Raw genomic sequence first — 69,695 nt, forward strand, 5'->3', positions numbered from 1 at the left:
CAGGTTGAAATTCGATTCCTGGGAAGTTATCCTTGCTCCAGCCTGTTTGTCTTGATACAGCCAGCTCTGCTCCTTCACAAAGAGGAAACCATGCTGAGGGATGCATATTCAAGGTTTTATGAAAACACACCTCAGAATGGTCCAGTTTTGTCCCACATACACAAAAACACTGGAATAAAGGTTAGGGAATCTCCAGATATTCTTGGGCTATGTGTGGTTATTTTAGGTAATTCAATTGATTGTGTGTTTCAGTTTTGCAATTATTATTATTATTTTAAACGACCATGGACTTACCTCAGTGGGGGCTAAGGAATCAAGCTGGACAATCTCTGTGACAGTGTTTTGGTTTTTCATCTATCAGCCAGACATGAGACAGCCCTGGCCCATGTGATACACATTAGGCTCTTGGGCACTGTGAATGCATGCATTTCCATTAAAAATGCAGTCTCTGGGTTGGTAGGTGAAAGGGGGTCATAAAAAACAGCTTTGAAGGGGCTCCCCCTGCTGTCACCAGAGAAGATTGATCATCTACCAGGCCAGAGTCCTGTACCTGGGACGCCCACTGCGGGTAAAGCTTAGTGTCTGGTGATCTGTGAAGTTATTCATCATCTTGGGGGATATACCGTTCTATTGAAAATAAAATAATAGACCACAAATAATGGAAATGAGTATTTCCCTTAAACGGTTCTACACTCAGATTCATTTACTGAAAGGTCCACCTACCTAAACACCACCAGAATGGTTTACCTCAGTCCCTTCTTGGCTTTAAAAGCGGGGATGGTATTTGTGCGGCTGGTGGCAGGTGAGTGGGCGTTGGGATGGGTAGGGAGGTGAGGAGAGGGATGAGGGAGTGAGGATATGATTTTGCCTATTGGGGTCTTTTAAAAGAGTCAATCAATAAAAATGAGTGTATGATGAAAAATAAAAGAACACGTCTTCATTGAATTTTGAGCTCAGTAAAAATGTCGGATTTGTTAAAAAAAAAAAAATGTCATTTCAGGTCCTTGTAACTCACACTCTTCTGCACATGAGCCTTTAGATCCATAAGTAAGCCTTCAGCGGTCATGAACTTTGTAGCTCTGGCAGGAACTAGTTCAAGGTCTCGGTGACCAACATTGCCTGAGCTGAGTGACCAGGCTGAGCTGAGCATCCATGGTCTGTGTGTTTGCTGAGGGTGTTAAGGACTTCAGTGGAATTGGGTCGAAACTCTTCACAGACAACACAAATTTCAAGCAGTTAAGAAGGAAAAGAGATGCCGTGTGCAAGAGCTGAGCACTTGGAGGAAAAGAATTATCTAAGAACCAACATGGGTCAGAGTCATTCATGCATTCACTCTTGGTTCACTTTTTCTTTCTCTCCAGAAATCAGGGTGAAGAACATGGGCTCTGGAATCAGACTGCTTCAGCTGAAATTCCAGCTCCAACTCTTTTTAACAATACTGTTTAACCCTCTAGTCTCAATTTAATTATCTGTGACATGAGTTAAGGGTATTCCTTCCTCATAGAGTTGTTGAGGGGATAAACTGATAGGGGTAAATAACATGAATATCATGATGTCTGGCATGTGATAAGTACCTGCTAAATTTGAGTACATAGCCTGCAGAACTGGGCTGAGGGCTAGAATGAGATATTTATAAAAAAGTATGTAGCACCTGCAGTTACCTTCCAGAAACCCCTTTCTTCATGCTCCCTCCCTGGCACCCCTTTCTCAGTCTCCTCTGCTGCTTTTTCATCTCACCTGCTGGAGCACCCCGTGTTCAGTCCTCAGTTTTTCTCTGTCTACTTCCTCTCTAGTAATCTCATACCAAACTGTGGTTTTAAAATAATATTTGTGTTGGAGTTCCCGTTGTGGTGCAGCAGAAACAAATCCGACTAGGAACCATGAAGTGGCGAGTTCAATCCCTGGCCTCACGCAGTGGGTTAAGGACCTGGCGTTGCCGTGAGCTGTGGTGTGTAGGTCGCAGACGCGGCTCAAATCTGGCATTGCTGTGGCTGAGCCGTAGGCTGGCAGCAACAGCTCCAATTAGACCCCTAGCCTGGGAACCTCCATATGCTCCCGGTACAGCCCTAAAAAGGCAAAAGACAAAAAAAAAATAATAATAATATTTGTGTGGATGGATGGGGAGTTTGGGGTTGGTAGACATACACTATTACATTTCGAATGGATAAGCAATGAGGTCCTACTGTACAGCACAGGGAACTATATCCAATCTCTTGGGGAAGAATATGATGGAAGATTATATGAGAAAAAGAATGTATGTAGATGTATGACTGGGTTACTAGGCTGTACAGCAGAAATTGATACAACACTGTAAATCAACTATACTCCAATAATAAATAAATAATATTTGTATGCTGACTCCAAGTACCTCTAGCCTGGATCTCCTCCCCTGAGTGTCAGCCAGCCTTGTAACCAGCCCTCCCAAACCTTTATCTTTCTTGTCTTACAAATGGCAACCCCGTCTTCTAATTTGGCCATAGACCTCGGAGTACTCTTTGGCTTTGGCTTTTCTCACATACCTTCCACCCAACCTGTCAGCAAATCCTCTCGTCTCTACCTTCAAAACATATTCAAAATCTGCTCACCTCTTACTGTCTGGTCGAAGCCACCATCATCTCTTATCTAAAGTATCACAGATGCTTCCCCACTGTTCAAGCTTCTGCCCGATCTCGATTCAACAGCCAGAATAAATCTTTAAACGTATTAGTCTCATCTTGCTTCCCATTTATGTAGACCCCTCTGATTTTTTTTTTAGCTCGATTAAAATCAAATGCAAAGTCCTGAAAATGGCCTGCCAGGCTGTGCTGCCTCTCAAATTCAGTTTCCCTGCTAGTCCTTGGCCTTGCTAAGCATGCTTCTGCCACAAGGCCTTTGTATTTGCTCTTCTCTGCTTAGAATACTCTTCCGAGGTGTATGCCCAGCTCCCTCCCTCATTTCCCTCTGGTCTCTGCTCCAGTGTCTGCAGTGAGGTCTTCCCTGACAACACTGTATCATTTCCTATTGCTGCTGTAACAAATCACCACTCAGAAAAACCCAAAACAAAACAAAACATCATTAGCTTACAAGTTCTGGATGTCAGAAATCCCAAATCAAGATATCGATATGGCTGGTTCTTTCTGGAGGAGTCAGGGAGAATCTCTTGCTTGGCCTTTTCTGGAAGCTGCCCACATTCCTTGGCTTATGGCCCCTTCCTTGCATCCCTCCAACCTCTCGCTTCCATCACCACATCTGATCCTGCCTCCCTCTTATACGGACTTTTGTGGTTATATTGGGCCCAGCCGAGCAGTTCAGAATCATCTCATCATCTATAAGATGCTTAACGTAATCAGTCCCTTTATCAGGTAATAATATCACATATACAGGTCTGGGGTATTAAATCATGGATGTCTTTGGGGGGCCATTATTTAGTTTATCACATGCCATCTATAAAATAACCACCACAACCTACCCCCCATTCTACAGTCCCCATCCCTGTTTTATTTTTCCTCCCAGCATTTTTCCCTATCAGACATCATATTATTTACTGGTTTATAACTTTTTTCTACCTCCCACCCCAATGCCTGCATGTAGAGAGTAAACGCTATGAAGCAAGACAAAGCATCCCCTGTGTCATAGTGTGCCATATTGAAAGATCTCAGTAAATAGTTGTTAAAGGAATAAGTTTAGTCTCTAATCTTAATGTGGTGAAAAATAATAAATAATAAGAGCCAAAAATATATATTTATAAGATGACAGTGGAAACAGTCAGTCTACCTGGAGAGAACCCACCCAGGAGGGCTGCACGGAGGAGGAAACTTGAAGGAGGCCAGTCACAGGGCAGCGCTTGCCAGCAGGGATTGGGGCAAGGAGCAAGCACAGGGATCCTACAGACACTGTGGAGACAGGCAGGCAGGGCCTCACAGACAGACTTAGATCAGAAAAGCCAGGGAGAAGGGGTCAAGGGCATGTACCAACTAACCACACTAGAGTGGGAATCAGAAAGGTGGTGTGTGCTGAGGTGGTTTTGCAGGGTCCGGAGTGTGGTTTCAGTAAAGCAGGAAGAAGGAGGCTCTCCTGAGGGGTGGGGTTGTTGGCTCACAGCAGTGGTTGGAAGGGGTTCTGATCACTGAACCAGAAGTGGGGGCTCCCTCTGTCCTTCCCTAGGGGTGGGGGAAGGGCAGTGGCTTGATCACCTAACCCCTCCCAGGTGGTCTTAGAAGCTGGCTTTTTTTTTTTTTGTCTTTTTAGGGCCACACCCATAACATATGGAGGTTCCCAGGCTAGGGGTTAAAGGGGAGCTGTAGCTGGCGGCCTACACCACAGCCACAGCAGCACAGGATCCGAGTCATATCTGCGACCTACACCACAGCTCACGGCAACGCCAGATCCTTAACCCAGAGTGAGGCCAGGGATCGAACCTGTGTCCTCATGCATACTAGTCATATTCATTTCCAATGAGCCACGACAGGAACTCCAACGGTAGTTCTTTTACGGAAAGATTCTGCCAAGAATGTGTTGAAGGGTTTAAGGGTACAACTGTCTTCAATCTGAGCCTGGCTCTACCCCAGCCTCGCTGTGATCCCTGAAAAACTCCTAGATGTCTTTACACCTAAGTCTCCTCATCTGAAGAATGGCAAGAATGATGGCACCTATTTCTTAATTTCCCTGTGAGGGCTAGATGAAGGGATATGTGAGGTCTCCTTCAGATGGTCACATAATAAACACAGAGTCTACCTGTCCCCAAACAGGAAGCCTCGGAGGGTGACCACCTCATCCCCTCTTCCCTCACACACCTGAGACCTCACCACTCAGGTCTTCCCTGTGGGTCCTCTGTGGATGGAATCCCCCTATACATGCCTATTGAAACCACCCCCCCAAACTCCTCTATCCAAGCCCCCACTCAATGGAAACCGCTCCCATCCCCCCTCCCACAGGAATAGATTTCCTACCTTTTATCCTTCTTGTGCCCAGAGTCTGCCAGCCCCACCCACCCTTGACCCTAAGAGAGGTCAAGTTCCCTTTGGTTGTCCTGCCCCCTCCACCCAGTGCAGTGGTAAGGACTCCGCTGCTCGCCGGGTTTCCTTCCCAGCATCTCCTGGGGGAGACAAAAAAACAATCTTCACAGCGACGTCTAGACTGAGATTGCCCTGTGTGAGCTGCCCTTCACTGGACCAAATTACCAAGCTCAATGGCCTAGCCAAGTTGACACATAAAGTAATCATCACGGCCACTTTCTCGGTTTTCTTCTTCTCCTCTGGCTGCCCCAGGCCATGATGTTTCCATCAGTTACAATATTTTCAAATGCAAACAAACAAACTATTCACATAGGCTTCAACTATAAAGAACTATAAGGAACTTATTGGGTCTTGGAACTGAAAAATCCACAGGCAGGCCGGCTTGTGACTCGCTTCAGGTTGCCTCTCAACTCTCCCTGGTTCTCTTGGCTCCATCTTCTCTGGTGATTTAGCTTCAGGCAGACTTCCCTCGAAATTAGAAGAAGGCTTTCTTATTCACATCCGAGAGGAAAGACAGAGGGGCATCTCTCCCGGAACTGGGGGAGGAGAGCACCAAGCTTCTTTCTGATTGGCTCGGTGTGATATCATCACGGAATCAAGGGAGGAGCCTGCTCTGATTGGCTTAGGTCTACCCACACCGTAACCAATACCAAAGCCAGGGAATGGGATTGCCCTGACTGGCGCCTAGTTAGGGGTCTTCCCTGGAGCCAGGAACAGGATCAATCCCGGCAAAACGAGTGGTGTCACAGTGACCAAGGGGTGAACTGGATGTTGGAAGATAATCTTAGTTCTCCAAATCAGCCCAAATCCAAAGCACGTGCAACACTGCAGCTTATGGGAGTGATGCCCACTGGGGCTGAGCAGTTTCAAGCTGTGGGGTCACAGGCAGCAGCCCTGATCCCAAGAGAGAACAGCTGTGCAGAAGGAGGGGTGCTCCCCTCTTGGATGTCAGGGCAGAGTTAGTCCAGCATGGAGCATGGTGGCCGAGAGTCTGGCAGATGTGCACTCCCTTCAGACATCCTTGTCCCTAAACTGCCTCCCCGTCGTTGAGGGAGTGATCACAGGACTGAGCACCCTGAGCAGCCAGCTTCACAGCAGGCAGGGCCTGGGCAGAGCTGTGGGATGTCACTGAGGGAAGTGATCCCGGTCTAGCTGGGATGGCTTGGCAGGGACAAAGAGAGCAGGCGGAAGGTGGCCGGAAGACATGTTGGGGCAGCGCAGGTGAGAGGGTTGTTTCTGAGATTCAAATCTGAAATTTGTTTTTTATTTTAAAAAGTGAAGGTGGCAGGACTTACATCTTAACCAGCGGTAAATGCCTCTTTCACCCCTAGCCCCATCTGTGGCCCTGTGCTTGCCACCATGCTGCCACTGCAGTTACTGGCATCTGCCTGTCACCTGTCATCCCACTGGGGGATGCTGCACTTTATGGAAAAGCACATGGTTCTTTGTGCGCAAAGTTGTCTTAACCTGAGCCTTAACCTTCCCACCAGCCACCTACCAAAAGGCGAGGATCTTCCACTGGTCACCGGGACAGGTGTCAACATTGTGCTGAAGGGACCGAACACCGGACCTGGCATTACAGAAGGAAAATCAGCAGAGTTTTCCTACTGTCAGAATATAATTCCAGGCTGGGGAGAGAGGCATCTGGGGCAAAACACCACTGGAATGAAACAAAGATGCTGTCACATAAAGAGACACATCATTCTGAGTTGTGCAGGAGGAAAAAAAAAAAGCATTCTACTAAATACAAACACAATGCTTTCTGATTGACAAAGCCTTTTGCTGGTTTCAGGTCTTTGAATCCTCCTAACAGCCTAGAAAACAAAAGCACCCTCTTACAGAACAGAAAGCAGGCAGAGAAGTCCAGAGACTTGCTTCAAGTTATATAGTTACTAAGTGAAGTCTCTACTTAGATCCAGAGCTCCTGATTCTAAATCCTCACCATGTTTTTTTCAGTATTTAAGAGTAACACTTTTGGGGAGGGGGTGGATAAATTAGGAGTTTGGGATTAACAGATACACACTACTACATAAAGAATAGATAACCAGCAAGAACCCACTGTATAGCACAGGGAAATCTACTTGATATTCTGTAATAACCTATATGGGAAAAGAGAATCTGAAAAAGAATGAACATATGTATATGTATAACTGAATCACTTTGCTGTACACCTGAAACTCATATGACATTGTAAATCAACTGCACTCCAATATAAAATAAAAATTAAAAAAAAAGAGTAGCACTTTTGGGGGCCTTATCAGTATAGGGAATTTTAGTCAAGATGCACCACAGAATGGATTATACAAGCTCCCCCAACCCCTTTTTACCCATTGGTTTATTCTCATGCTTCATGCTTAGTTTGCTAATGCAAGAGTCACATGCTCCTGTTGTCTTTATTCTCCTGGTTTAATCAGGAAAACGAGCCAGAAGAGCTGCAATGATTAGCTTGAGATCATTAGAAGAGGAAAGAATTTATATTCACAGTGACTGTATTTCTAGTCCATTGATTAGCCAATTTTGCTTTTATGAATCAATTGTGGTGATTGCCATGCTGAATAAAATGTAGAATTGCTATCACAAAGAAAACACATATTATTAGCTTTAAAATACATTCTGTCTATGCCCACAGCTACATATCCTATGGAATATTTCTTACTTCCTCTTCCTGATTTCTGTCTAGGTTTTTCTCCAGGGCTGCGCTTACAGATTCCTTACCTCTGGTGTGGATATAACAGTGTGTCCGGCAACATGGGGTGCCCTGGCCTGTGACATTATTTAACATCCCTTGAAAGCCTCATTTGTAGATGCAGGGTAGGGTCCAAAGTCAACACAGAGCATTTTAGGGGTAATTCCTCTGCCACGCACACTTTCCTTCTGCAGCTCCAACCCTGAAGACAAGACAATATTTAGAAATATATACAATCACCTTTGGAGATTCCACTAACAAATGGACCAACAATCTCATCTCTCATTAATGTGTTACATCCTTTTCGCTGGGTATACAAAGGTCATTTCATAAATTGCACATTTCACACTGATTAATCTCCGTGGATTGCCTCTTGCTATAGCAAATATGATAATGTCTAACAATTGTAATTAACAATCATGGAACTTTATTCCATAAGAGGATGTTTTAAAAGCTAAGTAATCACATTTAAGAGGACACTGGAAGATTGAAGAGGGCAGAATAAGGATAAAAGGAAGAGGAGAAAACATAGAAAAACACAGCGATGAGTGAAGGGCTCAGGGGACAGAAATGTTGAAAGGCTGGAGTTCAGGCTTTCAGAACAAAGAATGAGGCATTTGGCTTAAATTCTATGGGATTCTATGGATACTAGAGACTGGAAGTTTCATAAATTCATTCCACAAACATTTATTATATGCATACTATATGTTAGGAGACTGAGGATTTTCGATTGCTATAACATTTTTTTGTCTTTTTAGGGCCACACCTGTGGCATATGGAGGTTCCCAGGCCAGGGGTAGAATCGGAGCTGTAGCTACCAGCCTACGCCACAGCCACAGCAATGCGGGATCAGAGCTACATCTGTGACCTACACGGAAGCTCATGACAATGCTGGATCCTTAACCCACTGAGCAAGGCCACAAAGGGAACTCCTGAAATTTGACTAAGGAGTATAATATTGAACCCAAGTCCTCATGGATACTAGTCTGGTTGTTAACTGCTGAGCCACGATGGGAACTCCCAAGATTGCTATAATTTTTTATGAAGATCTAGTAGTCTTGTAGCCTACAGAAAAAGGACTGAACCATGAGAAAGAGAGAGGTGACAAACCTAAAAGGAAAAGAGAGAGAGGGAGAAAGAAAACGCAGAGATGGAAGAAGACAACAACAGTAGCCAATGCAAACAAAACCCTCATGGCAAGCCCTGATTTTTCTCATAAAATGTGTGTGACATTTCTTAAACCCTTCCCTAATTTTCCCCTCAGCAAAGTCTGGCTGTCCTGGGCACAAGCATATTACAAAACTTCTGCAAGTCCTTCCCTCCAGCAGGTGCTGAGAGGAACAGGAGATGGACAAGATTCAGACCTTGTTCTCAAAGAACTTGGACTCTATTGGAAATTTCAAGGTATTGCATGCTAAATCATGGATCCGATCTCATATGGCATTCAAGCAGGAGCCAGCTGGCCGGATGCACACTCCAGGTTCGAAGAAGGGAGAGGGCTGAGCAGGAGCAGTGGGGGAAATGTAGGCTTCATGGAAAGGATGGATTCCAGTGAGGCCTGAGAGGAGGCTCACCAGAGGGGAGACCAGGGGACAACATCAGGCAGAGCAGAAATGGGGGTCATATTCTTGGAGACCAAGAAGAATCTATGACTCCTGCTACTGAAGGGTAATTACTGGGAGGTAATGGAACATGAAGTTTGTTTGTTCATTTATTTATTTATTTATTTATTTTTAGAGCCACACCCTCAGCACTCAGAAGTTCCCAAGCTAAGGATCGAATCAGAGCTGCAGCAGCCGGCCTATGTCACAGCCACAGCAATGCCAATCCTAGATGAGTCTGAAACCTCCTCTACAGCTCATGGCACCGCTGGATCCTTAACCCACTGAGCAAGGCCAGGGATCCAACCCGCAACCTCATGGATTCTTAACCTGCTGAGCCACAAAGGGAACTCCTGAAATTTGACTAAGGAGTATAATATGGGAATTCCAAGGGCTCGGAAACTCACATGCAGAGTGGCATTGGGGGTTCCAGGATGGCTGATGATGACAGTGGTGGGTGGGGAGCCGGCCCTGGCAGAGGTGTTTGTCAAGGATGGGGCTGGGCATGGGGTGCCTGGAGATCAGGCTGCTGACAGGCCATTAGATTCTGAGAAACTGGCCTAGGATGGCAGCACAGACAGGCTAGTAGGTGAACTATCTCAATGAAGATAAGGTTTGGAGACTAGTCTGATTTAGGACATGGACGAGGAGAGGGCACGGAAGAGGATGCCCAACCTGCGAATATAGCCCATGGACGTGAACGGGAGCAGGACTCCTCCTGGGAGAAAATGACAAATGCCCAGAGAAATGAATAAAAATGACTTGCTGTTAAGGGGCAACCTCGGGGCAAAGAGAAGACCCCCTCCTCCCAGGCCCCAGAGTTAGGCAAGGATGGTAACAGGTGACACTAAGCACATCCGACAGGAAATGGCCAGGCCACCCTGGGGGCCAGGCAGGGAGGAGCAGAACTGAAGCTGGGAGCGCTGGGGGCTCAGGATGCTACCCCTTACTCCAAGGATCTCTGAGTATATTTGTGCTTCACAAGCACCACTTGTTCATTCCTTCCTCCACTGAAGTCCTCATTCAACGTGTGCTATTTGAACACTCACGTGCACCAGGTATGGTGCTGGGTGCCTCAGCAGAAAGAGGTGAGATGGAGTCCGGGCCCTGGGGAAGCTCTTCGTTTACAGGGAAGGCATGAGAAACAGAGAATGGGAGCCAGACATCTGATGAAAGCATTTAAAATAGCCCTATGGGGTATTTACTCACAGATGCTGTGTTAAATTGGGATTAAAGAGAGTAAAATTCCAGAGATCCTTAGAAGACTCCAGGAATTCTTGGCAGGAGCAGAGAGTGGCATGACTCAGGGTGAGAAGTTTGTCTCAAAGTTCAACATATAAGAGGCGAGGGCTGTTGTCACAGAGGCCTGGGGATGCTAAGCAGTGCAGGCTCCGGGAGGCTAAGATGCAGGGAACTTGCCTTTTAAATTGCAGGACCAAACTGAACAGAAGAAAATAGGCTAGTTTTTCTCTTAACTGATTAGGAGACATTGAATGCTATTCCATGTATCCAAATGTCATGAAATGCAGTTTTTCTGTTCATGAGCAAATGGCATATAGGGAGAGTAAACTCAAATCTCACGTGCAAGGTCACAGCTCTGGGCCCAGGCAGCATTTTTCCATCCACCAGGCATGGAGGAGAGACAGGCTCGGGGCAGAGATGGGGGCTTCCATCTGCCATTCAGATGTTCCCGATTTAGGTCCAATGGGGCTGCAGGGCAATCACCGTAGGGAGTGGAGTTGAGAGACAGGAGCTCTGTCCTCCAGGATCAGTTCTTAGATCTGCACACATTGTGATCTCTCATCCCTGAGCTTCTCTGACTCCCCCCAACTTCCCCCACGCACGCCACTCCCGCCATCCCTGAGTCCCAGATGCATTGCAGAAGCCTGGAGGCTCGGCTGAGGGTGAGAGGCATGCAAAATAGGAAAGAAGTATAGCAAAGTTATTAACCACCCAGGTTTGGGTATCAAAAAGTCTGCGTTCAAATTCAGTCTCCACAATGCAATTAGTTACGAATCTTGAATAAGTCATTTTCTTCTTTTTAAGCAGACTTTTTATGCTTGCAAAAGACTAGCATTAGTTGGAGTTCCTGTTGTGGCTCAGGGGGTTAAGAACCCGACTAGTATTCATGAGGACGTAGGTTCCATCCCTGGTCTCGCTCAGTGGGTTAAGGACCCTGCACAGCATAGCCCACAGATGCGGCTAGGATCTGTGTTGCTGTGCCTGTGGTGTAGGTCAGTGGCTGCATCTCCAATTAGATATTAGACCTCCTAGCCTGGGAACTTCCATATGCCTCGGGTGCAGCCCTAGGAAAAAAAAAAAAGAAAGAAAGAAAAAGAAAAAAGAAGAAAAAAAAAAGACTAGCACTGGTCTTGAAGGGCTTTTGGAGTTTTGCATATTGAATGAAATACTCTACTTAAAATGTTTCGTGCGCCTGCTCTCCTTAGTACGTGCTCAGCATGTGGTCCTGGGTATCAGAATGTGCCTGTACCCATGTCCTGAGCCAACACTAGGACTAAACAGTGCTGTCTGTGCCCTTCTTTGCTTCTCTCTCCTAGCAACCCCAACTCAAACACTAGCTACTGAAATACTAAACCCCGTTAATAGGCAGCTTCATCTCTGAAACACCTCCACAGTGCAGCATGGACCCCACTTTGACCTCCACTGCCGTGTTTTCCTGCTAATTTTCTGGTTAATCCAACAATTTGAACAAGAGTGTTATCCCCGCCCCCACCCCCACCCCCCCATCTCCCACTGGAAGACAGACATGCCAGCAGCTGGTGGGGAGCTAGGGTCATGGCAGCACAGAGGTAAATCTTGCCCAAGAAACCCTGTAGGAGAGCCCACAAAAGAAAGAGGCTCTTAGCCAAAGGAGATTTTATTTTGCAGTTTCCAAAAGGTAAGGGAACACTTCCAACTTTTTTTTTTTGTTTGCTTATAGGCTCAGAATTTAAACATAGGACACTGAATGGCCAGAACCTTGGCCCACCCCTGAGTACCCGGGGCAGGTTGCCAGCACCAGGAGTTCGAGTTTCTGCCCAGTAGGCTTGTAACCTGAACTTTCTATTTCTAAAATCCCAGTTCTCAGTAGCCAGCACACATTTTGAGCCACAAAATTCTGAGAATTATTGCCCTTGTCAGCTGCTAAGTCACATGCCCTTCAGTCTGCTCCCTACTCCTGGTATAATAGTACTTCTGTTAGAGCCTATGAATTTCACTGTCACATAAAAATTGGCAACTCTTTTAATACCACCCAAGGCTTGCCATAATCACCCAGAAATATACCGTCGGGGCTGTCATAATTCATCCATTTTTAGGATCCCTCAGGATCTCCAAATACAATGACTGATAGCAAATTAATAGATACTTTGGATCTTCCCATTTAACTTCATCAAAGAACTGACCCCCAGGATGAAAATTTCGTTTAATTAGGATAATATTTCATATTTAAAGAGTGCCTCCAAGCCAAGAAGCCCAGAGATCTTATCTCTTCATTTTCTTTCTTTCTTTTTTTTTTCTTTTTTTGCTTTTTTAGGGCTGCACCCTCAGCATATGGAGGTTCCCAGGCTAGGGGTCTGTCTAGTCGGATCTGCAGCTGCTGGCCACAGCCACAGCAAAGGGGGACCCGAGCCGCATCTTCAACCTACACCACAGCTCACCGCAATGCTGGATCCTTAACCCACTGAGTGAAGCCAGGGATCGAACCTGCAACCTCACTGTTCCTAGTCAGATTTGTTTCCACTGTGCCATGACAGGAACTGATATCCCTTTATTTTCAAAGCCGCACTGCCCGTCACTCAGAGCCAACTCTTAGAGAACAGGCATGTTTGTCCCCATTTTGTGGATGAAAAGAACTTGCACACTGCTGCACAGTAACATGTAAAATGACCATTACAGAGTTAGGGGCTAGGGATGTGAACCTAGTCTCCCCATTCACACTTCACTGCTGACTTTATTGCCTTAATTTATGTCTATGAACTATCAGCAGCACAAAAATACATACAGAATCTTTTTTCTTTTTTCTTTTTTTTTTTTTTTAGCACATGTTTAATGAATAGGGGATCCTGTGTACATGGCAAAGCTGTAAATAGATGTCAGTGGTGGAATGCTGGGCTGGACAAATATAGAACGCAGCTTGTGCTCAGCAATTTGTTGCCCCCCCACAGAGCCCCAGGCTGGTATGTTAACTGGTCTGTTTGGAAGCTTTTTTTCTTTTCTTTTTTCCTCTTTTTTTTTTTTTTAAAGGTTCGGTTCCATGATAGCACAAAGAGCCTTGTGTTACGTTCTCAACACTACTATTTATACCCTGTGACCCATTAAGCACTGATTCCTTAGTTGGGGTTCTCCCAACATCTTGAGAAAAAAAAAAAAAAAAAAAAAAAAGGAAAAAATAGCCTGACTGGGAAAAAAAAAAAAAAAAAGAGCTTTCATTTACAATACTTGAGTCAAGAATTTGGAAACATGACCCCAGTCAAAGCCTTCAGAGGCCTTGGTATCAAATGTTGTTATTTTTGGGTGGCTTGAAAATAAGGCTGCTTGAGGAATGGACAAGGTGCCCCAGTGGCTGTGACAGGAAGCAGAGCGGAGCCGGGGTGGGGGGGCCTCAGCCAGGGGCAGCCTGGTGCTGGGCTGGCCCCACAAGAGGAATGGGCAACTTGGCCAGAGCAGAATATCACGGGCTCTCCTGTTACCCTCCCTCCAGGCAGAGGGAGGCGTGATGGCCACATCTCCCTCCTGGTTTCCCAAAGGCAGCCTGGCGCGCTCTTCCGCCCAAATACCCTGGGAAAGGAAGCTTGGTGATGTCTAACCCCCACCCCCTCCTCCAGGGGATTTCTTTTTATTTAAATACATTGTTTCCCCTGAAAGGGAACTGCCTCCCCCTTTGGGGAGAGATGCCCACAGGAGATATTTTTATGCTCTGTCTGCAGTGGGTGAAAGGGAATCCTGGCTTAAGATAGCACCAGTCATGCCCTCCAGCCCCGCGGGGCAGAGTCAACGTCAGAGCTGAGGCATTGCCTATGTTTGGGAACACCACTCACTTGCCCTGTCTGCCAGGTCTCCCTTCCAACTCACGCGTGCCCATGCAAGCACACGTACACGCCTGCGCACATGCACACCTGTGCAAGAACGTACACGCATAATGAACAATATATCCATCCATGCAAGCACGCATACACGCATGCGTGCACGCGCACGCATGCACGCACACGTGCATCCAACTTAGGCGCCAGATGGCCATCTGCCCGTGTTGTGGACACTTAGTACATAGTCAAAAATTGTTCTGAGGGAGCGGGAGGGACCTGTGTGTGATACTCCTCTGTGAAAATAGCTAAAAAAGGCATCACATGAACTGCTTCCTGAGCTTCTGCTGGAGTGAGAGGCAGGAGGTCTCAACCCCATTCCTGCCCTCGGAGTTACCTTCTCAGAAAAGGTCTTTAAAATATTTTAACTTGATTCCTCTTTGTAAGAAAACCAATGTTTAACTGCCTATGAACCCTGTAAAATATAAGATTGTCTCTTTGGGCCATAAGGGTCATCTTTTCATGTCTCTAAGGCTGCTTCTGTGCACCCACCGACTGGCCCATCCAGTAAAGTTCTGCTTGTCCCTTCATCTAACTCAAATACCAATTTCTTCACACGCAGTAATGACACTCACTGTCCCAACTCTGAACGTTCAATGCTTGAGTTGGGATTGGATGGGTGAGGAGGGCTTAGCGGATAACAAGGTAGTTGGGGTGTGAGTGCAGGTAGAGGAAACAATTGCTACAAGCCAGATAGAGCACCTTCTAAAAAGGGAAAAAAGTATGAGACCGCATGGGAGAAAAGATGGGAAAGTGGTGAGAGATGGGTTGGAAAAGTCATAAACCTACATTTCCCGTGTTCTTGGAAGCCAAGTTAGCGGGTTCTATTTTAATTTAAATACAATGGGAGGCCATGATTTTAAGTAGAAAGGTGAGTCTCGGTTGCTCGTGTCCAAAGTAACAGAACTGACGTTCTGGCGCACGAGTGTGGTAAATGAATATTTATCATGACCATGGCCGAGGGTGCTGATAATGCCTGTCCCAGTGTTGGTTCATGTTACATACTATTCTGTTTGGAAGTTGTGCACTGAATGTGTACCCCCTCCTCATTCACCTGTTCAAGCCCTAACCCTCAAAGTGATGCAGTTGCGGGGTGATTAGTTTAGATGGGATCATGAGGGTCAGGACCCAAGGATAGGATTAGTGTCATAAGACGGAGGAAGAGGAACCCAAAAGTGCCTCTCCGTCCCTCCCTCTCTCCTTTTCTCTCTCTTTCTCTCTCCCTCTCTTCTCTCTCTCCCCTCTCTCCCCCTCTCTCTCTGTGCCATGTGAAGACACAATGAGAAGGTGACCATCTGCAAGCCAGGAACCAAATCTGCTGGCACCTTGATCTGTTACTTCCAGCCTCCAGAACGCTAAGAAAGAAATCTCTGCCCCATTCTGTGGTATTTTGTTATAGCTGCCTGGACAGACTGATACAGAAGCCATCCAAAATGTGTTAGTTTAAGTAAAAGTGATTTTTCTATCGAGAACTTAATTCTTCATCAAAATAGGCACAGTATGCTTAGGTACAGACCTGAAGACCTGTGTGCTGCTCATTCTCCCGAAAAGGATTATTCTCATCTCTGTTTAATAGATTGGGCTTTTTTGGTCAGCCTCCCAGAACTTTCAATGAATCTACAGTCATTGGTGCAGAACAATCAGAGTTTTAAGTACATCCTAGAAAGGATGTGGTGCGGCTCAAGATGAATTAACGTGAATTTAATCCATAATTTTCAGCAAGTAATATGCTTTGCTTCTTTCTTAAAACAGAGTATGGGTTTTGCAGGGCTTCAACTTACTGTCACTTTGGTTCACATGTGTAATGTAGGTTGACTAAGCCATAGTCCTTCAGAGAGCAGTGTGGTTTTGTGCTTCGTTAGTGGGGCTAGGTATACCACAATTCTTTGTCAACATTTTCAGGAGATTTTATCTCTCTGCCCCAGATATTCCCCCCGCCCCCCCCATGCTTGGTTGTTCAGTTTCCTTAGGAATTTTGTTTTGGACTTGGCTCTTTTGACTGATTCTTAAGGGTCTGTGTATAGCGTGGAGAGCAGGTATCTTCGGTCTGAGATATAAGAGCTTGATACCTTATAAATTGTTTCTTCCTAGACAATAGGAAAGAGAAACTCATTGTTTTTACTCCCATCCAGGATAAATGTACTTGAACTCTTATCTGCACCTGCCAAAAAAAATATAAAGCATGTTAGACACAGGGTTCCTCATCTGTGGATTCAACCAACTGTGGATCATGAACCTTAACTGGTTGAATATGTGGATGTGGAACCTGCGAATTCGGAGGGCCAACTATGAGACTTGAGTACCTTGCGGACTTTGGAATCGGCCACGGATCCAGGAACCAGTCTCCCACAGATACCAAGGTATGGTTGTGACCTATAAAATATCTGTGATTATGTGTCATTTCCTACAAAAGGAAGACATAGATCTTCAGCTCTGCCTCTCCAATCTCATGACTTCGAATGCCAAGAGTTGGTCGAAGCTTAATATCCTGAAGTATGTGCATCGTCGCAGATTTACTCTACTTAGGGAACGCTGGCTGACCTGAGCAAAAAGAAAACCTCCCTCTCAAAAAACAACAAAACCCACCATCTCTCTGCAATCCCTAAGAATCCTTCTTTCAGTTTCATTAGAAGAGGGAGGTGGAGGTCCCTGGACTTCTGGCCCCTGGGAGGCCTTCCTCTGTTCAGCGGCTGAGGGAGCCAACTGCAGATTCAGGAGGGAAAGCACAGGAAGAGTTTGGTTTTCTGAGCCTGAGGGGAATCTCCCCCACTGGGAAGGCAGCCTTTCGAAACTCAAACTCGCTGGGTTGGGCCCAGGATGTCCACGTGATGGGAACGTTCCCATGCTCCTAATCTCCTGACTGCTCCTCCGCAAAAGCTCACCTCCACTTCCTCTTCTGTCCCCTCTCCTTCCCTTTCCGTCCTCTCTACAAAGCCTCTCAGGAGGGATTTTCCACTCCCACAGGCATCACTGTCTCATGACCCAGGCTCCTGCCAGTCACATAGACTTCCAGGGGATATTAAGCTGCAGTAGTTCCTGAAAGCTAAATAATGACCGCCTAACTCTCAATTCTTTTATTTTTTAATTGAACTATAGTTGATTTCCAGTGCTGTCTTAGCTTCAGGCACACAGCACAGTGATTCGGTTATACATACATATATCTGTACTTTTTCAGATTCTTTTCCCTTATAGGTTATTACAAAATATTGAGTAGAGTTCCCGGTGCTATACAGTAGGTCCTTGTTCTATTTTATATATAGTAGTGTGTATATGTTAATCCCAAACTCCTAATTTATCAGTCCCTCCCCCCATTCCCCTTTGGTGACTCTAAGTTTGTTTCTTGTGTCTCTGAGTCTCTTTATGTTTTATAAGTTCATTTGTATATGTATTTTTTTAAACTTAGATTCCACATATAAGTGATGTCATATGGTATTTGTCATTGTCTCACTTCACTTAGTATGATAATCTCTAGGTCTATCCATGTTACTGCAAATGGCATTATTTCATTCTTTTTTATGGCTGAGTAATATTCCATTGTGCACCACATCTTCTTTGTCCATTCATCTGTCAGTGGACATTTAGGTTGCTTCCTTGTCTAAGCTATTGTAAATAGTGCTGCAATGAACATTGGGGTGCATGTATCTTTTTGAATTATGATTTTTCTCTGGATATATGCTCAGGAGTGGGATTGCTGGATCATTTGGTAGTTCCTTTTTTTTTTTTTTTTTTTTTTTGCTTTTTAGGGCCACACCCATGGCATATGGAGAGTCCCAGGCTAGGGACTGAATAAGAGCTATAGCTGCTGACCCACAGCCACAACAACGCCAGATCCAAGCCATGTCTGTAACCTACACCACAGCTCACGGCAATGCTGATCCTTAACTCACTGAGCGAGGCCAGGGATCAAACCTGCAACCTCATGGTTCCTAGTCGGATTCATTTCCACTGCGACAGGATGGGAACTCCGGTAGTTCTAGTTTTAGTTTTGTAAAGAGCCTCCATACTGTTCTCCACAGTGGCTATACCCCTTAATCTTATGGTAACGACACTTATAAAAAAAATTGGGCTTACCCTCCTAGAGTCCTGGAGGCCAGTGCTTCTCAATCTTCAGTGCCTATGACTTGCCTGGGGAACCTGCTGAAATCCACATTCTGAGTCTGTAAGTCACCTCCATGGCCTGAGAACCCGCATTTCCCACAAGCTTCTGAGCAATCCAGGGGACAACCCTTTCACTGGGAAGGTAGAGGGCTCAAGCCATGTCTGATGTGATTCAGCATGTGGCAAGGTTGCTGGCACTCGGTGGGTTTTTGCCGGAAGGGAGGAAGGGAGGGGAGAGACAGAGGGGAGATTAGGAGTTTTCCTTTGGGTAGGTTTTTCCTGTTCTTTGCAACATCGGGTAAGACCTTGGTGGTAAACACCATGACAGCTCAGGTGAGGCAGATGTGAACAAAGGCTAATGAGTCTTTTTAAATCCCAGCCTCTCCTGCGAGTTCCCTCCTAGCTATTCCCAGATGGTCTTGTGGTCCTCAAGGCTTGCCTCCCGTTCAGCACATCCCCATGAGATGGGAACCAGGACATCACCGTGCTGGCGAGGCGTGGTCACTGAAGAAAGGAGGCGTTCTGGTCATGTGCTCTTATCTCAAGCTCGAGGACCAAGTGGTGTGGCTCCATGTCCCTGGAGAGCCTTTGATGGACAGCATTTCCTTTGGAAAGGGATAGAACTTTCAGTTTGCAGAGTTTGTATTAAAGCCCTGAAACCCTTGGTTTACGTCATCACTTGCTCCTCCTAATTTATAAGGCAAAATCTAAAATGCTTAACCTCTAAACTGCATCTTGCCTACAGCAAGCAGACTCGTTGGGGGCCTCCTTAGCCATGGTGCAGGTGTGGCCAAAAAATTTTGTGGAGGGAACCAGGGAGATAGGCATGGCCTGCTGATAAGGAGGTGGTAGGTCTGTCACAAATCATGGGAAATTCTGCCAAAATTCATCGTTATTGTTTTTAGACAAAATGCACTCTAAATCAATATTTTAAAATATGAAATTAACCAAGTCCCCAACCACTTTAAAAATAGAAAAAAATGAAAAGAAAAAAAAAATCAGGAGTTCCCTTTGTGGCTCTTCAGTAATGAACCCAACCAATATCTGTGAGGATGAGGATTTGATCCCTGGCCTCACTCAGTGGGTTAAGGATCTGGCCTTGCCATGAGCTGTGGTATAGGTCACAGATGCAGCTCGGATCTGGTGTTGCTGTGGCTGTGGTGTAGGCCAACAGCTGTAGCTCTGATTTGACCCCTAGCCTGGGAACTTCCATATGCCGCATGTGCAGCCCTAAAATGCAAAAAATAAAAATAAAACCACTACAGTGTCAGCAGTCGTAGAGGTTGCAGAACTGTGCTGTTCTACCGTCTGCTGGGCCTGGGGCTTATACGCCATGTGTTTAAGTATTTAAAGGCTATAAATCAAGCTAACAGGCTGTTAAAAAATTTTTTTTATTCTTCAACTTTAATATGCCTTCACACACAAAAAATGGAAAACTATATGTAAAGCTGTGGGTTTTTCTATGACTTAAAATTACTAAAATATTATCTGGTCAAGCGGAAGCCTGTCCAGGACGTTGTTTGGCTAGCAATGTTTGGATGAGTAATAAGGATAAACACGTACAGGAGTTCCCGTCGTGGCGCGGTGGTTAACGAATCCGACTAGGAACCATGAGGTTGTGGGTTCGATCCCTAGCCTTGCTCAGTGGGTTAAGGATCCGGCATTGCTGTGAGCTGTGGTGTAGGTTGCAGACGTGGCTCGGATCCTGAGTTGCTGTGGCTCTGGTGTATGTAGGCCGGCAGCTACAGCTTCGATTAGACCCCTAGCCTGGGAATCTCCATGTGCCGCAGGAAGCGGCCCTAGAGAAGGAAAAAAGACCAAAAAAAAAAAAAAAAAAGAATAAACACGTACAAATTCATAAGCCATTATATGTTTATTTAATAACATTCATTTTCTTGACTTCGTTTCAGCAAAATCATGCATTATATTCTCATAATCAGGATTTTCACATAATCTGTGTTCCACTGATAGCAATAATCTAACAGATTAAAAATAAATGTAATTATATTAAACAAAATTTGAATAAATTTCAATCAATATGTAAATGAATGTTAATAGAAGCTATCAATTTATCGTGGCTGTTTTCAAAAAAGTTACCTTTCTTCCAAAACATTCAAAATTATCCATTTTAACCAAAATGCAAGAATACATATTGATGAGTAAAGAGCAACAGTTAAAATAAAATTATTTAAATAGATCTGAAGGTTTTTAAATATTTTAAAGATTTAACTACATCTAATGCATATCTACACAAAAATGAAACTACTCGCAACTCTAGCAAAGTCCATTTGGTTGCTAACATGAAGTACTCTCATATATCACCTACGTTACAGCTAGAACAGTATTTATGTACAGAGAAAGAGAAATAGGAGGTACTTAATGTTGCAAAATGTTCGCCAAACTATATGCCCAACTTTAACACACATGCTGTGTCATTTTTTAGTACCATCTGGATCCCTGACTTGCAATGTGAAAGGAAACAAGAAAATGGACTCTTGGCACTAATGGGATATAATTCTTCATTACGCAAGAATTTATTACATCCTTGCTATATGCGAGGAAGAACTTAACAAGGTAATGAATTTGTCTTTACTGTTATCTCAGCGCTTCTGCTCAGATCCTCTCTACACTCCAGGTGGTGGTCATATCTGAGGTCAGCAGTGGTGCACACACAGCTCCCCAGTACTCAGATGCAGGGCCTTTCATTTCAAGGACGAGAATTATGAAAGAGATAGATGTCCCTGCGGCCTGAGCAGGGTTGGTCACGAGAGTGGATGTTTAGGATTATAGGTTGCTGTGCCTGCCCTGAGCACTAGAGCTCAGGAGATGGAGTAACGTGTGTATTTTAATGTGTGTGTGTGTGTGTGTGTGTGTGTGTGTGTGTGTGTGTCCCAGGGGCCCTTTAAAGACTGGGTTCTCTCTTGACCATTAATAAAGGCAAGTTGGCAACAAAGAAACAATGTTATTGGAGTTCCCTGGTGGCTCAGTGGGTTAAGGATCCAGTGTTGTCACTGCTGTGCCGTGGGTTTGATTGCTGGCCTGGAAACTCCTGCATGCCATGGGCATGGCCAAAAGGGAAAAGAGAGAGAGAGAGAGAGAGAAACGAGCAATATTACAGACAAACATCTACTGGGATAAATTTTTCACAGTGTGCAAATCCTTCTTGCAAATAACATTATCCACATTCCTTCCCACATTGACTTTTTTTTTTTTCTTTTTAAGGCTGCTCCCGCTGCATATGGAAGTTCCCAGCCTAGGGGTCAAACTGAATCTGCAGCTGCGAGCCTACACCACAGCCAGGAGGGATCCAAGCCACATCTGCGACCTATGCCACAGTTTGTGGCAACGCCAGATCCTTAACCAACTGAAAGAGGCCTGGGATCGAACCTGCATCCTCATGGATGCTAGTTGGGTTCTTAACCCGCTGAGCCACAATGGGAACCCATTCCTTCCCACACTGACTTTGAATCTATTCCAGAGCATTTCTCAATACCTCACCCATCCTGGATGGCTTGAGTTTTAAAGACTGGACCTGTGTCTTTTGGGACATCAATTCGTTGGAGAAAGTAGAGGAGAGAAACCCTTCCTTTCTTCCCACCAGGGCCAGTTCCAGAGCTGCACTGTCAGCCCTGAAACCTAGAGGCCCTAGGACATGGAGCAGAGGAACCAAAGCCCAGAGGAGGGGGACAGGTCAGCTGGTCCAGATGCAACCCAGAGCCACCACTGTGTTCCTTAAAAACTCTTTGAATCTCACCCCTATTTTCATGTTCTCTAAAGCTCAGGAGAGCTTTACTTCCTACTATTTGTCAAGGGAACAAGATTCTGAGGAAATAAGGGAGAAGTTTTGTTTTGTTTATTTTCTCTTTAGGGCCACACCCACATATGGAAGTTCCCAGGCTAGGGGTCGAATCAAAGCTATAACTGCCGGCCTACACCACAGACACAGCAACAGGGGATCTGAGCTGCGTCTGCGACCTACACCACAGCTCACAGCAATGCCGGAACCTTAACCCACTGAGCAAGGCCATGGATCAAACCCAAATACTCGTGGATATTTGTCGGGTTCATTACCGCTGAGCCACAAGGGTAACTCCCTAGAATTTTTTTCTTGTTCGGCGACAGCAGTGACCTCCTTTTCTCTCCTAACTCTACCTTAGGTTTTAAACCATCCTTCTTCCAAGCTATTTTTTGGGGTAGTATTTATAGATATATCTTTATTTTGGGAATTTGAAGGCTGGTCGGGGGGCAGGGAGAAGGGGAGAAGAATAAATCTGTGTTCCCCCTGGGAGACAGTAAATCACGTCAGCAAATCTATCCTTCGAGCCCACCCCAGGTCTGACACTGTCATGCTGCTGAGGTTGGAAGCCTTCTCCTGGGCTGCTTGTGATCCGGGAAAGAAGAGAAATCACGGGAGATTAAGGGACAGACATGAGAGAAGAACAGTGCAGACTGTCTGCCGCCCCTCGTTCGCATCAGGAAAAGTTTCTTGTTAATGGTTTAAAGCAAAGACAACAAGCAGCTTCACAAAGGCCTGAAAACATTGGCTGCCCCCTGCCCCCCACCAGAGAATGAATGGGCCATGCTATTGCTCTCTGCCTTGCTGGGTGGCACGTGGGCAGCAGGAAGAGAGGGGTTTGGGGGCAGAGAGGGCATCAGATGCCAGCTTCATTTGGGAAGATAAATCTGGCAGCAGCGTGCATGACAGATTCAAGTCGAAAGGAAGGAGATCAAGAAGTGGAATGATGGCAGCATCTTGGCCTGGAAGGAGTGACAATCTGAGCTCAGAGGGAAAATGGGGACCTGGCCAGGGACTCCTGGACCACTTGTAGGGATCCACACCACCCTCAAAACCCCGTGAGTGTCTTCTCCCTGGGTGTTTATTTTATGTTTGAGGTACATAATTTCTAAGCACATCCACTGCCCAAAGGTGTAGGCTCTGTGGGCATAGTCAGCAGGACTTGGTCCCAGGTCAGGACATCGCAGGGGTGTTGGAAGAGTTGCAGGAAGAACACAGCTCTGATGAAGGCATAGATGAATGTCATCAACCCCCAGACGAACACTGGAAAATTCTAGTGGACCAAAGAATAAAAGGAAAAAAGCCAATATGAATGTGGCAGTGCCCAATGGACAATGGAAACAGTGGGACAGGTCTGAGAGCCTGGCTGGCGGGAGACCTCGCTCTGCCACTCGGGGGTGAGGCCCTGAGCAGAGATGATTGGTCAGCGTGTGTGTCTCCTGGGCTTCTGGGTCCGAAGCTGCTGTGCGCATGCGGGACGATTATTGGGCCGTGCTCCTTGGACCACGTTCTGTGGGAATCAAGGCGGCAGAACTGGGGAAACAGGAGTTGAACTGGGAATGCAGGTACAGCGCTGAGGGCGCTCAGGGTCTGGGATGGCCCTTCGCGGAGGTTTGAAGGCTGGGCCTTTTTGTGTGCCACATGACCCATCATTGGCCCCGGGCACTGCAGCCCAGGGAAGTGGGCGGGGCGGGGGCGGGGCTTGTGGCTCACAGCAGGCAGCGCAGTTCCCAGAGCCTCAACTGGGAGCCTTCCAAAACCACCTTTCTGGAAGCTGGGGGAGTGAGGGCTTCTGAGAGGTGTGCCACAGATCTGCTGCCGGGATTCGCCCTGTCGCCTTTGAGACTCTTGGAGCAGAGACAATATTATCACCTAGAGCTCCAAGCCCATCACAGCGGAGAGGTGGTGCAAAGGCAGCAGCAGAGGGGCCACAGTGTGACAAAGCCAGTGAATCCAAGAGGGACAGGGGTACCACCTGACCGCTGAGAAGTAGGCGAGTGTAGTGGTAATGGTAAGGGGTCTGGAGTCAGGCACCTGGATCTTCAGGCCGTCACTTGCCAGCAGCGTGACCTTGGGGCCATTACTTCATCTCTTTGCCCCTCGGTTTGTTCATGTCTCAAATCAGGACCAAAATAGTACTCACCTCATAGGGCGGTGGTGGGGCTCGATGAGATAATGCATGCAGAGCACTAGGTGCTGGTCCATAATAAGTAGGGCTCCATAGAGGGGGCTGCTGGTGTCGTTATTGTTGGTAATTTCACCAAACTAGGAGAAAGGCCTTAGACAAATACTGAAAACCAAAGTCCCAGCCTAAGAGGTCTAAGATGTTGGGAGATCAGATCAAATACAGAAGGGAGGAATTCGCTGTTGACTCAGCAGTTCAAGGATCTGGCCTTGTCACTGCTGTTGCTTGGGTGACAGCTGTGGCACAGGTTCAATTCCTGGCCCCGGGAACTTCTGCATACTGCGGGCACGACCAAAAAAATGAAAAAAATAAAAAGCCCACAGAAGCTAAAGGTACGTGTTCATGAAGCATGGGGAGTCCCAACAAGTCCCCAAGAGAGGGCTACTACCCCTTGATTGTTACGTGTTCTCCACTACAGGGTGTATGGCAGAACCAGCCCTATCAAAAGGCCATGATTAAAACAGAACACATTTCTGGGGTGAAAGTTGCAGTCTTCTTCATTTTAGCCGATGCCTTCAGTTACATGACAAACAAATCCTTCCCACTATATTCCCTTTACCTTGAATTTGACTTGTCCGCCTCCCATATGGCCTTGCAAAAGTCACACAACCTCTCTGAACTTCAGTTTCCTCATCTAGGAACTAAGAAGAATAATACCTGTTCTCCCGTGTTGTGATATTCAGATAAGATATTACATTTGGTTTGTAGTTTGGAACCTGCAAAACGCAATACAGTGAAATATTATATCACTAATGAGAGGACTGTTCTGCTGATTGCTTTTTTTTTTTTTTTCTCTTTGGATATGATGGTCATAGCCAAGAGAGGCTGGAGAGGATGGCTGCAGGTTCATGAACTTGAAAGAGTGAGAAATCCCTAATGCAAATAATGCATCCCAGTGAGGATGATACTCACTTTTGTCCCTTTGTGTAGTAAGAGCCCTTTTTGTGTGCCACACCCTTTCCAGGGCCCTGGAGACCTAGGGAGATATAAGTTATGCTCTGTTCCTTCAAGTTGTCGGAGGCATCTGTTGGTCATGTCTATTAAATTCTTTTTCCACTGGTAGCACAGGATCTGCACACATTCTCCCACACTTCATCCTCGTCCCTGAATCACCTGCATAAAGCCCTCATGGGAACACGAAGATCTTGCCAGGTGTGTGTCATCCTGAGTTATTGCCATGCTGGGTGTGGAGCAACCTTTGGGTGAACACCTCACTTCTGGCCTGGTGATACCCAAATGTGACACACAGCAACACACATTCAACATCTCGCTTAGGTTGGAGTTGGAGCACCGGGTCTTCTGATGAATAGGAATGTGAGGGTTTAATGAATTTTAATTTATCAAGCTTTCTTTTATGAGCAACATGTATCATCATCATTATTTTGGTCTAGTTTTTTGGGATTTTCGTTGTCTGTTGTGCTTTTTTGGGCTATACCCGTGGCATATGGAAGTTCCCAGGCTTGAATCCACATCCTCACAGTTATTAGCCAGGCTCGTTACCACTGAGCCACAATGGGAACTTCCTTTTTTATAAAATTTTCCTTTGAGGGGAGTTCCCGTCGTGGCGCAGTGGTTAACGAATCCGACTAGGAACCATGAGGTTGCGGGTTCGGTCCCTGCCCTTGCTCAGTGGGTTAACGATCCGGCGTTGCCGTGAGCTGTGGTGTAGGTTGCAGACGCGGCTCGGATCCCGCGTTGCTGTGGCTCTGGCGTAGGCCGGTGGCTACAGCTCCGATTCAACCCCTCTCCTGGGAACCTCCATATGCCGAGGGAGCAGCCCAAGAAATAGCAACAACAACAAAAGACCAAAAAAATAAAAAAAAATAAAAAAAAAATTTTCCATTGAAATCGATTTACAGTGTGTGCTAGGTTCTGGTGTACAGCAAAGTGATTCAATTATACATATACATATTCTTTTCCCATTATGGTTTAGTATAGGCTGTTGAATCTAGTTCCCTGTGCTCTACGGTAGGTCTTGGTGGTTTATCTATTTTGTACATAGAAATGTGTATCTTCTGATCCCAAACTCCTAATTTATCCCTCCTCCACCCCCTTTCCCCTTTGGTAACCATAAATTTGTTTTTGTTTTTTTTTTGTCTTTTTGTCTTTTTTTTGTTGTTGTTGTTGTTGTTGCTATTTCTTGGGCCGCTCCCGTGGCATGTGGAGGTTCCCAGGCTAGGGGTTGAATCGGAGCTGTAGCCACCGGCCTACGCCAGAGCCGCAGCAACGCAGGATCCGAGCCACGTCTGTAACCTACACCACAGCTCACGGCAATGCCGGATTGTTAACCCACTGAGCAAGGGCAGGGACCGAACCCGCAACCTCATGGTTCCTAGTTGGATTCGTTAACCACTGCGCCACGACGGGAACTCCATAAATTTGTTTTTTATGTCTGTGAGTCTTCTTCTGCTTTGTAAAAGAGTTCTTTTATATCACATTTTTTAGATTCCACACAGGAGTGATATCATGGTATTTATCTTTCTCTGTCTGACTTACTTCACTTGGTATGAGACTCTCTAGGTCCAACCACGTTGCTGCAGATGGCATTATTTCATTCTTTTCGTGGCTGAGTACTATTCCATTGTATATATGTACCACCTATCCAGTCCTCTTTTGATGAACATTTAGGTTGCTTTCATGTCTTGGCTATTGTAAATAGTTCTGCAATGAATATAGGGGTACATGTATCTTTTCTAATTGTAGTTTTCTCCAGATAGCTGCCCAGGAGTTGTTACAAAGGAAAAGTCAATGTAGATCCGCTCAAAACCTTTTCATTCTCACTTTTACAATCCAGGAATTTCAAAATACTAAGGAGGTGTTAGGTAGACCTGTTTCTCTTTGTTACTCACCCGAAGCCGAAGCCCAACAGTCTGCTCTGAGTCTCTGTGGGGTATCTCCCCCTTACCTGAACCCCAGCTGTGACTCAGCCTATTGAATAGCCTCCTTTTCCCCCATGTGACATGTCGACTTTATTTTGTTGCTGTAGCATGTTTCTTGCCCTGTGGCTGATAAACAAGGCAACCCAATCAGGAAACCAAATTCTCTCCTTCTGAGTCAAAGCGGGCAGTCTGCCAGTCTAGACTGGAGACAGGCTCTGACACCTTGCTCAGTCCTCTAGGGAAGTTGTTTTTCTCATCCTCAACTCCGTCCCTTCCCTCACTCTTAGCCTCACCCCCACCCCCAAGGAAAGAGGTCATAACCTGGGAGCTATTTTTAGCTGAAAAATAAATCCAGGGGCAAGATCTTTTATGGTGCATTTGTCAAAAAGAATATTTAGCTCTTTGACTTATTTAAAATCGCATATTGGTTTCTGCAAGGTCTGATGTGTCTGGGGCTTGCGGAACTGGGTTACACATGCATACTCTGTGCCTGCAGCATAGCCGGATGTAGATGGGCAAGTCTGTGGTCATGGAGACACCGTGGCGTGATGAATGGAAAAGGCAAGCGTGTGAGGTTTCTGAGCTCCATTCTTCTTATCCGGAAATGGGGATCAAAAAATAACTCCTTTCGGGGTTTTATGGAAATTCAACGAGCAAACGCGTAAAACACATGTAAAACACATATATATGCCTGATCTATGCGAAGGCAACTCTTCCCATGGACCTGAGGTCTAGCCCTCCCCACGATATTTAATTGTCCCAAACGACAAAACAGACTCTTAGATGGTCGCCACAGAATCATGTTTTCAAAAGCTTGAACTAATAAAGTATAAATGACTACAACTTTTCTGGAGGCAATTTAGCCTTATCTATCAAAGACAGAAATTACCAACAACCTACAAATCCCACCACAGGAGGCTCAGGAGGTAAATTACTGTAACTCTATGAAGAGGAACACCATCTAGGCAGCCATTAAAAATTATGTTGTAGAAGAACACTTATTCTTTGGGGAACTCTTCATGCTGTATCACTAAGTGAAAAATGCGAACAGTAAAACAGGATATGCTGTTTGATGCTTTTTCATAAATCAGAAGGGCATGGGTACCTAAGGAAAATAAACACTATAAGGTATATAGCAAAACATTCATTGTGGTTTTCTTTCGTTGGAATCCAAGTAGTTTTTGTTGTCTTTGTGCTTTTCTGGGCTTTACAAGTCTTCTTTACTGAGTATACCTTATTTCTTTAATTATAAAAAAATGGTTTTAATGGTTACTAAAAGAATCTGATTTTCAAGGGAGCACTGTCGTTTATTCCATGATCTGTACCTTTAAAATGCTTTAGAATGACTTAGAAAAGAACTTGTCAATGTGTGCATAGGAACAAGGCTGAGAGGAACTACATCAAAATGTGACCAGTGTTAGCTCTGTGTGGTAGTTTATGGGTGATTTTATATGTCACCTTATATACTTTTGTGTATTTTCAAAATATCTGCAATCTGCATGTATTACTTTTAGAAACAGGAAAATGTGATTAAAAGATCTGCTGAGTAATTTTTATTTATTAAAAGAAGTGTTTTCTCTCTACCTCCTGTGATAGCTGGCTGATGGGGACTTTTTCTTTTTTTTGCTGAATTCAGTTTATCTTGCAGTAAATAAACTGGCTCAGACGAAGCCAGTAGGGCTCAGTTTCACGATGTCTGATTTGAACAAAATCTAATTTCTTTCCTTTTTAGAATCTTTCATTCATCTTTCAGGGTCATTTTAATTTGAAATCTCAAGTTATTCAAAGTCAAGTTCTAAGATGCTAGAGGAGACGGCTGAATCTGAGGAAAGCCTGAAAATCTTCTGGGCGATTCTGGCCTCACAGGATTGGCAGCCTGATTCCAGATCAAAGGGTCTCGGATAAATGCATTAACTTTAGATTCTCTCCAATCCCCGGGCCTCAGAGCCACTGGACACTCGCCCGTCTGTGATGCAGCCCATGGGTGGCTGTTTTGGGAGCAAGGGTGTCTTGAGGTCACATCTGAAGCACAGATTTCTGTGTCTGGTCAAACCACCAAAGTGTGTTTACCAACATGAGTAATGTTTTCAAGGCCAATGCTGGGTTTCTAGCAAAAGAAAAAAATAATTGATATTCAGGATAGAAAACAGGGGGGAAAGCAAATCAAGTCGGTCTGTTGTTAAAGCTCTCTGCCCAGCAAACAATTTTAAGGATGCCTCTCCCACCCTGCTTCAGTGCACGCACGTGCGCGTGCGCACACACACGCAACCAAACCGACAACAGCAAATTGCGTCTTACCCAGGCCACATGCTGATGGATGAATTTGGGACCAGACCACATGTTCCCCATCTTTTTTTCGTTTAAAGAATAAGAGTTATTTGTATGTCGGAAAACAGCTCTTACTGACAAATGTGAACAGTGTTGATGCATTCTTTGCATAAGGCCACCTGGGAAGACAAAATGAGCAATGAAACCAAAAAGAGCAATGCACTTCTTTCCATGAGCGGCACCCCAAGCAATGCGGTGGCTCAGGCCAGAAATCTGGGAGTCACCCTTGCCTTCTTTCTCTCCTTCACCCCCTTTTTCATTTCCAAATCCTCACCACCCACTTCTCCCGACCTACCCCAGATGCTGCTCATGTCCCGACCTGGTCTCCTGGGGGCCCCTGGATCCGTGTGCAGGCTCACCTGGGCCCAGCCCCCAGAGCAGCCCTCGTGGCAGGTAAACCTAACTACTCCATTCCCTCTTCAAAGCTCTTTCTTCAGGGTGGCCGCCCAGGCTCCTTAGGGACCTTGTCACTTTAGCCAGCTTCACCCCTCCCCCCTCAAACCTGAGTTTCCTGACACCCACCTGCACTCAGTGAGAGCAGGGCCCCTCTATCACAACACAAGTTCAAAAATAAAATTAAGAGTTTTTAGGAATTCCCATGGTGGCTCAGCAGGTTAAGAACCCAACATAGTGCCTGTGAGGATGTGGGTTCGATCCCTGGCCTTGCTCAGTGGGTTAAGTATCGGTGTCACCTGGAGCTGCAGCATAGGTCACAGATGTGGCTTGGATCCATTTTCGCTGTGGCTGTGGCATAGCCCTCAGCTGCAGCTCTGATTCGACCCCTAGCCTGGGATCCTCCATATGCTGTGGGTGCAGCCCTAAAAAGATAAGAGACAGAAAAAAGAAAAAAAAAAGTTAAGATTTTTAAAATGTTGACAGCAGGGTCTTAACCTCCAAGCCCAAGGCTCATGTGACCATTCAGGTCACATGCCTGCGAGACTGGCCCTGCCTAGCAGGTGGCCCCAGGGTGTTTGCATGGCAATTTTCTGGGGGTACTTGGCCGGGAACTTCCTGCCCCTTCTCTGCTTCCATGACCATCATCCCCCTTGCTCTCCTAGACTCGCTTGGCTTTCTTATCCTCACCAAGAAATCTGTCCAAACATCCCTCCGCACAACCCCAGGCCCTCAAGCCGAGGTGGGTCTTTCTCCTCCAAGCACCTTTTAGGTGATGATTCCTCAAGGATGGGCCCCCACCACCTACTGGCTGAGCACCTGGGGCAGTTGAGACAGTGAATCGGAAGCTCGAGGTAGGGGGCTGGGGATGCGAGAAGCTCACGGGTAGGTCTGGACGCCCCTTGCTAAAGTTTGAGAACTAACGCCCTGGCCCACTCCCCTCTCCAGGGTGCATGTATGGTTCCTCTGTTTCCTTACCACCTGGCACAGAGCCTGGCACCTAAGGGTGTTCCCTGGCCTCCAGAGGGGCTCCACAATGGGGAGAAGTGTTCTCACCGCAGACCCATGTGACAGAGTCCCGTTTTCTCTGGTTGTGACCCCTCTGGGAGACCCCAGGCAGCTGCAGGCCAAGGAGGCTGCAAGGTCTGGAACTTCCAGCATTTTCTTCTGGGTTTCCTCTTCTTCCTCTAACAGAGAGGCGACAGGGAAGGAGCTAGCCACCCTGGGGCCTGGCACTGGCTTGCGGCAGGCCTAAAGCAAAGGACAGCTTGAGTTTGGCCATGGCTGCTTGACCCCAGTCCCGGTCCCAGCATCCAGAGTGTTGGTCACAGAAGCCCAGGGAGCAGTGCCCGAGGCCCAACAGAGCTCCTGTCCTCCACCCCCCAACCCGCACCCTGGCCCCGTGATGCTGCAAAGGCATGGGTGATGGGCCCGCTCCAGCCCCAGGCCCAAAGCAGGGAAGGGAAGATGCCACTGCGGGTGATGGGTGGCTGTGCCCAGGAAGCAACCATACATGGACAGGGATGGGATGGACAAAGTGGCGGGTACAGCCCAGGAAACAGTGGTGTGCCCTCCACGCTGGGCTCACCCTCTGCTCAGCCCAAAGGTCTCAGAGGGCCATACTCCCAGACCACCCCAGAGTAATCCTACATCACTGAGCTGGCCACCTGCAGCCCCAGGTGCCCCCCATGGCCCTCAGAGCTGCAGCTTCTCGTTGCCCCCTCATCCTCTGAGCTCCAGCCTCTCACGGCCCTATTTGAGGCATATCTACCCCGAGCTGGAAGGCCGCCTCACTGCAGCTTGGCCCTCCCTCTCCTGTTTTGATTAGATACGAAGTGTTTTTGCTTTGTTTAACAAATATTCCTGGTTTCTCGTATGCTGTTGTTTCGAACAGTGGCTCTTTCTAACTAGGAGCATTATCACATTGGGATCCCGTGCCAGCCAAACCAGGACAAGTTTCTAGGCCTTGAGGAAGCTGTTAGAGAGGGGTGCCCTGCGGTGCTCGATGCAGCAGGAAGAAAGCCCCCCACCGCCCACCCCACAGACCATCAGCAATTGCCTAGGAGCCCGCTGTCCAAGGGTCTTTGTGGGGCTGCCTGAAAAAGCAGATGTCTCCCAGATCGCAAGGAAACTGGGGCCACTTCTATGTCGAGAGCTTGAGCCGCATACAGCTTCTCACTCTTCCCCTGAAACTTTCCTTAATCATCATCCTCATCACCCAGGATTAACAGCTTAGATTGATCAAGTGCTTCATATGTGCAAGGCACTGCATGAATGTTTTCCCAAAGAGTCTCATTCTATCCCGTAACAATCCTGAAATGTTGCAGTCACTAGCCCCATTTAGGGATGGAGCGATGGAGGCTCAGAGGTACAGGTCACCTGTCCAAGGTCATAGAGATATTAGGATTTAGATGCACATCACACTGTGGCCATAGTGAACCTGGCCTATATGGTTCCCTCATGGATTTCTTCCTTTCTTTTTTTCTGTGCCAGGGGCATGCAGAAGTTCCTGGGTCAGGGATTGAACCCGAGCTGCAGCAGTGACCTGAGTCACAGCGGTGACAATGCCACGACTACTTGCTGTTTGTGGCCTCCCCATCAGTACATGGGGGTGCTCAGTATTACCTTTCCTCAGCCCACTGTAGCAACCACCACATGTGTCTGCATATCTGTGTACCTGTGCTATCACAAACTATATATATAATACATATATATATATTACATACATATTTACTCTTCGTCCCCAGTTCCTGGCAGCGTTCTTAAAACCCTTGGAATTTCCCGATAGGAAGGGTTATGCACACCTGAGTTTATGCCAATGGGGTGGCTCCTGGGAGTTCCCAGGGGAATCAAACTCTGGTTTGAGGGTTGGACATTCAGCCCCACCCACCTCTCTGTCCCCTCCGGGGAGGGGAGAGGGACTGGGATTGAGTTCATCCCTGAATGGCTGGTAATTTAATCAGTCACTGAAACTGAACGACACCTCCATAAAAAATATCTGACCTACAGGGTTGAGGCGCTTCTGAACTGGGACCACATTCCCAACTCAATGGGGACAGAGGCTCCTGGGCTGGGGACCCTTCTCAATCTTGTTCTATGCAGCTCCTTGCCTCTTCCTGAGTGCTGTGAGCCCTTGTAGTATATTGTTGAAGCTGAAGGCAGGTCATGGGAACCACTGAGTTTGTAGTCAGCTGGACGGACGAGCAGGTAGCCCAGGGGCCCCATTTGCAGCAGGTGTCAGAAGTGGGTGGGGGGCCATCTATGGCCCTGAGCCCTTGAATTGTATAGAGTCTGCACAGATTCTGGGCAGTTAGTGTCAGAGTTGGATTGAATTGTAGGACACCCAGTTGGTGTCGGAGAATTGAAGAACCCACTGGTTGATGTTGGAAAAACCATCGAACCACCCAGCTAACCCATGAGCTTCTAGGTCTGGGAAGGATGCTACAGCATAGAGCCTGGCTCGCCGCATGTGCTGGGTACTTTCACCCCTTAGTCTGCAACTTCCAGCTCTCACCCTCCAGGTGCAGCTCCTGAAACCTCTTTTGATCTTCACTTAGTTTGTGAGACTGACATTCACTGAGTCCATTACAGCGAACTTGGCTTAACAGGACGGGTGTTAGTAAGTTTCAGGACACAATGCCGAAGGTCACATTGATCCTCGGTGACAGAGCAAGGATTGGGCACCCCAGTCTCATGCCTGGGACACTGTCCCTCCACCTCACTGTTTTTCAACTCTCCCAAGCGTCCTTCCTCATTCTACGCCAGGACAATTCCAAAAGACCAATGCAAAATTGCATCCCAGAGCAGCTCTGGGACACAATGAACATGGTTTCCCTGCTCTGTGTCACCCCCAACCCACACTCCAAATTGGACTTCTCTCCAAATTGGACCCCCAACCCACACTCCAAATTGGTGGTGTGTTGACCCTAAGATTTCAACTCTTTCCCACCCACCGAACCTCGTGACTCCCGGGCCTCTCCGTCCTAGAGCGTCTCTCCTCTGAAGGCGCAAGAGCTCAGGGCAGTTGGGAGGGAGATGATTCCAGAAAGACTCCACCACTGTCAGCAGCTTCCACGGCCGAGATGATTCACGGGGGCTCGGCCGGTTCCTAATCACGGAGGCCAACTGGGCATCTGTCATCGGCTCCCTCCCCTCCCGGAAACGGCTTCTTCAAAAAGGTCTGCAGCCGTCCACAGTGGGGTGGCCGGCTCCAGGGTTGTTGGAAGGTAGCGGGAGGAGGCGAGGGGGGCAGGAGGAGGCCTGGAGCACTGCCACCCGAGTGAGGCCGGTGACAGGAAGAATCTATCAATCTTGCATGCAGCGCCAAATATGGTGCTGGGGCTCCAGAGGTAATAAACAATGGTTACACTGCAGGCTCGACAAGGAGAGACATTACAGAGGAGATTGAGGGGCAGGCCTGACGTCACCGTGTGCGGTCCTGGATGTGCAGGCCAGCTCGCCCCAGGATGCAAGAATCCCATATTTGTCCTGATCGAGGCCACATGTGCTTTGTTCCTGATGGACGTGCTCAAAACGAGAAGTGGGAAACCAAGGCCGTGTGCCATACGGAGATGTGTTCTTGGCGCTGCTCCCTGGGTCCTCGCAGGCTTTCCGGGGGCGTGGTATGGATTGAGCCCCTGTCGCACAATCTCAGCTGGCTTTTGGCAGCCTTGTCCACCCACCACCCGGCTCTTAGTGACAAAAGAGCAGAGGTCATTCCTGGAAACAACCAGAACTCAAGTTTTCAGAATGAAGGGTAGAAGCACATATTATACAAATGTTGAGTTTTAGAGATTCCAGGACAGCTGTTGGAGGGGGGCTGGCCCCTCGCATGTGAGGACAGCTTGGCCCAGAGATGCAAACGCTCCCACATAAAGATCTGAGAGCAGTGCACCTGTTTCCCATCCAGGGCCAAGCGGTCAGTGCCCATGTCAAGGGCAGGGGACTGGGACATCTTTCTGCACAACAGGTTTGATCATCAGCTTCGTGAACAAGGGGGACCTAGTCCTTTTACCTCTGCCTGTGTGTGTGTGTGTGTGTGTGTGTGTTTAGCTTTTCCTAACAAGGAGATTAACCTGGAGTTTGTGTCTTATATGCTCACGTAAAGGAATAGCTGATGAGGGAGGTGAGATCCAGCTGCAGTGAGAAGATCACAGAACCAGTAAGACCTGGCTTTGAATCCCAGCTGTGCCCTCTCACCACCCCTGAGACCTTTGAGTGTCCAGCCTGCACACCGAGCTGCCATTTTCCATAAAACAGGGTGGTTTCTCCCACTGTGCAGGGTTGTCAAGAGTGTCCGAAATAGCGCCCCAGAAGATTGGTTCACCATGAACTGTAGTTGGTACTGAAACGCTTATGAGTTCTTATAAACTTAAATGATCAATTAATTACCCATAGGTTGTTAATGGCTAGAAACTCTCCTACTCCTGTACATTTTGTGTGTGTGTGTGTGTGTGTGTGTGTGTGTGTGTGTGTGTGGTTCAGGGCTCTTTCGAACAAGCTGTGACTTTAAGAATGCAGCTGCCTTCTGCAGCAGAGAAAAACCTTTCGGAGGAAAGCCAAAGGGCATCCTGTCCTGATTAGCACGACTCTGTCTGCACTCTAATGTCTGTCCTCGCAGCACAGAACTGCTGGAAGATGCCAGCCTAGGATGTGTCACCATAATGCGTCTGCCAGTCCACCTTAGGGAAAGTGCACTGAAGGTTTCCAAAGAAGCCAGGGTGGTGTTCAGCAGCTGAGGAGTGGGAGTCAGAGATGGGGGATGGGGAAGATGCAATTCCTGGGCTGCCCTGGAGGTGGCAGTCTTTCAGCGGATGGTAAGGTGGCTGCCACACTTGGTGCAGGGGGGGATGGCCACCATATGCATTTTATGCCCTGTGCTCTCTGGAATCACTGTCTGAATGGAAAATTAGGATATCCATCTGCATTTGCTTCATATTTTGTCCAGAATGGAAAACCTTGATCCTGTGTCCCAGAAGGAAGATATCTGGGAGGCCATCTGATACTAAGCCTTAAATGGCGTGGAGAGAGAATGTCCCAGAGCCACATGAGCACTGATGGACCAAAACGGAGAGATAAATGAGGTAAAAATGGGAAACATATTAGGATGTCTAGAAAGCCAGCCGTTATTAACACCATGATAGGATTAAACCTAAACCACGACTTATTAGTTTTAGTTGTGAGTTTGCGATTCTTATTTCTCCCACAGTGAAGCTACATTAAGAATAGTAGATTAAATAAATAAATAGAGAATAATGGCAGAATGTGACGATTGCCATTTATCACCCACAAAGATCCACGTTTCCACTCTGTGGCAACAAAATCAACGATCTAAATATTAACAAGTAGAACACATTATAAACACTTAGTTATATATTGTTATCGCCGTAAAGTCATTACCACAGAAATAAAGACTGTTTTTTATTTTAACTATTAATATTCATCAAATGTTAATGAAAATACCTAACAAATAATTATGAAAAACACATTGCTTAAGTAATAAAGATGAAAGAGATGATAATCGTTGTGAATATTTAATTTGCAAAATAAAGAACATACCATTAATAAGACTTAATTATGCCATTAAATATTTAATTTTACTTTCGCGACTAAATTTTGTTTGCATTTTGCATATTTTAAACGTAAAAAGCTTTTTAATAAGATTTGTCATTTCAGCAACATCAAGTGCCAGAGCATTTAAGTTTGACTTACTGTCTTCATCATCTTGGTCAAACATCATTTTATTTATCATCAAATGAAATGAGCAATCCTCCTTGCAGTTTCCTCCTACATGTTATGTTTTCTCCAAAAAGGGGTTTAATAATTGATTCTAGGTTATAACCACAAAAGTAATGTTTTCTAACAGTGAAGAAAAATCATTGCTTTCCTTTGACATTTTTTTTAGTATCACACAGCGTCCCACATTTCCTCCTGTTTGTGTCGGAGAACATAGACCTCATTCTGCCCTTGCTTTCTGTAGAGTTAAGTCCGACACCATTCACAATTAGACCACTTCCTGAGGGTTGATCTCATTGCTTATAATTCCTGCTTCTGGATAAATCTCATCTCACAGGTTCAAGGTCACAGTGAGTAAGTTCATTTCCTGGGATTGCTGAATGGCCCTCAAAACTCCAGGCCTCACCTTCCCACGCCATCAGAGCCTCATACGTCCCCAGGGCCTGAGCAGGACTTGGCTGGATCCCTCAGTGGGCACACACACACACAGCACAGGGACACAGCCTGCCCAGCTCACAGGAGCCCGTGGTGTGCACCTGTCTCCACTCTTCATCCAGGACATCATGGCAGTAGCTGGAAATCTGCTCTGAAGCATCTACACCAGACACTGGCAAATGATGCAAACTAGGGCTCTGCCCCTTATCCGCCCCCCCCCCCCCCGCCCCAGAACCTCAGCACACCACTGCCTGCTCTTACATGGGTCGGGACATGACAGCCACTTGGCTCCAACCACCTCCTCCTCCTGCCCCTCCAGTACCTGGGCCCTGATGATGCAAAGCCCTGTGGGAAGAGAACAGATGCTCTAGGGGTGCCAGCAAGCCAGTTGCCAAGGATCCACCTTGGCTATGAGCATCTACATGCAATGGGGCAGCTGAAGTACCCCCAACCCCCACCATTGCATCTGCCTCCCCCAAGCAGGTCCCACTCCTAGTCAGGCAGCCGAGGCAGTGCATCAAGGTCCATGCCCAGCTTCTCCTTTGCTGCCAGAATATAAAGAGCTCTTTGCGGGGTGAGGGGGGCCCCTCCTCTCCTGCACGTCACCCGATGCCCACGCTGCCCAGCCAGCCTCCCGACCTGGGCTCTGAGGGAGGAGAAGGAAGTTGGATGGGGCAGGGGCCAGTGACCAGCCATCCCAGTTGGGCCCAGACGAGGACTTTCCCAGGAGAGAGGGACATTCGGTGCTAAAATTCAGGGCAGTCCCAAGACACCTTGGGTGATGGGTTCCCCTCAGAGCATCTCCTAGCATTATTCTCAGTGAGTCTCAGAACAGCCCCCAGTGGAGTCTGGAGCAGAGCAGCAGATCAACTGGAAGACAGATGTGTGTTTGGAAAGGGCTCTTCCTCCTCTGACAACAGCTGGCAAGCATAGGAAGAGCAGAGAAGAAACCAGAAGTCCCCAGGAGAGATCCAGTGTTTCTGTCCTCGGGCATCTGTGAGGGTCTGGAGCTCAGTCTCTGATCCACTTAGGAACCCAGTTACCCCCGGGCCTGGGGCAGGCCTGGGCCCCCAGACACTGGGAGACGCCTGTGCAGATGCTGCTTAGCCTCCTCCCCTCTGACTGGCAGGCCTGGGCTGGCTCACGGTGACTCCAGGCCTGGAAGGCCTTGGAAGATTTCCCAGCCACCGGAAACACGCTCTTCTGGGTTTTCCTTCCCAACCTAGCTGGCAGAGCCTGACTCACGTATGGATGGGGGGCAGCAGGCTGGCAAGGCCCTCGCAGCTGCCTGGACCTTCACTTCCTTCCCCAGATATGCTGGCCCTGCTCAGATGAAAGTTCCAGGTAGAGGCCCAACGCACCACTCTCTTTTTTTCTCTTTTTTAGGGCCACAGCTGAGGTGTATGGAAGCTCCCAGACTAGGGATCAAATTGGAGCTGCAGCTGCCGGTCTACACCACAGCCATGCAGCTGCCGGTCTACACCACAGCCATGCAGCTGCCGGTCTACACCACAGCCACAGCAATGGAGGATCCGAGCCGTGTTTGTGACCCACACCACAGCTCACGGCAACACCGCATTCGTAACCCACTGAGTGAGGCCAGGGAACAAACCTGCATCCTCATGGATACTAGTCAGTTTCATAACCCACTGAGCCACCACAGGAACTCCAACTTGCCACTTTCAAAGAAGGAACAAGGACCAGAATAATGATGGGGTGTGTCTCCAGAACTCCTCACACTTAAACTAGTCTTGGAATGGAGCCATTTTCTGTGATCTCCCTCTTTTCCTGCCTCTGCTGGGAGGTGGGGTGTCAGGTGACCCCAGGGCTGCTGGTTTAGTGATAGTGCTGGGGGGCCCTCCACATTCCAGAGGGGTTCTGCCCATGCAGGTGAAGGGGGCTCAGGCACAGGCTGGAGCCCATCTTGCCAACCAGCAAGAAGCTAACAAACTGTCCCTGGAGATACAGAGGCTGAGACCTGTGACTGCCGCTGCCACTTGAGGCCAGATCACTCCTCCATGCTGCCTGGCGTTTCCTTCTTCCTAAGGGTCTGCTCAGGCACTGCTTCTCTACACTTGAGCCTGGCCGCCTTCTCTGGGGCCCCTGGCCCGCTGGGCACAAATCTTTCATTGCCTTTTCTCATATTTGTGTAGTCTCTCTTTCTCTCTCCTCCTCTAGACATGGGCCTTCTAGATGGACGGGATCTTTTGTCCCTGTTTTTGCATCTATAACAGTACCCTGTACATAGTAAATGCTCGATAAATGCCATCAAGTGCTTTGAATGAATGGAGGACCCTCTATTTTCCCCTGAATCACAACTCAAGGGATTAACTCTCTCAGGAAGCTTTTTTGGGTTAACCAAGGGCACCCCCACCTTTCAGGAGGATCCCAGTCCCCTCTTGTTTTTCAGAGCTGGTCAATGTGACATAATTAATCATAGTATCTAATATGCATTATGCACTTACAGTATCAAACACTGTGGTAAGCACTCGGCCTGCGTTCCCTTCCTTAATTCTCACAACGAGATGGTAATTTCAGTTCTGTTATCATCATCCCCACTTTCCAGATGATGAAATTGAGGTACAGAGAGAGAAACTTGCTTAAGTTGATACATCTCAAATGTGAAGTCAGGATCCAGCCTGCCCCTCCTGACTGACTCATCTTGAATGAAGGACTAGAAGCTCTGGAGTGACACTGTCTGATGGAATTTCTGTAATGATGAAATACCCTACATCTGCCCTGTCTAGTCAGCAGCCTCTGGCTACATGTGGCTACTGAGTTCTGGAAATGAGGCTAGTGTGAGGGAAAAAGAAACTTGAAAAAAAAATTTTTTTCTTTTTAGCTTTTTAGGGCTACACCCGGGACATATGGAAGTTCCCAGGCTAGAGGTCAAATTGGAGTTGCAGCTTCCGGCCTACACCACAGCCATAGCAACACGGGATCCGAGCTGTGTCTGTGACCTAAACGACAGCTCATGGCAATGCTGGATCCTTAACCCACTGAGCAAGGCCAGGGATCAAACCCACATCCTCATGGTTACTCGTCGGATTCATTACCACTGAGCCATGACAGGAACTCCTAAAAATTTTAATTAACAGAAATGTAAATAAATAGCCACATGCAACTAAGGGCTACTCAACCAGATAGCACAACTCCAGAAGATAAAGCACACATTTATTGTCTTCTTTATTGAAGTATAGTTGATTTACTATGTTGTACCAGTTCTGATGTACAGAAAAGTAATTCAGTTTTATATGTGTGTGTGTGTATATGTATATATATATATAATTACAGAATATTGAGTAGAGCTCCCTGTGCTATATAGCAGTAGGTGTTTGGTGGTTATCTATTTGATACATAGTAGTGTGTATATATTAACCCCAAACTCCTAATTCATCCCTCCCTCCCTCCCCCCTTTCCCCTGATAACCATAGGTTTGTTTTCGATGTCTATAAGCCTGTTTCTATTTTGTATATAAGTTCATTTGTATCATTTTTTTTCAGATTCCACAAAGAAGTGGTCATGTCATATTTGTCTTTCTCTGTCTGACTTACTTCACTTGGTATGATAATCTCTAAGTGCATCCATGTTGCTGCAAATGGCATGATTTCATTCTTTTTGATAGCTGAGTAATATTCCACTGTGTATATTTACCACATCTTCTTGATCCACTCCTCTGTCGATGGACATTTAGGTTGCTTCCATGTCTTGGCTACTGTGATGAAGTACACATTTAAATAACCCTTTCTAAACATCTGTCCATGTGGCCATGACGATCCAGAGGACTCTTTCTGATTGAGTCTTAGTATCTTTCTGTCCTGGGAAAATACTCAGCTCTTAGCCTGAAGGGAGTTAGTGAAAGAAGAAGGATACCAGTACTTCAAGTCTTGTTTCTACGCTAGTGACTCCCCCCAACCATGTGAAGATGTGTACGATTCTCATTTCTTCATTCCCAGAGGCCTTGGAAAGACGAGCTCTTGAAGGGCAGACTGACAGACCAGGGCTGGGGCAGTAGCAAGAAGGAGCTACCCCCATGGACATCTGTTCTATGTCACACTTGCTGTGGGGCTTTACCTTCAACCCTAAAAGCAATTGTGTGACCTCCCTAATAGTATCCCCCCTTCACAATTGAGGCAGACTCAAAAAGGTTAAGAAACTGTCTCTGAAGGTAACACTCAGGAAGGAATAGAAACGTGCCTGGGACCGGGTCTGTCTGATTTCAGTGGCCCAGAGACTGAAGTTATTAGATGGACCCTCTCCTTTGTCCTAACCACAGGATGGCCATTGTTCAATGGCAGAGAGAGGTATTTGAGAGTGACAATCTGTTCAAGGTGTATGGGGGTGTGTGTGTGTATGTGTGTGTGATTATTGCTTCCACAGTGGGTGTGATATAATAATTATTGCTCCCACAGTGAGACAAAGCAAGTGGTTGGAATCATCGCCTGAGCCAAATTCACCTATTTTCTATTTTTACTTCTCTGTGTTCTGTCTTCATGTTTGTCGTCTCTATAATGGAAAAGTCTAGAGCCTTGCTGTCCAATAAGGTAGCCATTAGCCACATGTGGCTATTGAGCCCTTGAAAGGTGGCTCATCGAGATGCATTTTCTGTGTAAAACACATACCACATTTCCAAGACTTAGTATGAAAAAAGAACCTAAAATATCTCATCAATAATTTCTGTATTGATTTTATTGACATGATCATAGTTCGGATATATTGGAATTCAACAAATTAGATTAAAATTTATTTTATTTGTTTCTTTTTACCTGTTTAATGTGGCTACTAGAAAACTTCAAGTTACACATGGCCCACATCTTTCTTTTTTCTTTTTTTTTTAATTTTTTATTTTATCACAGTAGAGTTGATTTACCCTGTTATGGTAATTTTGGCAGTACAGCAAAGTGACTCAGTTATACATGTCTGTATTCTTTTTCAGATTCTTTTGCAAGATGTTTCATCACAGGGTATTGAAGACAGCTCCCTGTGTGCTACGGTAGGACCTTATCATTGGCTCACATCTTATTTCTATCCAAGAGGACCAAAGTCTGCGGTCCTGGGATAAAAGATGGATGACTTGTGCAAACCCTCCTCGGCTTGAGAAAACGCTTTCAAACTCATTAGCCCACATTGAAACAAAGTGGGTGGGGTATAAACACGGCTTGGGCCTCTGCCTCCCTGGCCCCTGGGATACACTTGGGGCACTGGCTGGGGCAGCTCACAAAACATGCAGCCCAGGTGCACCCAGAGCTCTTGACACCTATACTGTCTCTGCCTTAAACAGCACCATTACTCCTTCTTTGAGAAAAGTGCTTCGTCATAGGCCTCCCTGGGAGGAAGGCAAGTGATGAATCTGTGACACAGAAAAATGACCTGATCTCTCCAAGGTCGTTACCGAAGGCCAAGGCCAAACCCAGCGGAGCAGGCTGTCTAGCTCGGAGTTTACCACCTGAGCCGCCTGGAGATGCTTTTCCGGTTGATGAGCTTAACTGTGGGAAGGCAGGCTCAGTACCCAGGCTTGTGGGGAAAGGGATTATGGTGTCTGAGAGCCCCGACCCCTCCCCTGCTCAGAGCATTCAACAGTCTCTGGGCTCAATAACTTTTTTTTCTTCTCTCAGAGATGGAAAGTGCTGTAGTATTCCCCTTTGATGCTTTAAAAGTGTTGTGTGCCTTTTCCTCTCTCGTCTTTATATCCGGCCCTCTCCTTTCTCTGTGCTGCTTTTACACCCGTTTCCATAGTAACCACCTCTATTGTATCCCTGAGTGTGAAGAGAAACCTTGCAGATGTTATTTGGGATCCAACACCTTTCCAGGAGCTATTTTGACTCGCCGTCTCCTTATCTCCCGGCACTAATTTTCTTGCTTTTCTTCTCCTTCCAGCTGCCCCTTCCTACAGGCCCTTGAGGCTGGCTCCCCCTCCCCCGCCATGTGAGTTTGGGGACGGTGGGGGGGTGGGTGGAGCTGGAGAGGAGGCAGAAATCTTTAGGTCTCATTAGAAACCCGAATTCTTCCTGTGGCTTCTTTGGCACAACATGCTAAATGCAAAAGCTCTTGCGGGTGACATCCCGGACATGGAGGGAGGGGTGTTAGGGTCGCCATTCGCTGTTGGACAAGCATCTCACCTGAAGGTCTGCCAAAAACAGAGACCTCCTTGGCCCTCTTTGCTGAACCCCACCCAGGCCCCACCCACCTCCACCTCGGCCTCAGGACCATCTCTGTGCCTTTGAATGTCTTCCTTCTGTGCATTTGCCCCGGAGAGACCAGCCATTGATGTGGAGGGCAGGGCAGAGGTGCAAAATACAACACACGCCCACACATACCTATCAGGGCTTCGAAGACCCCCCCAACAAATGAATCCCCCACTTCCCTCCCATCAGGAAGGGCAAGAGGAACAGGGCTTCAAAGGTGACCTCCAGAAATGGTTTGAAAATTCTTTGCCCACCATTCCTCCTTGGTACTGGACATTATTCTTTTGATTACACAAGCCTGACAGCCCGATCATAATAAACACATAACTGAAGGGAACCTATTCCTTTCCAGCGGCATTATTTATTCACCTAAAGCAAAGGCTGAGTTATATTTAGCATATGATGTCAGTGGGTTGTTTGGATTCTTGGAAATTGGCAGGAAGCCACCTCTCACATGATATATGAAATCACTGATAAATGCTTCTTTTCACCAAAAGAAAAACAGCTTAATAGATGCGGCCCTTTTCTGCTCCCCCCTCCTCCCCCCCCGTCTCCTCCACCATCCTTCCTCCTACCGCCTGCCCTTTCCTCGTCTGGGATTTGTCTTTCTGTGGCACAGCTCAGCGGAGCCTGTGAAGTGGAAATGAGTTGCTCAGTATCACAGATCAAAATGAGGCTGTTGGGATTCTCAGGATGGTTTTTTTCCTCTCCTAGATCCTGGAAGGCTGCCAAAGCGCCAGTGAATCAGACATCCACGCACAAAAAGGCAAATCTATACAGCCGTGGCTTTATGGGGCCCAGTATTTATGGCAGAGCACTAGCTCTGGGTTGCTGTTTTGCAGGCGAAGATGGGAAATAGATAGTGATTCAGGATTGCCATTAAGTGTGAAAACAGCCCCTGTACAGATTGTGTGTAATAAACCAAGTGCAGGGAGAAGCTGTAAGAAGCTCTGGATTTGCCACACTGGATCAGCCTTGGGGCCCATCAAGTTCAAGCTCCTGATTTGTGTGCTGGTTAATACCTGGTGCTTAGAACAAATCTTTCTTCTTTCCCGCTACCTTCCCCGTCATGCACTGGGTCTATCATATGAAGCTATTGGAGGGTCGGGTGGGGTTGTGCCTGTGGAATTAAGTTAATTCCTGCCCTCCTGCAGAGACCAGTTTATGTGGCCTGAAGCACAAGATTTAATTACCCTTATCTTGGCTCCTATAAAAGCCAGCATCACTCTTGATCATGGATTCACCCAGCCCCTTCCACACTCAGCTGTAACATTTAACTTGGGGACCCCCGGCTGAAGCCAGGTGGGTTGTCTTCCCAGCTGTGAGAACCTGGGAAGCAGCAGCTTTGATGGTGGTTTATTTACATGTCCTTGTCCTTCGTTCCCTCTAGTGGCCCCCTGTTCTGACGCTGGAAGTTACTGCAAAGACAAGAGAAGGGCTCCTTTCAGCCCGTCAGCATCTCAGATACCTTCATTAAGCTCCTCCCTCTATCACACACTCTGTCAAGCAATCCTGCCTCGTTGATATCGACCATGGGTGGAGGGACTTGGAAGGTTTCAAATACCCCACTGTGACACTGGTGCCAATGGCCTTTCTCCTACACCTGCACCTGGGCCAAGCCCCTCGCTACGCTCATCTCCATCTCAGGTGGAAGAGAAAAACAAGATGGAAAGAGGAGGAAGCAGAGTTCCCTTGTTGCTCAGAGGGTTAAGGATCCGGTGTTTTCATTGCTGTGGCTCAGATTACAGCTGTGGCACAGGTTTAATCCCTGGCCCAGAAACTTCTGCATGTCACAGGTGTGGCAAAGAAAGAAAGAAAGAAGGAAAGGGGGAGAGAGAAAGAGAAAGAGGGATGGAGGGAGGGAGAGCAAGCAAAAATCCATGCTCTTTGTGTAGCTGCCTGAATGTCTTACTAGGGAGAAGATGAGATGGATGGGGAGACGAATAGACAGATAAACAGATGGACAGACGAATGTATGGGCCCATACATCAATTCCTCCATCAGTAAGAAATCCCACAAAATGAACACTGGTGGTAGGTTAAAACTGTTTTCGACTCGGCACTCAAATTAGCATTCATTTGGGGCTCCATAACAGGAAATGCAGGTGAGGGAAAGTCTTTCTTTTAATTGGAATTCTTTTTTCTTTTTTTTTTTTCTTTCAGTGAATTTCATTATTTTTATAGTTGTGCAAACATCATCATAAAATGTTCTGATTTTAGAACATTTTCATCCCAACCCCCCCACCCCACTCCTGTCTACCCTTCCCTGCCCACCCCACCTGTTATTTTTTTATTCTTAAAACAAGAGGTTTTGAGCCCAGATGGCCTCTTATCTCCCTTCCAGCCTCTGACCTTTTAAGATTCTATAATTGTGTGATTCTGAGACTTCACAAGTCACCAAGAGTGAATTAACCCTTTTCTGAGAGGTTGTTGTTCTCTTCTCCCCCAAGGTGAGCCTCTGTCTCAGACATAGGCATTCCCTACAAGGTGAGTGCCCCTTCCCTGGGCCCTGAAGGAGCCAATAAACACCCTTCCTCTGGGTGAGCATGTGCTCTCACTGAGAACACTGTTCACTTGGGCTCTCTGTTAAGGCCACGTCATGTTTATACTGATGATGATGAGCCCAGTTTTATGCAAGGAAGAGTTCTTTTGGCCCAAGCTTCTTGAGAAGCTGGCCATGATTTCCATCAGCCCCAGATCTCCCAGAGAAGAGTGCTGTGGCCTCTGGCAGAGTGACACGCAACAGCAGTAATCACCCATTGGCCCATCTCTGAAGCCTGGCCCAGGGTTTTCTGAGCACTGGCTTCAGCCAATCTATGTTGTCATATTACCTCGGATTGGGTCTGGTAAGACCAGATGCAAGTCAAGACAGAGAGGGATGGAGAAAATTTAAAGACATCCTTATGCTTCCTTGGAGAGAATGCAACATACCAAGCAGGGCCACATGGGGAAGCACCAGGGTCCATCAAGAGGCATAGAGAGATGGGAGGCCCTGTGGGTGAGAGTCTTATGTGGTTTCCATGAGAAGGAACGGGTAAGGCAGGGCAGTCAAGCTTAGATTTGTCTAGCTGTGTGTGAAAGTGGCACTCTGTGAAATTCATGTTCACTGTGACTGTTAGAGTCTATAATTTAAGATGATCTGAGGACTCCAAATGTTTATGGGTGTATTAGTGTTCTTCAAGGAAAGAGCACCAACTCTGAGTGTATGTGTGTGAGTGTGTGTGTGTGTGTTGTGTGTGTGTGTATAGAGACAGAGAGAGATTGACTTTAAGGAAGCAGTTCATGCACTATTGGAGGCTGGTAAGCCCTGGGCCTTGCCTCTCCCTGCAGCATTTACTTGGTCACACAGTGGGATCCCCTTTGCTCCATCCCCACATTACTCGCTGCATCCTGTCCCGCCTTCCCCACAATCTGCCAAATGTGGGAAACACAGTCACTTGATGAACCTGTACTGGGTACCTCTGTGCTGAGGGCCAAGAGCTGAGAGGTGAGGAAGGTGGGTCCCACCCACAAGGCACTCACAGCCCAACAGAAGAGGAAGACCTGCCAGCCTGATGGCAGGGCCATTGGCCCAGCTACCACATCAGGCCTCCAGAAAGTACCCTGGACCCACAGAGTGAGGCATCACCAGCTCTGCCCCCAGGACAGCTCTGTCAGGCAGGAAGGGCTGACCATGAGCTGAGTAGACAAGTCCATGGATGGGAGAATGAGGGAAGGGCAGCCAGGCAGAGGGAGCAGCATGTGCAAAGGCACAGAGGACTGGGAGCATTCCATGCTGCTCAGCTGGCATATACAGCAGATGGTGCTGAGGCCAAGAAGGCACAAAAGGTGGGTGGGAGAGATTGTCAGGAGCCTGACAGGCCTCCAAGAATGAGCTGGGATTTGCTCTCCTCAAAATCACCTGCCTGGCCCTGGTGCAGTCCCACTGGTACTTCTGAAACTTTGGGGGCCATGCATGAAGGGCTCTGATATCCTCCAGGTAGTTACTGAGTCTTAGTTTGTGCTGATCCCCAGAAAGGAGCCTTGGGGCACACAGAGATGGCTAGATATTGGTTCCTGACTTCAAGGCCCATATAGGCCAGGTGGGGAGCAAGGAACGTGAAACAGTAGAGGCCAGGAAGAATAATCAAACATCAGGCAGTGTGGCCTCCATCGTGAGGGTGGTGAGAGTAGTGAAGGAATAGGCCAGGTGCTTCCACAGGCAGGTTATCAATCAGGGAAAGCCATCACTTCCTATTCTAGGCTGGGGAGAGCCATGTCTGCTGACCTTTCTAGGAGCATCGGTCCTTTTCCTTGGAGGACGCTCCAAACACAGCCTAACCAGCTCTCATCAGCGTGGAGACTCCCTTCCCTTCTGGTCTAAACCTGTCAGCTTCCCTTTATCCAAGCTGAGTGTTACATCCTCAGCTGCATCTCATCTCTGCGCCTCACTGACTTTAGATCTATCTCGGGTTTCAGACCCTCCTACTTTGGGGGTTTGCCTAAAACCACCCCGCTCCTCTGCAGAATGCAGCCTGGGGCATAAAGATATTCTAGTACATGCTTGCAAAATGGAGATGTTGGAGTGTCTACTGCAGCGCAACGGGATAGGCCATGTCCCTTGAGCACTAGGACGCAGGTTCGATTCCCAGCCCAGTAGAGTGAGTTGAGGGTCTAGCTTGCCACAGCTATGGCATTGGTTGCAGTGGCAGCTCAGATGGGTCTGATCCCTGGCCCCGGGGAACTCCATATGCTGTGAAGCAGCCGAAAGAATTTTCAAAAATAAAAATAAATTATTAAAAAGAATGGAGATGTTCTCCGTGAGGCTTCTGTCACAAGCAGCCCTGTTTCTGCCAGAGCGGGGAATCTATCATGAGTTCCTTTTTAATGCACTTGTTTATACCTGCCAGAGAGTGCCTTGGCCTGCTGGTCAGTGTTTCCAGTGCTGCTGCTTCAGAGCAAGGCAGCGCTTTTGTGTGTGCCTATTACAAACACATTAGCCACACGCGTGGCTCCTCGTCTCCCTTACACCACGCAGCCAGAGTGATTGAAACGCGACATTTTAAACCCCAAAGCAAATTACAGCAAAGAATCGGTGTGAAATTACCATCCTCTGCTCGGAGTTCCTTTCTAAAAGTCAGGCAGCGGAGCCCAGGATAAAAGTTGGCCTGTCAGACAAGCCCATTCAAGCTTGCAATTCCGCTGTCATTTGCCCGACGGGGCTGTGATAAAGAACAAGGATAAAAAAAAAAAAAAAGTCTGCCAAAAATAGTGCCACTGAGAAACTGACACCCGGGCGAACTCAGGGGCCAAGGCCGGCCGGGCTCTACGCTCTCCCAAAGGACAGCAGCACTGAGGACTTGTTCTGACGGGGACATGTGTGACCTCGGCTTTCAGCACCAAGGAGATGGGGACAGATCGGGCTGCAGAGAGAGCTGCCTCTGTGAATCCCGGAAGAAAGGGCAGGGAGAACAAAGTTTACACTGAAAATCTGGACTTTCCAAGCAGCATGTTGAGACAGACCCACAGCAGACAGGTTTGCTGCGGGCCCGGGACTCGCCTGGGGCGGTGGCTGCAGCCTGGAGATTCATCTAGAAAGAATATAACACTGAGCTTCCGTCTCTTTCTACTCTTTCTGGGCCTGTAGTTCTCCGGGTGGTACCCTAGGGGCCTGAAAGAGGGAGATTCCCCCCTCTGTAACCAGGAGCTACAGGGGTGGCAATGGAAGGGACCACTGGCGAGGTGGCAGGCTGATTTCTGGGTTCTGCGCCCCTTCCCCCCGGGGAAGGGGACCAGAAGACACCCCACCTGCTAGGTGACTAGGGAGGGCACACCCTGTACAGATGTTGCTGATCTAGCCAGCCTCCCTCGGGTCCGGGAGTCAGGTGCTTCCTTGGAACTCCCTAGCTGCCCTGACGGGGAGGTCGCCTCCGCTCCAGCTCACAGGTGGGGCTACTGAATCTCAGAAAGGTTCACTAATAATGTGCCCAGGTCTCGCCTTGGACACGGTCGATTCTGGGAGTCAGTCAGATCCAGGCCTTTGGGCTACAAGTCCAGCGGCAGTTGCTTCCGTAGGAGGGTCCACTGGCCTGCTTCAGAGGGGGCCTCTGCCCACAGATGGGGACAGTCGTGCAGTCTGCCTTCACCTCCAGGGCATCGTGTCTCCCAATAGACACTTGGTCCCCATATTTCTGTCCTGATGTCCCATTGCCCGTGTACCCTAAGGAACCACTGACCGAAGTTGAAAGTAGCCATCAATATCTGGCAACCGTAAAACCTGGGGTGTGTTTTGTTGATAAAAACCCCCCAAGGGAAACGAACACAGGAGCTGTGAGGAGTCCAGAGTGGGAGATGTTTTCCAGAAAGGGCCCCTCCAGGGCCGTAGCTTCAGGACAGTCTGTTGCAAACAGGCCCCAAGAATATCTACCATCATCACTGTTAGCGCTGCTGTCGCCCTGGCACCATCAGACTCCACATCTGGGGGGCGCTCCTAATCCCGGATTCCTTGGAGAGCCTGTGGGGCCTGGCTGTCCCCCCTCCTGCTGTCTGTCTTCTGTGTCACTCCTGACTGCCTCCCGCAAGCAGAGCATTCCCTGGGGAGGTTTCCCCGGGGACCCTTTTCTCTGGCTTCCTTACGCAGCTGTCACACTGTCCCACTTGTTTTTCAAGAAGGAGGTCCCCAGGGTTTCTTCAAGGCAGACCTGAACATGACCCTGCCATGTGGATTTGTCCCCTCTCATCTTCCCGCCCCACCCCCCCAGGAAAGGGGGACCCAACCCAGGCACCCATGGGCGGGTCCTAACAGCCTCTTGGCCTCTGCAGTGCATCACCTGTTGTTTTCTATCCAGAATATGCGTTTGGACATGGAAGGATTTCAGCGGTTCCTGCAAAGGCAAACCTCTCTGGAGGAACCAGAGATGTCTTCTTGGCAGACCAGCTTCACACCCCACAGGGCAGTCTGTCAGCAAAGAATTTAAGGGGGCGCGTGCTTAGGTAACACATGAGGGAGGGTAGGTGAGGGAAGCCATCATCCAGCACTTGATCATGAACTTCATATCCGCCAAAGGTGTTTTTTGTTTTTTTTGTCTTTTTGCCATTTCTAGGGCCACTCCCCCGGCATATGAAGGTTCCCAGGCTAGGGGTCTAATCGGAGCTGTAGCCACTGGCCTACACCACAGCCACAGCAACGTGGGAATCCGAGCCGCGTCTGCGACCTACACCACAGGTCAGGACAATACCGGATCCCTAACCCACTGAGCAAGGCCAGGGATCGAACCCACAACCTCATGGTTCCTAGTCGGATTCATTAACCACTGAGCCACGACGGGAACTCCTTTACCCGCCAAAGGTTTTTAAGTCATTCATTGCTGCTAGCGCTTCCTCCCAGACACCCTTAGGAGGTGGGTAGAAGCTGGTGTCCTCCTTTTGAGAATAAGGACAAGGAGAGGGAAATACCCCCAAGGACACATCCATGGAATAAGAAGGGTCAGAGGCCTCGGTGGGGAGGTGTTCCCCTCAGTTACCCTCCACTCCTGCCCCCAGCCCCATGTGCCTCCAGCAAGCCAATGCCGAGGATGTTTCTGGAGTGCGGCTTTCACCCAGGAATTGTCCAAGATGTTAGCTTGCTGGGAGCGAGGCTGAGGTCTCGGTCACTGTCACCTAGCATGTGAGTGCTGTGCAGTAAGTCACTGAAAGATGCTCACCTACTGAGCACAAAAAAAGCAAACTCTCACTCCCCAGCCACTCCCGAGCCAGCTTTGAAGCAAGATGTATTTTTAAACACAAGCCTCGTACAGAAAATGTTCCCTCGCATGTCCCCATAGCCTACTAATGGGGCAACTGTTGGCAACCAATACCACCAGCCCGTGCTCAGGGCTGTGTTCTCAATTTTTCTTTCTATTCTTGTCCCCTGGCATATGATAGGGATTGCTGTCCCGGGAGACTGCAGGCTACTGACGAAAAAGCTTGCAGTCGGTTCTGGCCTGCTCTCAATTTCCAGACTCTCTGATTTTGTTCAAACGCGGGGCCTGTGGACCTGTGTCCCTTTACCCAGTTGGTAACTGGAATTTTTTTGTATTCTCGCAGATTCCATGGAATAGCCTGATGTTTCCCAGAAGGCTGGGGACCCCCACTGCCCACCCCCAGCAGTGCCCCAGGCTGACAAGGGAGTTGAAGTCGGAAAGTCAGCTGCCTCTCCAGTGCCTGAGAAAGCGGCCTCTGTGCTCCTGCTGGATTTTACAGCAGGGCCAAGGGCCTCACTTCCCTCCTTTGCAAAGGAAAATAGCCATTCTGGTATCAACTTTGCTGATGAGGATTTATCTCCGAAGCCAAAAGGAAAAAAAGTCACCTCTCGAGTCCTAATTAGAATGATTCCTCTACTTAATTTATTCAGGATAGCCTCCTGAATTGGCCTGGTGTGTCCTTGAGTATTGTTACTATTACTGCTGCTGCTGCTGTTGTTGTTTTAAAGAAGCCATTTCTGACCAGAGGCTGGGGAGATGCCTTTTGTTCGCCTCTGGGCCCTGCGGTACCGGCCCCCGCCAAGGGAACCATTCCTGCACTGCTGTGTTTATTTGAGTTATGTAATATAAACAGCTCCAAGGAGATGGGCTCCGCCACTTTTTGTTTTTAGACTCCGACTTCACTTGCCCTCTGCGGAGCTTGGCGCTTGGGTGGTTTCCTCCAGCCTCCTCTGTTTTGCTGCTGGGGAACACAACAGCCTGCCGTTGACCCTTCTCTAGGACTAGCCCTTTCCTTCTCAGACCCAGCAACGAAACAGAGATGCTGCTGAGGCTGACAGTGTCCTCAAAGGCTCAGCCTGGGCTGGAGGTAGAGGGGGCATCAGAATGAGCCGTCTTGGGCATTAAGCTTTCTCTGTAGCTTCTTCACTGATACCTAGTTCCTCCAAGTCAGAAGTATCCCTTGGTGCTCCCATCATGGCTCAGCGGTTAACAAACCCGACTAGCATCCACGAGGATGTGGATTCGATCCTTGGCCTTGCTCAATGGGTTAAGGATCTGGCGTTGCCATGAGCTGTGGTGTAGGTTGCAGACACGGCTCGGATCCCACGTCGCCGTGGCTGTGGCGAAGGCCAGCAGCTGCAGCTCCGATCAGACCCCTAGCCTGGGAACCTCCATATGCCACAGTCCTAAAAGCCAAAAAGCCAAAAAGCTAAAAAAAAAAAAAAGAAAAGAAAAGAAAAGAAGTATCCCTAGAACGTCTGAAACATAATTCCGTGTCGCATATGGATTCACACCCGACTTTTCAGGAACACCTCTGATGTGTAAAACACACGTGACTATAGTTAGGAGGCGAGTTTGAAAGGTATTGCAAACATCAGCTCCACATTATTTTACTATTTGCAACCCCTTAAATCAAATATTTGCAAAGTGTTTCAATGCTAATTAGACCAGGCTGATGGTTTATCCCCCTAATGACTCCACGCAGTGGAGAAACCCCCGCAGCCTCCTAGCTGAGTTTGCCTTGGCAAAACGGCAGGCGAAGCACCGTTGGATTATACTGCATTTTTAGTGACAGGTTTCTTAAAACAACTCTCCAACCGGCTGCATCACTGATTCCTTTATTTATACAGTTGTCTTAATGCAGATAACTATTTTCAGAATAGTTATGAACTCTCAAATTTCTTATGGTGAGATTCCATCTATAAAATCTCATTTTGCAATCTTCCATCTTTCTTCTCAAATCACCCCTGACACTCATGCTTGCCATTTGATCTACCGGGGTCACCAACCTCGAGGTGACAAGGATGCCTTCTTCATCTTTTCAGAACCTTGGGAGGCAGGACTAAAAAGGGGACAGCATAGAGGTTCGGAGGATTGAGCACCCAGGCAATGGAGGTTGGGCGGAGGGAAACTGGTGGCAGGAATGGCCTGGAATAGAGAGAGAGGCACCAGGTGCTTCCCTCGCCCTGGATTCCCAGGAAACTCAAGCCTCGGAAAGGACAGGAGGAAAGGAAGGAGGGAGAGGAAGGAAGGAAGGAAGGAAGGAAGGAAGGAAGGAAGGAAGGAAGGAAGGAAGGGCGGGAGGGAGGGAGGGGAAGAAGAGAGGGAGGGGAAGCAAGGAAGAGAAATTACAACAATGGACAGGGTGGGGATGGGGCGGGGTTGGAACTGGGGATTTGTGCCTGAAGAATCACTCCAAGGGCTACCAACTGAAGCCCCGCCAGGGCCTCTGACAAAGACACACAGCATCCTCTTGCCTCTTCAAGCCTTTCAGAATGTCTCTGCACTTTTCCAGCAGTAGCAGCTTCCCACTCTTGCATAGCTTCTCATTTGCCAACTCCCAACCCTACCTACCCATCTCCCTCTACAGTTCTCTCCCTCAAGGTCAAATCCCAGGGCACCTCAACTTTTCGTGCCTTTCCCGCTTGGTGAGAGCCACCGCCTGCAGAGAACCCCCTGGGGTGGGGAGTGAGTGCAGGGGTAGGGATGTGAGCAGCGGGGCAGAGGAAATCTGCTGGGGCCTTGACTTTCTCACACATGTTTCAGATGTGCAGGGGTGTGATTGTAAACAGCGTCTTGGCCGCTGCCAGAGCCGGCCTCTCCACCCCGAGTCCTGTTCCCATCACCCTAGGGGTTCCAGTAATAGGGCGTAAAGCAAACAAAGAAAAACAGTAATCTGGTGTTCCAATTGCATTTTTTGTTTTTAGAAAATGTTAATGATAGGTTATTTGATTACCCTAGGTTTGGCTCTGCCTGCTCTGTATTAAACACATCTGGTATTTAGTAACGATATAAGTAGCAGGAGTTTTTTGGCACTTGAAAATAAGCTCATCCAATGTTGCCATGCAGTTTGGAAACTCGTCAGAGAGGCCAGCCAAACTTGTGGAGATACAAGACTTTTTCTGTAGGCTGGGCAGCCGGCCAGGACAGCTAAAAAATGTGAATTGGCTAAGAACTGCTGCCACGCAAACACTTCTGGAAATTTCTATGCTTGGGCCTGCCAGATCCATTATGCACAACATGAATTACAAGAGTTTCTATCTCTCCAAGCAGTTGCTTTTTGAGTTTAATTCTCCGATGCACTTTATGAAACATACGCACACAACCAAAATGAGAAAAACACCCCCCAAATCCACTACCATTAAAAAAAAAAGTCTTTCCATTTGGGTTGCCAAGCTCACAACTTTTCCTGAATTAGGAAAAAGAGTCTCAGACTTCAGTTTGAATTACATGAAATTGAACATGTGGGAGGCAACCGAACTTCCTGGAAATTCTAGAAAGGAAGGTCTCCCATCATGGAGACAGCCTTGTATCTAGGTAAGGAAAGTGATACACAATGCAACAAAAGAGCTTGGAAGGGGAAAAACATATGCATCCTAAAACCGGCAGGTCCAGTGACGGGGCTTTGGGCCTCAATGGAGATTTGAAGCAGGCTGGGAAGCAAACCCGTAAGCAGAATGGGCCCCTTCTGTGTGGCGGTAGCAGCCCTGCGAGGAGGGGTCCGGTTCCTCCTTGAGGTTCCTCCTCCGGGTCCAGAGGCCTGTCAATCACAAGGGCAGGATTTGAAGCAGAGGGTGGGCCCAGGAGGGCAGGCCACAGCGGGCGCCGGGGGAAGCGGGGCGGCTGGTGGTGGAATAGGGAGGAGAGAAGCAGCCAACCCCTTGCAGTCAGATCCTGGGTCTGCCCGGGCTTCCCTCCCTTCCAGGGCTTAGAAAGCTTTGCATCATTTCTTTTCTGATTCCAAATCGAGACTTGCCTCTTTCTTGTGATTCAGATGTACTAGATTACTCAGACTCTGCCCAGGATTGTTTTTAAGGGCCTGGAGCTCCACTCCTATTCTCCAGAAACACTGGAATGACATTATTCATAGGACTCAGATAATAGCTACTATGAGATAATCAGATTAGCACATTATGAGACAGAAAGTATAGCTAAATCCTTCCCATTCCCACTGGCCTGATGCTTTCTTGATATACAGCTCTTTTCAAGAGAAATCAAAGGTCCCTGGATGTCTTTTTTCTTAGTTTTATTTTCATTTCTTGTCTTCTAGGGTTATGCCCTCGGCATATGGAGGTTCCCAGGCTAGGGGCTGAATCGGAGCTGTAGCCTCTGGTCTATACCACAGCCACAGCAACACCAGATCCGAGCTGCATCTGCGACCTACACCACAGCTCACGGCTGGATGTCGTTTTTGACTTAGATAATAGTGAAACTCCAAGATATTCTAACACAGCGGCTGTCCTCCTTTGTATCATTTACATGGTGAACATTTAACTGAGTCCCTCTGCTAGTCTGTGCCTCAATTTCCTCTCTGAGCCTGCTTGTGGCCGTTCTCCCAGGGCAAGGGAAAGATCTGGAGGTTTGGAATCAGGCTCCACCTTGGACTCTTGTCACTCTGCAACCTCCTTCAAGCGGCAATCTCGTAAGTCTCAGCAGGGCATCCTCACTTGTGACAGGGGGCCAGTACCATCGTCCTCAGAGCCAGGTAGTGAAGGAATGAGACAGCACCTGGGACCTGAGACCTTTTGCTGCAGTGTCTGCAGTGCTCCTACCTGGACAAACATCTCCTAGAGCAGCAAAATACGAAGAAACCCTAAGAGACTAAAAATAACTGTGTACATGCGCAGTTGGGACAAATTAGGGGCAAATAAAATGGCAAAAAGTTACAAAAAGACTAAAAACCCAGTTGCCACATCTAAGAGCCCAGAGCAAAAGCAGGGTGTCAGGAGCAAAGGCGCATGCCCTCTGCACACAACACCGCTAAGGGTTGGGCCGACCATCCAAGCCATGCCTCTAACCTGACCCCTGGACCTGCCCCTACACTCGCCCCATATAAGGAACCAGGTCACTGTTTTAACCTTTTTGGAAGCAAGCATAGGAACCTGTTAGTTGCTTTTGCCTTCTCCTGCTGCAGGAGGGGTCCCAATAAAGCCGTGCCTGAATCTCTTGCCCGGCCTCTTATCAATTTCTATTGGTTAAGGGAGGCCAAGCGCCCAGGTCGGTAATAGGACCAAGTATAATAAAAATTACTCAACTTCTTTGCCAACTGTAGAGCAATATCCAAATGTGAGTTGTGAATAACACCTTTCAGGGCCTAACTGCAGACTTTTTTTTTTTTTTTTTTGCTTTTTAGGGCCACACCCGCCGCATATGGAAGTTTCCAGGCTGTTGACCGAATCGGAGCTGCAGCTGCTGGCCTACGCCACAGCCACATCAACGTGGTATCCAAGCTGCATCTGCAACAGACACAGCAGCTCACAGCAACGCTGGATCAGTAACCCACTGAGCGAGGCCAAGGATTGAACCCTTGTCCTCATGGACACCATTGGAGTTCGTTATTGCTGAGACACAAAGGGAACTCCATAACCTTAATTAAAGTGTGTCACCTCCTCCCTCCCCCCCACTTCCTCTCTCTTTCCTTTCAGTCAGTAATCAATGGGGTAGCAATCACTGTTAATGTGCTGTTTGACTAGATTGACCTAAGAGAGAAGGTGAAGTTGCCAGTGCTAATTAGATTTCCTTTCCCATTGTGAAATGTATCCCAGGACTATGTTCACAAGAAGCAGTTAAACAGGTTTGGGCATTTAGAAAAAAAATGCTGGGGCCCCAAGAAAGCACTCTTGGCCTCATTTCTATTTGGCTCACATTGTCTGTCCTGTTCTTGCTTAAATTTGGATCACAGGACACATTTTTTCTCGGTTTCCTTTTCTCATGTTCCTGGATGTTTGTCGTAGAATTGTAGGAAACACAGAGTCAGAGGAATCAGCCAGAAAGATTGTTCCCTTCCCAGGAAGGTCTGGGGCCGCCTCAGACACCACGTGTGTGCGCTGCCCGCGTTCCCACAGCGGCCGGCCTCCTCTGCCCCGTTCTTGTTGTTCTTTTCTGCTTGATGGCCATAATTTGGGGGTTTTCAACCCTGATTAGTATAAGGGCTTTTTCCCTTCTCGGTGTGGAGACAGCCACCCTCCCCACTGCCTGGTCCCTGTGCCGCCCAGGGCAGAGCTGGAGCTTGTGAATCAGGGTGAGTTCAGCCACAGCGGAAGCACAGAGAGAAAGGAGCACAGAAGGCCACTGTTGGGCCCCTGCAGAGGGAGAGGAAGGAGGCTGGCAGGGAGCAGGGGGTGGAGGGGAAGAAGGCCAGCCACACCAGCCACTGCCACCGCCACCCCAGTGACAACAGGCAGGCACCCCGCTCCCACGTAGCACAAGGCATCTTTGCCTGCCTGGCCCGCCAGAGGCTGGGTACTGTCCCTGAGCAAACCAGCAGGCGCCGATGTTAGTGGGGTCACCAGGATGAGCATGGAATTTTCTGGAATGAGACTCAGACTGTGAAGCATTCCCCAGACATTGTAACATCCAGCCAGTCTCTCCTGTCATTTACCTTTAGGTTCACCTCTGTGAGTCATAATCATAAATATTTATGGCGCACCCTTCATCTCTCGGCACATCCGTGTGAAGTATCTCATTTCATTCTCACAGGAGCCCAGTTTCACTGTGAGGTGGGTGCTAGAATTATCCCTATTTTTCAACCAAGGGGACCAAAGCTTGGGGAGGGGGCGTGGAGTGGCCTGACCAAGCTCGCAAGCTGTAGCAAGAGGGTCATCCTGTCCAGTCACCACACGACCACCTCTCGGGCTTTGCCCTGTTCACGTCTCACCCCCTCCTGTTTCATTAATTGCATTTGATGTCCAAATGGGCTCCCCACAGGGTCCCCACAGAGACACATGGGCTTGGTCCCTCTTACCTGTGAGCTCAGCTGTCTGCTGTGTTAGGTCACTGACCTCGGTCTCTCAGGGCTATGGCACCTCCTCAGAGCAGGCCTGGGATGCCTCCACTGGCCAGGCTTCCCATCTCTGCTCCTTCTCTCTCCTCTCACTCCCCCACCTCATTCCCCCACCTCACTCACTGGCCGTCATCAGAACAGCCAGAAAATTCCACACTTTTGCTAGTGACGTTAATACCAGCAAGGGTCACTAAAATTTAACCTTTCAAGTCAAATCCGCACTAATAAGTGCTTAATAGACAAACCATTCCATCCAACATGTTTTTGATTGGTTTTGTTTTGTTTCTTTTTAGGCCCATCCCTGCAGCATAAGAAGTTTCCAGGCTAGGGGTCGCATCAGAGCTGCAGCTGCTGACCTATTGCACAGCTTGCGGCAATGCTGGATACGTAACCCACTGATTGAGGCCAGGGATCGAACCTGCATCCTCACAGAGACTATATTGGGTTCTTAACCTGCTGAGCCACGATGGATACTCCCATCCAACATTTTCAAAGGGAGGATTTTTTTCCAGAGCTGATGCCGCTTTCCTATATTCGATATTTGCTGAGGACCTACTGTGTGCTTACTATGTTCCTATTGATCCAGGCCTTGTTTTTGGCACTGCCTCAAGCCATCTACCTGCTTAGAGTGGGAATAGGTAACTCTTGAAATCCTAGCATTCCAGAGAGATCTTTTCCTGTGATTTGGCCCAGAACCCACCTCTTCCTCTCCAAGGTGACAGCTAGGGCTGTGAGAGAAATTTAAAACGCCTTCTTGGAGCAGTTATCTGACATTTCTAAATGTGATTGCTAATGTTACTCAGAGGACCTTCCTATAAGCAGTTGTCTGAGCCACAGTGTGTTTGAGACAAGAGGGAACCAAGGGAAAAAAATGCCACTATTGTTTCTAAACTACAAGACTGGTTTTATTACTAGGGTGTAATTATTAGTGTTATATATCACCTCTCCATCTTATTTATGCAATACTCTGAGAAGTTTAAAAAAAAATTTTTTTTTAACAAATCTTAAGTTGGAGTTCCTGTAGTGGGGCAGCGGAAACGAAAGCAACTAGGAACAATCCCTGGCCTTGCTCTATGGGTTAAGGATCCCCTGTTGCCCTGAGCTGTGGTGTAGGTAGCTGATGCGGCTCGGATCTGGCGTTGCTGTGGCTGTGGTGTAGGCCGGCAGCTGTAGCACTGATTTGACCCCTAGCCTGGGAACCTCCATGTACCGCAGGAGCAGCCCTAAAAAGCAAAAACAAAAGAACAAATCTTAGGTTTTACCAATACTTACTAAATTCTGTAGAGCTCCTTCTTAGATCATAAATGCATTTGTTTTTTATTGCTACGTAAAAAGTTACAACAAACAGAGCAGCTTAAAACCATATACATTCAGTTCCTGCTGTAGCTCAACAGTAACGAAGCTAACAAGTATCCATGAGGATGCAACTCTTCTCTCAGTGGGTTAAGGATCCGGTGTTGCTGTGAGTTTCGGTGTGAGTCGCAGATACGGCTCAACTCTGTTGTCGCTGTGGCTGTGGTGTAGGCCAGCAGCTGCAGCTTCAGCTCAGATTTGACCCCTAGCCTGGGAATTTCCATATGCTGCAGGCGCAGCCCTAAAAAGGGGGGGGGGGGGGGGGAAGCATGCTTTTATGACCTCACAATGTCTACAAGTCAGCCTTTGCCTGGGGTCTCATGAGACTGTCCCCAGTATGCAAGTGTGAGCCAGGGTCTCAGCTAGGCTCAGGGGTGCTCAGGGGCCTCCATCAGACTCACAGGGCAATGTTCATGTCTGTGAAGCTCTAGGTTGCCTGGCACTTTACTTCTTCGAGGCAAGAGAGAACCTGCAGCTTGGAGTCTCTGACCTCCAGACCTTCCTCTAAAGGGCTCATCTGATTAGGTCAGACCTGCCCAAGATAATCTCTCTTTGATTAACTTAAAGCAACTGATTAGCCACCTTAATTACATCTGCAAAACCCCTTCACCTTTGCCTCATAACGTAATGAAAGCCCAGAAATGATATCTTTTCACCTTTGCCTGATTCTATTGGCAGAAGCAAATGAAAGCCCTGCTCCCTGTCAGGAGGGGCAGGATATACAAGAGCAAAGGGCCTTGGAGGTCATCTTAGAATCTGCCTGTCACAATAAGCTCCTTGAGAACAGGGAGGTTGACTTATGTAGTTTTTGATCTGCCATTATGCTTAGCAGGGCAATTGGCATGCAATAGAAAAACAATTCTTGGACACTGAGGATTTCATGATTGCCAATATTAATATTTTTAAGACACAAAGTTTCTTCCAGAGCATTCTGTGAAAAAGGTCATTTTTTTTCCCCCTCAACAGGTCATAGGCTGGAGTGGAGGGTAGCGTGGCTAGAAAACAATCCAAAGAGTCTGGGGAAGGAGTTCCCTGGTGGTCTAGTGGTTAAGGATCCTGGGTTGTCATTGTAGTGGCAAAGGGTCAATCCCTGGCCTGGGAACTTCTGTATGCTGAAGGTGTGGCTTAGAAAAAAAATACATTTTAAAAAATAAGGAGTTCTCGATGTGGCTCAGTGAGTTAAGAACCCGATATAGTGTCCATGAGGATGCAGGTTCGATCCATGGCCTCGCTTAGTGGGTTAAGGATCTGGCGTTGCTGTGGGCTGTGGTGTAGGTCACGGATGTGGCTCAGATCTGGTGCTGCTGTGGCTGTGGCCTAGGCCAGCAGCTGCAGCTCTGATTCAACTCCTACCCAGGAACTTTCATATGCTGCAGGCGTGGCTGTAAAATAAAAATTAAAAGATAAAGTTCAAAGAGTCTAGGGGTTAGGAGAAGGAAAAATGAGCTGGGAAATATAGGTTCCATTCCAGTTCCTCCTCTAAAAGCTGTGTGGGCTTACCCTGCCTGGAAGGTGGGGGAAAAAGTACCTGCCATCCCTTGTGGGGGTTGCTGAACTAGCAAAATGAGAGGACCAGCTGAGAGGGTTTGGAAGGAACAGACCGCAGATCCAAAGCTCGCGTTGTTCTGACACAGATTGTGAAGGAGCTGGTGGTTAGTCATATGCTGCTGTCTCAAAAGGTGGATATGTGAGCACAAAACCCAGAGGGCTTTTTTTTTTTTTTTCCCCAGGGATCAACAGTGAGGCGTTCTTGAGAGACATCCCAAGCTTCTCCCATAAACGGGGGGTGGCTTTCCTATGCAAGTGGCAGAGCCGCTTCTGAACTTCCTTCAAAGTTTCACCCTGAGGTTGAGTTCTAGATCAGCGACCCCTTCTGCAGCCTCCACCGCCAGCTTCCACTGCCAGCTTCCACCGTGCCCTGCGTATCTCTACCAGACACACTCTGTGAGCTCTGCAGCTGCACAGAACTAACTCAGGATGCAGTCCAGGCTGTGGGGACAACTTTGCAACGCAGCCGCCTGCTGAGCAGGCTTCCCGCCTGCAAGGAAAGATTGGCTGCTCGTGTGTTAAGATCAGATTAATGTAGGAAATAAACATGTAATAAATAGTAATTGTGTAAGAACAGTGGTTGTCACTGCAATGGTTCTATCAGTTGAAAATATGAGATCTAGAGGATGGGTTTCTTAGGCTAATTTTGCCCTTATTTAAAAGAAACTGACAGATGTACTTTATAAAATTATAATTTTAAAAGAATCAAAGAACACTGACTCATTTTCTTTGTTTACTTTTTTTTTCAACCAATAGTTATGCTGTTAGCGAGTATAAGTTTGGCTTTTGTTCTATTCAGTTTTATTGAGATGTAATTGACATATAGCTCTTTATAAATTTAAAGTGTACAGGGAGTTCCCGTTGTGGTTCATTGGGTTAAGGACCTGACGTAGTCTCTGTGAGAATACAGGTTCAATCTCTGACCTCACTAAGTGAGTTAAGGATGCTGCGTTGCATCAAGCTGTGGGGTAGGTCCAAGATACAGCTCAAATCTGGTGTTGCCATGACTGTGCTGTAGGCCTGCAGCTGCAGCTCCATTTCCACCCCTTAGCCTGGAATCTTCCATATGCCAAGAATACAGCCATAAAAAGAAAGAAAAAATCAAAATGTATGCATAATGATGACTTAACACATAGTGCAAAATGATTACCATGTAAATTTAGTTCACATCCACCATCTCATATAGTTTTTAAAAAAGAAAAAAACTGTCATTTTCCTTATTGAACCATGGCCTCATTCTTTGGACAGAGAAAGGACAAGTACATTTGTTTTTGGGGTTTTTTATTTATTTTATTTTTTATTTTTTGTTATTTTTTTTGTAGGTATTTCCCCAATACAATTTTGTTTTCTACTGTACAGCATGATGACCCAGTTACACATCTATTTTCTCACATTATCATGCTCCATTGTTTTTGTTTTTTTAAAGAAATGACATTTCAGAGTTCCCGTCGTGGCGCAGTGGTTAACGAATCCGACTAGGAACCATGAGGTTGCGGGTTCGGTCCCTGCCCTTGCTCAGTGGGTTAACGATCCGGCGTTGCCGTGAGCTGTGGTGTAGGTTGCAGACGCGGCTCGGATCCTGCGTTGCTGTGGCTCTGGCGTAGGCCGGTGGCTACAGCTCCAATTAGACCCCTAGCCTGGGAACCTCCATATGCTGCGTGAGCGGCCCAAGAAATAGCAAAAAGATAAAAAAAAAAAAAAAGAAATGACATTTCGATTCTACCCTTTTCATCTCCCACCGTCCCCTTAGCTCCCCCAAGCTAAGCGTTATAGGCACACAAGGCCATGTCTGGGTCCTAAACTCTCCAGGAAGCTACGCGGCTTAACTTCCATCCAGGGCTGTGGTCGTTTACATGGAAAAATCCAAGCATTTTTAATGTTCTGGGAGCCAGCTTCATTGATGGCTGGCACACCTCAGAGCATTCAGTTGCATTCAGTTAATGGAAACGTCCCAGGAGCACTGTCTCTCTGTGAAGCTCAGGAAGAACACGAGGGGCCCCAGACTGTTACTTCTTTTGTGTTCTCTTGTGTATCAAGTTGAACCCGCAGTCTAGGACGTGAAGCAGTTTGCATAAACCACCTTGCTTTTTTTTTTTTTTTTTTTTGTCTTTTTGCCATTTCTTGGGCCACTCTCCGGCATACGGAGGTTTCCAGGCTCGGAGTCTAATGAGAGCTGTAGCCACTGGCCTACACCAGAGCCCAGCACGCCTGCAACCTACACCACAGCTCACGGCAACGCCGGATCCCTAACCCACTGAGAAAGGGACCGAACCCGCAACCTCATGGTTCCTAGTCAGATTCGTTAACCACTGCGCCACAACGGGAACTCCTAAACCACCTTGCTTTTAAGGTACACATTTCAGATATTTTTCTATCCGAGATGCTTAAAGCACAGCTTCTATAAGACACAGGCACCGACTTATACGTGAACGTGGCCAAGAAAAAAAGAGGAAGTGAGATCTCCTGGAATAACCGCCTGATCTGGACTCTGAACTTTCTTGGAATTTTCCAATGAAGAGATTTCCTCGCCTTCAAAAGCCATGTTGACAAACCGATACTATATTTTTAGCATGTCTTGAATGGAAAACATGTGAGATATGTGAACAATATATTTCCAAATATGTCACATATTTATAAAACATAGTAAATGCATGACAGATTGAGTGGTATTCGTGGAAAAAAATAACAGCTGTGGTATACCCTATTTCTTAGCAAATTCATACACAACAAATGACATTCATATCCCATGTTTTGTAAAATCTATTTTTTAAGCATTTTAGAAAAGGGTGTAGGGAATGAAAATGAAAGTTTGGAAAAGAAAAAAAAAAATCCCAAGATGGATGTAAATGTGACATGTCATGTAATTACCATGTATAAAACTGGCTCTGAGTAGGCAACCCCATTTCCCTCAGCCTGACTTCTTTTGATGGAAATGATATTAAATGAAGCATTAACAGTGATCTGCATTTTAAGGTGGGCTAAAATGTCATATATGAGGGAAAGTGTATGGAAAGTTTCAGAATATAAAATAATTTGTGATGTTAAGATTTATCTGGATGGAGTTCTCCCTGTGGTGCTGTGGGCTAAGAATCCGACTGCAGTGGCTCAAGTGACTGTGGAGGCTCAAGTTCGAGCCTTGGCCCAGGAATATCCATATGCCGCAGGTGTAAGCCATTTAAAAAAAAAAAGAAAAAAAAGATTTGAATTGGTGTTGAAGATTGAAAATATTCTGATAGGGCACTCGGATTTGAATAACAGGCCAAAGTGGCCCAAGGTAAATTCTCGAGCAAGGAATTAGCATGAGAAGCAGTGTTTTTAAGGCAATAGTTTTCGTAGCTGTGACTCCAGTGGTGGCAAAGCAACCTCTAAGAATGACAGTGTGAATTTCTAATATCGATAATATAGATATTTAATAAATATCTCATTGTCAAATCCATAATCTTATTTGAGCTGTGTAACAACTGTGGGAGGCATGCGTGGAAGGTTTTATCATCTCTGCATTTTCCTCCCAAAGGAACCAAGAGTTTGTGACTTCAAGGTCACAGTCAGCAAGAGGAGGGGCCAGCAGCCCTAATAACCAGGATATTTTTGCATTTAGGATCATAGCTGGGAGAGATGGGGTTACAAGATCCTTTTTCCTTCCTCTTCTTTTTCCTTTTGTTTTTTTCCCAGCTATTCTATGATAAGGAAATATCCTTTTATAATGGTAAATGACATTAAATATCAAAATTTTTAATATTAATATTAAAATCTCCACTTTCAGTGCACTTTTTTCCCAGCTCCCTACTGGTGGCTTGAATGGCTTTCCTGGTCCATCCATGTCTGGCCTCTCCCCCTAGGCAGGAGGAATTGGACTCAGAGAATGAGGGATTCCATTCCTAGGCTGAGCTGGTGTAGGTCAACATAGAACAGACCAGGCTGTGCGTTGGAGAACTACATTTGCATGCTACAGTGATGGGAACTTCCCTCTTACCTGCGAGCCCTAGCTTCCCGTCCTGTATCCTTTCTGCTCAATGTGAAGTGTTTCAAGATTCTGAAGAAAACGTTGCCTTTATCAGAGAAAGGTGATACTAAAATTACATTCTTGTGGGAGACTTAAAAGGCTGACATACCGCAGTTGAATCATCTGCTTAGCCTTGGCCTGGCTGAAAGGAGACTTTGGGCAGTGGGGTTGGGGGTAAGGGGGAGGGAAGAGTGGGCGGGCACGGAAGATCATGGGGGGGGTACATCAGTTGAGTTGACACTGACCTCATCAGCAGGCATTCTAAGTTTCCTCTGGTCCCTCCCTTGTAAGTAGTGCTCAGCAGGAACATTCTTGACCAATGAACATGCCACAGAAGCTCATTTAAGGGGGCCATCTGATCTGGTGTCACAGATAATAATAGACTGGGCTGCTTCACTGACTTGGGCAAGCAACTTAGCCTCTCCATTTCTCACTTTCTCTACCTGTAAATAAATTATCTCACTGGGAGGTGAAGGATAATTGAGATCAAACTTCTGAAGGATTTTTAACTCCTGAGAATTCATCAGTTTTAAACATTGAGGGGCCTTTGGATCCTTTTGAGCATTCAATGAAAGATGAGAACCTACCTCCCAGAAAAATAGGTATATACCTACCAACTTTTCATATAAGTTCATACAGTCTATAGACTCCCCAAAGCTTAAACATCCCTTAGGGTGGGGGAAAAAAAAACAAACCCACTACCTTAGAAGGAAAGTGTTACAAACATGTAAGAGATGAATAATGTGTCATTTTTATCACCTCACTGACAGCTTTATGGACTTCATTTATTCATGCATCCAATGTGCTATGTCATCGTCATTATCCCTTCTCGTTATTATTAAAGGTAATTCTGCTTACCGCAAGTTTTTCAAAGCCCGTGAGTCTGTTTCTGTTCTACAAATAAGTTCATTGGTATCCTTCCTTAAGGTTCCACCTATAAACAATATCATATGATGTTTGTCATGCATGGTCTGACTAACTTCACTTAGCATGATAATCTCTAGGTTCAGCCTTGTTGCTGAAATGCATTACTTCATTCTTTCTATGGCTGAGGAAGATCCCAGTGCATATATGTACCACATCTTCTTTATCCATTCCTCTGGCACTGGACATTTAGGTTGCTTCCATGTCTTGGCGATTGTGGCTAGTGCTGCAACGAACAGTGGTTATCAAAGCAGACAGGGGAGGGGAGGAAGGGGTGGACTGGGGATTTGGGATTGGCATAGGCACCCTGTGGTATATGGAATGATTGGCCAACGAGGACCTGCTGTATAGCACAGAGAACTCTAACCAATACACTGTGATCATCTATGTGGGGAAAGTATCTGTAAGAGAATGGAGGGGTGTACATGTATCACTGAATCACTTTGCCGTACAGCAGAAATGATCACAAACTTGTAAATCCACTCTACTTCAACAAAGCTTTAAAATAAACTCAAACAAAAAATAACGCCGCTATCTCCACCGGTGTTCATCCTCCCTGCTCACTCCCAACCCAATTTTATGATCGTTATTATTTATACTCTGAAAATCTGGGAACCAAAAATGCTTTTGTTGTTGGCCTGCTCTGAAAGACGACAGAGTTTCCTTCCCTCGGAGTATAACCTAGTAAAGAAATAATTGAAGTGAGTTTTTAAAATGGGTTCTTCTTTATCACTCTTGGACAGTTAAAATTGCCATGCTTGAGGAAGAAAATGCAAAGTGGCCCCACAGCGCATTACGGAGGACACTTGACATACGCATTCAATCCAAGCCTGATGAAAATTTGCATAATTCTTCTTCTCCTTATTTATTCTAAAATAATTGAAAAGCAGTGGTCTTGAAGACAGAAATTTTTGAAAAGCAATATTTCACGCATAGGTTTAAAAGGAATCAGCCCATTTGTTCAATAATGAAAAAAATCATTATTTTCACATTCCCACCTAATGTCTTCTGTTTTCTTCCACCCTCATTTAGCTCAACTGGGAATTAGGCACATCTTAGTTATGCTTAAAAAAAAAAAAAAAAAACTAATATCATGAAATAGTAGTATCTTTCATCAACAATAGGACTTACTCTACAGAAAAGACCCTGACTATGTCATGTGTGGCTTAGATTTGTTTGTTTGTTTGTTTGTTTGTTTGGGGCCGCACTTGCAGCACATGGAGGTCCCCAGGCCAGGGGTCTAATCCGAGCTGTAGCTGCCGGCCTACACCACAGCCACAGCAACCCCAGATCGGAGCCGCGTCTGCAACCTACACCACAGCTCATGGCAACGCCAGATCCTTAACCCACTGAGCGAGGCCAGGGATCAAACATGTGTCCTCATGGATGCTAGTCAGATTCGATTCCACCGAGCCACAACAGGAACTGCCAGATTTGTACTGGACCTTCATTTCTTTTCCTTCCCCATTTTTGACACAATGTATAGGTTTTGAGCACACTGGAATCCGGAGTTCTCTTTCTGTGTATACGTATTTTTTCCTTTACTATCTTCTATAAAAGGAGCCTGCTATTGATTGCAGCTGACTGTGCCGCTTGAGTTGATATCCAAGCGACGCTAACCCAGATAGGGATTAGCATGACATCAGCCGTCAGGCGAGGGAGCCTGGCGGAGCGCCAGCCTGTAAAAACGGAACACGTTTGCGTCACCGTTCCCTTGGTAATGCTTCTTGGAGCCTTGTCAGCTGTCCCCTGAGGTTGTTTCCTTAATATGTCAACAGACATTCCTGAATCTTTAATGCTGAATAGCTCTTTTCCTTTTCCAAAAACACTTAGGTGACCAAGCAGCTGGGACATTCTGTTGGCGTGATCTTTTAAAATGCAATTTCTTTCATGAAATAGGTGTTTTGTTCGAAACATTCAAGGGGATTTAAAGAGGTTTCGATTTCTGCTTCTCGGTGTTAGAGGACCTGTTTTTTGAACAAACGGGGCAGCTGGTTTCAGGCTGGGCGCTGCTTCTCTGCTTTTATCTTCTTTGGGAAAAGCCCTGATTCCCTCGGCAGCTTCTCCAAACCATCCAATTATTCTGTTCCAGTGTGACACTTCACAGGGCACAGTGGCTGGTTGAAAGACCCGGCTGGAATTTGCCCCCATGTATGATTCGCCCTCCGACCTTGCTCTGAGAAAGTCTGCGGGTGAGACAGAAGAACACGTGGGCAGTGACCTTGAGCGTTGTTCCCTCCTTACCCCCAGCCACAGATAAGAAAGATTTGTCACCCGTTACCCACGTGATAGCTATTTCCTCATTTTCCCGAGGTCTTTATTTGCTGTTCTGGTAACTTGATCTCCACTTTCATCTTGAAATCTTTTACTTTGAAGAGTCCCATAGCCAAAGCTAACATCCCTTCCTTCTCTTTCCGAAAGTAAACATAGCTCCTTGAAGTTGAGTGACTTCCCACTGCACAATAACCTTCCAGACTGTTGTGCAGTTGCTATAGCAGTTAATCTCCGTCAATAGTTCGAACATCGTAAATTTGGAGAGAAGTCATTTGGTGTGGGGTTGGGGGGTAGGGTGGGAGGTAGGTTATGAAATTAAATTAATCGCGAGTGACTTTGAGGGAGGATTTGGGGGGGAAGCCACTTCTGCCTGCCTGAGCATCAGACCCAATGCGGAGGGGCGCCTTTCACCACCAGCTGGTGGGGGGTCGCGGGTTTTTTTCCGGCGGAAATACACCAAGAGCACTGAGAGTCTGCTGCCCCGGGCTCTGCCTCTGGGCGGGGGCTGCTGAGAGCTCTGCTTCCTCCTCTGCCAGCTGATGGAACAATCCCCCTTCTGTCCTGCCGTTCCTGTTCCCTTGGTGTCCGGCCTCCTGGGAGCCCCGCCATCATCCACTGAAGAAGGTCCCCGCTGCTTCACCGGAGGAGAAGGGAATCGGGGCTGCCCAGAAGGGGAAAGGTGTAGAATCCCTGGGTTTTAGAACTGAAAAGAATTTTTAGAGACTTAGTGAAACCCAAGATCATCATTCGTTTTAAGAATGAGAAATCCGAGGCCCAGAGAAGCTGAATGAGTTTGCTGGTGTGGCCAAGTTGGTGTCAGGCCTGGGAGGAGAATAGGTCTCTCTCCCTGGCCTGAGCCTATCTCAGCACAGCTGCCTGCTCTCCTTCAGGGGAAGGGCCAGGTGGGGCAGAAGCTGGTCTTCTTTGTGCGGTCAGTGCGCTTTCCAGTGGAGTGTGACGCTCGAGGACCACTGAGACTGTGGGCAGCCTGGTTCTGAGCATAAGGATGAAGTTCAACTCCAGGAGAGGAGGGGGAGGGGCACCTGGACACATCTCACTTCTCCTGGCTTTGCTGGGTGCCCACAGGAGAGCCTGTCTGCCCTCCGCCTGGACTGGCCCGGCACGCAAGACCCAGACTGCACTTATCCCCTGGCAGGACTGGAGAGGCAGCACAGGAAGCCCAGCGGTCACTGCGGGGCCAAAGGCAGAGAACCTGAACAGCTCTGGGGCAGCCTTGAACTAGACTCTTGCTCCTTTAGCCTTGGGAACCAAGAGGGAAAATAACATAGACATGTATAAGGAAGTGGAAAGGAGCCTGTTAACCTGCACGCAGGCTTTTACATCCAGAATAAGTTTTCCTCATCCTTCACCTCTTCCCTCCCCCCAAGCTCTGTATATCAGCTGACGGCTGAGATGGTGCAAAGCTGGCTGAGTTTAGCAACTCTGCCACTGTTCCAAGCCAAGACGTTAGGTT

The 69,695-nt window shown here is 47.3% G+C and overlaps 2 long non-coding RNA genes across 2 annotated transcripts; one reads left to right on the plus strand and one right to left on the minus strand.

Annotated features, from left to right (window-relative positions):
• Positions 1–28,867: 28,867 nt before the first annotated feature.
• LOC125116796 (uncharacterized) lies at positions 28,868–58,188 on the minus strand. Its single transcript, XR_007132426.1, has 3 exons — positions 58,081–58,188; positions 29,619–29,767; positions 28,868–29,427 (listed from the first exon to the last, which is right to left on the minus strand). It is a non-coding gene; the product is annotated as an uncharacterized LOC125116796 (long non-coding RNA).
• Positions 48,666–51,978, plus strand: LOC125116795 (uncharacterized). Its single transcript, XR_007132425.1, has 2 exons — positions 48,666–48,910; positions 51,460–51,978. It is a non-coding gene; the product is annotated as an uncharacterized LOC125116795 (long non-coding RNA).
• Positions 58,189–69,695: the final 11,507 nt, after the last annotated feature.

The sequence above is a fragment of the Phacochoerus africanus genome, chromosome 15 (assembly GCF_016906955.1).
Source record: "Phacochoerus africanus isolate WHEZ1 chromosome 15, ROS_Pafr_v1, whole genome shotgun sequence".
Lineage (NCBI taxonomy): Eukaryota > Metazoa > Chordata > Mammalia > Artiodactyla > Suidae > Phacochoerus > Phacochoerus africanus.